This window comes from Mangifera indica, chromosome 19 (genome assembly GCF_011075055.1).
Source record: "Mangifera indica cultivar Alphonso chromosome 19, CATAS_Mindica_2.1, whole genome shotgun sequence".
Taxonomy (NCBI): Eukaryota; Viridiplantae; Streptophyta; class Magnoliopsida; order Sapindales; family Anacardiaceae; genus Mangifera; species Mangifera indica.
In genome coordinates this window covers 5,854,391-5,910,679 of record NC_058155.1, presented here as the reverse complement: position 1 = coordinate 5,910,679, position 56,289 = coordinate 5,854,391, and the positions used below count along the sequence as shown (strand labels likewise).

Here is a 56,289-nt window from a genome sequence, read left to right as displayed (position 1 = left end):
ATTAAAACTAACAGATGATTTTAACAAATGGGTGAAAAATAGCTTTTTCAAACTTAAATGGTGGGAATTGTCAATTCATTAAACCTTGAGAGAGAAATAGTCATTCGGCCATTAATAATTTACCATTAATAAATTTTAACATTAGGGCAAATTTTTCAATTGTTTAGTATTCTTTATTGTTTTTCTAAATATCTATAATATATTTTGAATAATACTACTCATCCTAAAAAGCATATGAAAAATTCATATCTCAAATGATGTGTCTATGACCTTTATATATAAATAATTAAAAGCAAGAGTAATATTATCCATGATGTATGACATATGAAAGCTAGTATATTTTGTTTAAAAAAAATGATAAACATACAATAACACATTATTAATGATATAATAAGATAAGATTATGTATATTTTTAAGAGTCAAAGTCTTATATTTATATATTTTCTTATGCAATGAAATATATTATAAAATGTTATTTTTGAATTAAAATTTGTTTCAAGTCTTTCTTGGTTGAAGACTCATTGAAACAAAGAGATTTGCAAATTACATGAGAGAAAAGATTTTCTCCCAAAGAATTTTGAGATGAAAGATATGAGACAAGCTTTTTATGTTATCAAAATAAAATATTCAGAAAAATATCATAAGGAATTATAAGTCTACCTTAGAAAGTATATATAAGTACAATTCTTGAAATTTTCAATGAGTAAATGTTCATCCATGGTTGTTTCCATAAAAAAGGGTGATAAATTCAGTCTCATACAATATCCAAAAATGAACTATAGCCAAATAAAAAAAATGGAATCAATTCCAAATGCCTTCGGAGGTTTAATGTATCTATAGACTTGTACAAGATCGGATATAACTTTTGAAGTAGGAATGTTGGGCATATATCAAAGTAATCATGAAATTGATCATGGGAAGGCTACAATTAACACTCCTAGGTATATCTCAAGGGTAAAATGATCTTTTTACATGTATTTATGGATTTATGTACTTGAGACATAAGAATATGAATACATGTTTATTTTGAAATTTTAAGCAGGTGAACGATTCTGCATGAATTATGGATGTCTATTCATTTGTTGCATCACACATCATGCATGCCTAATATGCACACCCATGTAGTTAGTTATCTCATGAGAGTTTATAAAAGGCATATCTGGGATTTTGAGATCATTATCCCATAATTCTTCAAGTTTCTCTTATCTAGTTTTCTTGCTAAGTGAGAAGAGAGAGATCTGGAGTGCTCCTTTCAGCAAGTAGAAAAGGATTTTTGGCTAGTAGCTAATTAAGGAAGAGAATGTTTTATCTATAATGAATCGTTTAGTTGTTAGAGTCCAAGTAAGTAGGAAGACTTGATTTATATTTTTGTAAAATATCTAGTTTTCTTGCTAAGTGAGAAGAGAGAGATTTGGAGTGCTTCTTTCGGTAAGTAGAAAAAGATTTTTGGCTAGTAGCTAATTAAGGAAGAAAAGGCTTTATCTATAATGAATCGTTTAGTTGTTAGAGTCCAAGTAAGTAGGAAGACTTTATTTATATTTTTGTAAAATGTGATGCTAATTTGATCCTTGGATGATATTTAATGGTTTGGTAAATCAAGAAAGGGTATATGGCTAATTGCCAAAATAAAAAGAACGTATGGATTTTGTGTGAATGATTATGCACATATGGGTATAAAGAATTATGTATTATGTTGTAAATCCATTATGTTGAATGTTGTGGTATTTTTTGGTGATTTTATCTATTTAAATTGATCATGAGCAATTATATAAATTAAGAGGTTAAAGCCTATAGTGAGTTATAAGATGGATATGGGAAGTTTGATCAAATCCGATTGGTTATGTATATAGTTTGTGTGATAAATGTGTTGTTTTGATATTTTTGTATTTAAGACTTATTTTATGCATCATAGGACCTTAGAGACCTAATGAATGTTTGTTCAAATGACACTTTGGATCTATACAACAAATCAACAAAATGGTATTAAGATAGAGAAATACTCAAATATACAATAAGATTTCTCTATCTTAGGGTTAAAATAGATAAACAATCAAATAGAATTCACATAAATTCAATCGACTGAATAACCTTGAGTTTATGTACTTAGAGTCAAAGATATCTTGATCAATAAAAGACTCAAATGCCCTAAAAAAATTACATATTAAGACATTTAAAACACATCAATAATCTAATTAACCAAATCACATTTTTACTACTGAATAATAAAATAAAATATTTAAATAAAAAGTAGTATAAGTAATTACAATTATATACAATCTATAAAGATTTCAACTATTGTTAATATTATCTTTTAACATTTCTATAATTTATCAATAAAACTATGTGTACACACTTTAGCTATACAATTTAGGTACATAAATGATGTGTTATCATATGATTGAATTTGAATTAAGGAGAAAATAACACTTAATCACATGATAACACATCATTTATGTATTCAAATTGTGTATACATAACATTGCTCATAATTCATCTCTAACAAATTTTATTAAAGTAACATTTCTCCAAAACATTTAAATCAATTCGTGTCATATCGAGTTACTTTCGTGTGAACCCTAACACTACCTGATTTAATTTTGAGTAATATTGAGTTGACTCGAAATAAATTTCATGTTAGAAAAACTTAACCCTAACTCAATTTTTTTCATGTCATGTCTTGTCAAGTTAACAAATCGTATTGAAAATTGTCAACTTTAGTTTTCAGTGTATCATGTATTTGACTTTCAATAATTAACAATGAAGACTCTATTTTCATGTATTTGGGACATCTTTTGAACCTTTTTCACATTTAGTATTAATAAAGGGTATTTTAGTAATTTTACTAATAAAAATTATTTCATATTTTTATTTCTAATTTTATTTAAACGAAGGCTCGATTGATGAAATGCTAGTAATACTTTCCCCTGGAGGATAAGACTTTTAGAAGGGGTGTTATGACATCCAATAAGCACAATCGACCGTGCGGTTTCGTGGTGAAAACCATGATTCGCAATCTTTGGAAATTGCCTTATCCAAAATTCAAATTTGATGAATGCTTGTGCATCTCAACATGCACGAGTGTCCCTCTGCTTTACAGGACAACAAGCGTGTACTCTTATATGCACATGCATGGGCATACATCCTTGTGTTATATGGTTGTATATGGGTCTAAATACATATAACAATAAAACTATATATATTCATTTTAAGTACACATTTGATATATATCATCAAGTAATTGAGTTATTTTGAATTAAGAATAAAGTAATATTTAATCACATGTTGATATATCATGTGTGTCCTCATTTATGTATACAAAAATAGGTACGCATAACATTGCTCTACATATATTATCAATTAGAATAATGTGAAAAGGACAAAATTACCCTTGATTGTGCCTGTGGGTATCACACATTATTTATCATGTCATTTTAATTTAAACAATTAATTAAGAATAAAAAACATTTTCGCTACATTATGTAATTAATCAGAAATATCTTTTGCATCATACAATCTCATCCAACTAATTGAAGAATAATTTATCGAGGGAATTGATCTGGATAAAACTAATTGATTAATCTTTCACCTTGTCTAATCTATATAACTATTGAAAATAGACATAAATACCCTCTGATGCCACCATATTAATAAAATTAGATCATTTGATTCAAACAGATAACATCAGTAATTATTCCCAAAAAAAGAAGAAAACTTTCCCGTATGTAATGTAACCATGCCATAGAATATTATTTATACCAATTAATTCAGCGCATCTTATTGGTAAACGTATAACCGATGTCACTATAAATCATCTTATTGGTAACCGTCTTTAGATTGAAATCCCCCAGACTTCAGTTTGTCTGCACAGTAAGATGCACCATCAGAAGCAACTTTTGCATCATAATTTGCAGTCATAGGATCTACATCCAAGTCGGTTAAAGCACTTTTGAATGAATTCACGGTGTACTGATACTGTGAAATGCAGAACTCGTGTGCCGATTTCAGTCTCGGTGAAGATTTTTCCTTCTTTGCCATTGCATCAATGTATTTTAGGCTGCTTGTGGAATTAGATACAGGTACAGCCAAGTTTAGCGCTATCTTAGCCAGCAATTTCACGTTTGTTGTAGACAAGGCTTTAGGATCTAATGCGAGAGCGGCTACACAATCCTTGTAACTACATTGGGTCGTTTCTTCGCAAACACTATTGACTAAACTGGATGGACCGTCGTTGCTTGATGTCGAGAGAGCAAGTGTTGGCGAAGGAGAGTGAAGAAGTAAGACGAAAGAAATGGAAAATATTTGTGATATGATCGTCAATAGAGGATAATTCTGATGAAAAGTCGTTGAAGTTCTGGGTGCATTCATGGTTAATTGCTAGTTGTTGCTTGAGTTAAAGGGCTAATGGATGTAGTGCTTAATTTAATGCAGAACGAAAGAAATATGAGAGTGAATAAAGTTTTGGGTGGTAGTTAAAAGGTATTGAGAACTTGCTACAAAATGCCATTATGAAAAGGCCAAAAAGATTTGTTCCCACCCAAGGTATTGAAGTTTTGGGTGCAGACATGGTTATAGAAGTAAATATACAAGTAAATGAAACTTTGGGTTGTATTTAAAAGGTATTGAGAACTTGCTACAAAAGGGCAATATCAAAAAATAACAAATTAGGTTTATTGACTCTTTAATGCAGAATCCTATAAATATGGAAGTCAGTAGAGTTTTCAGTTGTACTTAGAAGGTTTTGAGAACTTGCTTTATAATGTCGTTATGAAATAATAGCAAAGGACAATAATTTGCTAATTTTTAATTACCAAAATAACATCTTGTAATCTAGGTTTTTTTTTAATGGATACAGATTTATAATTGATAACTATATATTAAGAAAAAAAAGATAAATAACCTCTTTTTTATCTATAAATATTTTTAAAAATTGGATTTTTTTTTTTAGGTAATGAAAAAATCCAACTTAAATCCTAAGTAAAACTATAAGTCTAGTGACTAGTTTTATAACAATTAAATCAGATAAAACAAAAATTTGATTTTGAAATATAATTAAAAAAAGTTTGAACTCAAACTTTACAAATAAAGCCTCCTCTAAATACAATGACTATTGTATCCCTACCGTTAAGAAATTTTATTAAGTAATGTTATGTTTATATATTTTTGGTATATCTATTTTTGGTATATATATATTTATGTGTACATCATATGATTGAATGATTTTAAATTTATAATAAAATAATACTAATTACATAATGATTTATATAAATATGTATATATTTATATATCAAAAAATGATACACATAGTATTATTCTAATAAAAAACAATTTGGCTGTATTGATGCAATCACATATATCTTCTAAATTATTATGTATGCCAATATTCATATTGTGAATATATATATCTTTCTCTTAGGCTTTTTCTTTCCCTTCCCCTTGTTTTCAATCTTCTGAGAATTTTCTGGCCACTGGGAATCAGAGGCTAGATGAACTTGCAATGCCTCCTTACTGTCCTTATCCAATTTCTCTTCTGATCCCGCCTCTGTTGCCTTGCCTTTAGTACTCCTATTCTGCTGCAAGAATAGTTTATTCAAGTGAACATCCAACTGTAAAATCACAACAAAAAAAAAAAAAAAACTAAATCTAATCTTATTACTTCATACTGCATTCAACAGATGTGAAAAAAGAAATGAAATTACCTCAACTGCTGGGGCATTCAACAAAATGCTCTTTTCATCATCTGCATCTTCCTGTTGCCAGAATTCTGTGAAACAAAACTGACCATTCAATATCAATAAATATTTAAAATATAAAATAACAATTTGTTCTTATATAACCAGAAAGACTGACAGACTTGGCCATTTGTACCATAAGGTAATCAAATTCAGAAATGCGAAATCTTAGCTTTGGTTGCTAGTTTTTCTGCTTACCATTTCGCTTGTTCTTTCTCTTAGGCTTTTTCTTTCCCTTCCCCTCGTTTTCAATCTTCTGAGAATTTTCTGGCCACTGGGAACCAGAGGCTAGATGAACTTGCAATGCCTCCTTACTGTCCTTATCCAATTTCTCTTCTGAACCCGCCTCTGTTGCCTTGCCTTTAGTACTCCTGTTCTGCTGCAAGAATAGGTTATTCAAGTGAACATCCAAGTGAAATCAGCGTCACTGACAAATATAAGCACTAACCATGGTAGGAAAAATTGATTGGCAAAGCAAGTATAGCTAAGGAAACAATATACCTTCCACTTTTGATTGTTGAAAAGTATACTGTCAGCATTCAGCAATTCATCCAATTCATTAAGCTCCTTTTTGGCCTCTAATATAGCTTTGGCCAAATCCTTATCTTCATCAGCATTAAAGAAACAACAGCGGTCCTTAGCATCATTGATTAAGATTTTCCAAACAGATTCACCATGAGTTAAGGTTCTTTCATTCCCTAAAATCCATAAACAGTGCCTAGAGGGTATCAAAGGGACCGTAGTTATTCACTATAGTTACTAAAATGAACAAAACACAATGTACAATATTTACATGAATACCTGGCCCTTGTAAGTGCAACATTGATTCTCTGTGGCTTCGACAAGAATCCAATGGATCCCCTTTCGTTGCTTCTCACAGTGGAAATTATAATAATGTCCTCCTCACCACCTTGAAACCCATCAATTGACTTCACATTTACAGTAAAGTCATCAGAGTCATCATACTTGCCTCCAAGTTTTTTTTAATTGCTTGTACTTGAGCACTGTAAGGTGAGACTATGCCAATGCTCAGCTTCTGTTTTGAGTCATTCCAATCTGCATATTATGAATTACCATGGATATAATAAGGAGATTCAATAGAAGTATGTTTGGAATTTGTTCAAGTTGAAACAATTCATGTCATTTATATAATGATTTCATTATTTAATTTAACTCTTTCTCTTCAATCATGTTTAACAAGTGATGCATAATACAGATTAGTACATGCATGAGATATTAGCCAATAAAAATTTGACAGTATATAGCATTAGATATTAACAAGAAATCCGCACTTTTAGATTTCCATTTGCATAATTGAAATAAAAGGCCATGTAAATGTATAAATTATTCTCAAAAAAGCTAGTTTCATTAATTGCCTGCTATAGAAAGGTAGGTTAAGCCTCTGGGACATACAGTCATCAATCAAAATGCTGACAATATAGAGCTAATGTTTTGTTTCTCCAAGTGGAATATCAGAATTTAAATGAACGATATGCTATAGAGTAAGCTAAGAGATGACAAAATAAAAACTAATTTATTTTTTAAATGGTAATATAAACATAAGACTCCAACAACACATACCTTTGTACAGGTTCTGCAATATTTTCATCACAACAGCTACCTCAACCATATTTCTCCAGCTACGGCCAATGAACTCTTCTCTCCCTTCAAGAATATTGATGAAAGAATATGGACGGAATATTGGAGATCTTGGCAAAAAGACATTTTTGTTGATTTTTCTGTTAACATTAGGAGAATCCCAAATCTGGTTGTTATAAAAATATGAATTTGGGAAGTAGCTAATTGAGGGGTGCATCCGATACTGTGTATTGAGCAGGTGTTTAGAGCAACCCAATGAGCTCAGCCTCTCAAATAAGCTTCTCCCGAAGGAAGCTTCATCAGAAACCTGAAAAAAAAAAAAAGCCAAACAAAGGAACTTAAAAAGTAAAGCAAAGGCCAAATACAAAAAAGTCACCAGAACTGTTGAAATAACATAAACCATACCTTGCTTTTAACCGTTGCTGGCAATTGGCACTCATCCCCAATGAGAATAGTATGATTTAAGCCCAACAGTTGCAGGGCTATTGTCGACTCACTTTCTTTTAGTTGTGCCGCTTCATCAATGACCAGAACGTTCAGTGGTTCCATGGCCACTGAATGCAGCTTAAATGAACTAGAAGCAGTGCAAAATATTACAGAATCTGTTTTAAAGCAGAAATCTTTTAATGAATCTATGTTCATACCCCTTGCAAACTTAAGTTCACTAAAGGAATCCTGAAGATTTCTTAAAACTGTATGGCATTCACCTCTTCTTTTCTGCAACAAGTAATTTCTATGCCCAGGTGATGAAAAAAACTCTTCAGCTACTGAATGTGAAAAGAGCTCTTGTAGCTCGTCAGAAACTACATCTTTTTGAAACAGCAAAGTTTCGACAGAATCAAGTAAACTGATAAGATCTATCATATTTTGAAAATTACTTTCCAAAATGAAACGTTTGGGTATGTAAGTGCAGAAGATAAATAAACAATTCCTAAGAGGAGTGGCAGTATGTTTAAATCTATCTCTCACAAATTCAAGAAATGATTTCAACTCCTCATTGTCACCTTCCATTTCCATATTCCTGTAATTCTCTTTGACTTCATTTTTGTCAATACTTTCTCTCTTCTTTATCAATTTATTCTCCAAGAAAATGTGATACTGAGAAACACAATCTTCAAGTAAATCCATCATGGATGAGAAGCAATGCCTCCAGCCAGTCAGCGTACCAAAACACTCTGAAAGCATTTTAACGCGATAATCCAAATATATTTCTTCGATTTCTTGACCAACTTTGAGTCTCTCCTTACTCCCAAACAAGAGAATATCTCCAAGAGGAAGCAACAGAGTCTCACTTCCATAGTCATCAGTTTTAATCGATTCTTTCAGCAGCTTCAGAACACGAGAAGCAACTTCTGTAATTGCAACATTCGTCGGGTCACAAGTAAGGGTTCTGCATTTTGTTTTTAACAATGTAAAGAGAAGCATACTAACAGCTTTAGTTTTCCCTGTTCCAGGGGGGGACCCCATATAAGTTGCACAGAGGACTTGTGATCACAACGCACTCCATCAAGACAGGCAAGAACTGCATTCAATTGCGAATCATTCAATGTTGATGATAAACCACTACCAAATTTCTCATATAAGATGCCTCCATTCAGTTCAGAACAGACTTGGCAACTTTCCTCCAACTGTCGTGCAACATGCAAGTCTCAATCAAAAACTACACAATGTATGTCAGCAAGCAAAGTAGCCGGGAAACTTTCAATGGAGTGTGTTTCCACGTTTCGAAACCGTTTCCATTTCCGAAACTCTCCAAAACTTGTAGGAAACGTTTCAGGTGATTTTGAAATTTTTAAAAAATTTTGAAACACGTTTCTTTTAGAAGAAAAATCGTGAAATCGATTAAACACATATTTTTGTATTTTCAAATTGAAAATATCGTTAAATCTCATATTGAATTCATCTCTTCTTTACTCTTCGATGTGTTACTCATCTCTTCCCCAACATATCATATAAATTACTGTGTATTATTGTTTTTTTCTTAAATATCTACATGTGTTTGCTCCAGAACAATTTACGATATGTTCTATGATTTTATTTTATAGTATTTTTTCTCTTCATTTTTTTTTATTATTTATTTTTATATTATACAAGTTTATGTATTTTTGTTATACAAAATTTAGTATTTATAAAAATACCTTTATATTTTTCTTGTTTATAAGTTTTTTCACGTTTCCATTTCCTATCTTTTTTAAAAAATACGTTTTCACGTTTCTGTTTCCGCGTTTTCACGTTTCTCCATTTTCGTTTCCATGCTACATAGTCAGCAAGAATAAGTATAGTATAAGTAAATCATCTTCAGAAAACTTACCACAGAATTCCTGCATAAAACTTTGTTGATAATCTTCAAATTTCCATACATTTTCAAGGATTTCCATATTCTTCTGTTAGGTGTAATATTTGTCAAGAAAATCACAAACAATGATTTCTCCCCATCAAACTGTTGGATGCTTTTTGAAGCCTTCACTTAAAAGTAAGTAGAAGTGGTATCGTTATCATTTTCATCATCATCCCCTGCGATTTTCATGACTGATAGAAAAGACCACATTTTACCAACCCTCTCCAAGTCGGAAATAGTTTCAGGCTTCGCATCTGCTAAAATTAAAATATCCCCTGGCAAAGTTTTATAAGGCTCTTTACCATTGTTACTGAACCTGTTCCTCCAGTAATCAATCTTAACATCATGTAACTCAGGTCCATGGGGCCTAAAAACATCCACATTAGCATAAGGTGCGCTTGAAATGGTCTCCATGGGTGAAAACAGTTGTGCTCGTGTTTCTTCCAACAAAGGATAAACAAATGATTCGAAATACTGAGTGACAGACTCAAATGATTCAGGAATTTTTTCCACCTGAAAGGAATAAAACAATTACTCAATTCAGAAATAAAATATCAATTAAACTATTTTTAGCTAGCATGAACTTGAACAATAAGATGAAAGCCCTAGAAAGTAAAGAGATGTCTCATCTAAAGCTTGTTGCTGAATGAGATCAACCGTTGCCAAAAAAAAAAAAAAGGAAACAAACTACAAATATTTCTTTATTAAAATTTGTTAGTTTCTGAAAATGAAGAAGGGTAAAGAAAGCAAACCTTATGACTGAAAAGATTTTCATTACAAATGTCATCAAGAGACCAAGAAAAGAGAGTATTAATGAAGCCATCGTCATGATTTTGAACTCCTCTCTTCTTGCTGCTACTACTACCTTCACCTTCAATCATCATATCCACTGATCCTTCTTCTGAGAATTGCACAGTCAAATGAAGTAGCTTTACTAATGAGAGGCAACTAGCTTACTTCAGTAGGAAGAAAACACCATGCAAATGCAATGAAGAAACAAGGAATCTATAGTACTTCCACTTGAAAAGCTGCTAGCACATTTAACATTGTGTTTTGTTTGGCATATCATATAACACCTTGAAATGCTTTTTAAAAGCATATTAAAGAGCCCAAAAGTCATTCGCTCATTTATTCCATTCCCATTCGGCCGTTTGGTGTCTCAAGGAAGAAAAGAAAAGTCTTCAGTCTCCTCTTCATGACGTCGCTCCCCTTCTCAAACAAGTTGTCATCACTGTACGACAACATCTAAGTTTCTTGTGTGGTTTGAAAAAGAGTTTAAAATGTGATCACATTCTTTTAAAAGTCAAATAAAAAACGGGACTTTTTATAAAGAGAAAAAGGAGAAACGACTTTAACGCGTGGGTAATTTTGTTTGTGTTGATCCCAGTCCTCACAGAACTCAGATGTTTCGCGTCTTTTCACTGTTGTCAACTGCCTGTACTAATTTTCTTAGTAGCAAGAAACTTTATTCGCAGCCCATGAATGTACATTCAAAATAAATATTAATATATGTTTACCAATGATATGTTAAGTGATTAAACATAAATTTATTTCTAATAAAATCATAGTTATCATATAAATTAATATCCATTCTTAGTGCATATTATTTTATTGAGAGAAAAAAAAAACATTTAATGTCACCCTAATGATCTCCATTATAATTTGATGAGATATTATACCTACTAAGGTGGGTGAAAGGAAGCCTGATTGCTAGGATTTTATAGGGGTTATTAATTAAATATTTATATTTGAGGGAAATTTTATGAAAATAATTAACAAATCTAATTTTATGACTGTCATTGATATAAATATGAATATGAATATGAACTTCAATTGTGTTATCTCTAAAGTTATGATGATTTTGTGTTGTTGTGTTGGTTTATTATTAATATTTATATTATTGAAGGTTTAGGGGTGGTTAAAAGTGGTATGATGTGTTATATATAAGTTTATAAACATTTTGATTCTATCGACATGCTTTAGAGAGTTGTTTCCATATTTATATCAATGACAGTCAATTGTTGATATAAATGTGGTATAATGTGTTACACACAAGTTTCCATACACGGCTACCAAGTATGTGTGTAATGGATGTACTATCAAAGTTGAATAAGCTAGTGATACATCATAAGTTATGGTGGTAACAAGTACTAGTGTATGGTGGCATGGCCAACATGGTGGGTCATGCCTTTATGGACTTTTTTGTGGGCTAGTTTGCCAAAATTATCAACCCATGAAAATTTATTTTTTTTAGTAGAATTATCTGGTAAGTAGGATTCTCTCAACCCCTTATATGGATATGTGATTGTTGTGGACTAAAGGATTTACCCATTGCCATTAGTTGATAAAAGATTTGATGGGAATCAAGGATTATTAAATTGATCCTTGTCATTGTTGCTTAATGAATGTTATGTATTGCAAATACGATGGTGATAGGATTCAGTTTGTTAATCATGTGTTTTAAAGGATTATGCGAAAGTTTTTATATATGTATGTTAGAAATGATTTGGACTACAGTAAGCATCTCCTAAGCATTCAAGTTAGTTCAAGTTAATTTAGATTTTTTTTGTGTCAACCCTAAGATGACTTTATATTGTTTTGAGTCTTGTCAGGTTGACCCGAATTCGCATTCATGTAAAAAAAAAACTCAACCCTAATATGATGTTTTTCATATTATGTCAAGTTAGATTAACAGGTTGTATTAAAATTGTCAACTTTAATATTAATACTATTATAATATTTGGACAATATGACACAATACCTTTTTGACAATTAAAACTAATGGATGATTTTGACAAATGGGTGGAAAATAGCTTTTTCAAACTTAAATGGTAGGAATTGTCATTTCATTGAACCTTGAGAGGGACATAGTCATTTGCCATTAATAATTTACCATTAATAAATTTTAACATTTGGGCAAAATTTTCAAATGTTTTGTATTCTTTGTTATCTTTCTAAATATCTATAATATATTTTGAATAATACTACTCATCCTAAAAAGCATTTGAAAAGTTCAAATCTCAAATGATGTGCAACTATCTGTGACATTTATATATAAATAATTAAAAACAAGAGTAATACTATCCATCTCAAATTTTCATGCCCAAATGATGTATCACTTATGAGAGCTATTATATTTTGTTTAAAAGATGATATACATATGGTGACACGTTATTTATAATATAATAAAATGAGATTATGCTCAAAATCTTATATTTATATATTTTCTTATGCAATGAAATATATTATAAAATGTTATTTTCAAATTAAAATTTGTTTCAAGTCTTTCTTGGTTGAAGCCTCGTTGAAACAAATGGATTTGCATATTACATGAGACAAAAGATTTTCCCTCAAAGAATTTTGAGACGAAAGATATGAGATAAGCTTTTTATGTTATCGAAATAGAAATATCTAGAAAAATATCATAAGAAATTATAAGTCTACTTTAGAAACTATATATAAGTACAATTCACAAAATTTTCTATGAGTAAATGTTCAACCGTGGTTGTTTCCTTAAAGAAAGGTGATAAATTCAATCTCATGCAATGTCCAAAAAATGAATTAGAATCAAATAAAAAAAATGGAATCAATTCCTAATGCCTTTGGAGGTTTAATGTATCTATAGACTTGTACAAGATCGAATATAGCTTTTGAAGTGGGAATGTTGGGCACATATCAAAGTAATCATGGAATTGATCATGGGAAGGCTACAATTAACACTCTTAGGTATATCTCAAGGGCAAGATGGTCTTTTTACATGTATTCATGGATATATTTATTTGAGACATAAGTTAAGAGTATGAACATATGTTTATTTTGAAATTTTAAGTAGGTGAACGTTTGCGCATGAATGATGCATGTCTATTCATTTGATTCATCGCATGACCATGCATGCTTAATATGCATACCCATGCAGTCAGTTATCTTATGAGAGTTTATAAAAGGTATATAGGGGATTTTGAGATCATTATCCCATAAATCTTCAAGTTCCTCTTATATAGTTTTCTTGCCAAGTGAGAAGAGAGAGATCTGATGTGCTTCTTTCGACAAGCAGAAAAGGATTTTTGGCTATTAGCTAATTAAGGAAAAGAAGGCTTTATCGGTAATGAATCATCTAGTTATTAAAGTCCAAGTAAGTAGGATTACTTGATTTCTATTTTTGTAAAATGTAGTGCTGATATGATCCTTGGATGATATTTCATGGTTTGGTAGACTGAGAAAGAGTAGATGGTTAATTTCCAAAAATAGAAAATTACCAAAACAAAAAAGAGTATATGGATTTATGTGAATGTTTATGCACATATGGGTATAAAGAATTAAGTATTATGTTGGTAATCCATTATGTTGAATGTTGTGATACTTTTGGCGATTTTATCTATTTAAATTGAACATGAACAATTACATAAGTTAAGAGGTTAAAGTCTGTAGTGAGTTATAAGATGGATGTGGGAAGTTTGATCAAATTTGATTGGTTATGTACATAGTTTGTGTGATAAATGTGTTGTTTTGGTATGTTGTATTTAAAACTTATTTTATGCATCATAGATGTTGGAGACCCAATGAATGTATGTTCAAAAGACACTTGGATCTATACAACAAAATCAACAAAGAAGTGTTAAGATAAAGAAATACTCAAGTGTACAACAACTTTTCTCTATCTTAGGGTTAAAATAGATGAACAGTTAAATAGAATTCAGTTGATTGAATAACCTTGAGTTTATATGCTTAAGTGTTAAACATATCTTAATCAGAAAAAGACTCAAATGCTCATTTTAGGGAAAATTACAGAACTGACGTGTAGTAAAAAACTTTAAGACACATATGTCTTACATTATGTGTTGTATCAGCATAATGATTATAGAAAATGGATAAAAGATTATGTACGAGATTAATAAAGCAAATAATAATACGATAAATTAAGGAGAAAGAACGTGCACAATTTATCTCCATTAACTTAAAACCAAGACTATGTCAAACAAGGGCAATATTACCACTTTATTTAGTTTATCAAACTTTCTTTAAAAATAAAAATAAAAAGGTAAAAGATAAACAATGCACAAATACAAAGCTCAATACGATACATATGCATTTTATTTAATACAACCTTGTCGGAACAAGGGGATTTAGTAAACAAAAAGAAACTACATGACATTATTGGGACCATGGAAGACAAGTATGATTACCAACCACTGGAATCACACAAGCAAGATTATATTGTAAAGTAATATTCCATTTGCATTGTCTGCAGTCATCTATGTTCCAGTTGAAGATCTTGACGTTATGGTTCTGACTAGAAAATAGAAAACTGCAATACAACTTAGTTGGTGGATAAAACCCATCTCAAAAATGATCATTCATAGTCTCACCTTTAGCAAAAATGTTATGAATGAGCAATGGATGGCACACCTCAGAAACGAGTTTGCAATCTGCGATAATGCTCTCACCAGTAGTTTCCAAACCATTAAGGACACTTAAAGTTCTGCTAGGTCTATGGAAAAAAGCAGCATCACACATAATCATGTATGGAAGTAACAGAATCATGAACAAGCTAAGCCTGTTGAATGAATTCATGCTTGTTACTGATTATTACAAAGGGCAAAATCTGCAAGAATTTAGAGATGAATTTTGATCTTATTGAGGTTAACAGAAAATGAAATAGTGAATTTAAAGTCTACAAAACAGAACCTTATAACAATGTTATGTCCATCTATAGTAATTTATTGATGTTTATTTGACCATGGACTGACCTTTTGCTGGCAGAAGCCTTGGCCTTCAATTTTTTTTTAAATTTTTTAATTAATTAATTTTTTTATATAAACTCATTCAATTTTTCTTCATTTTCACTTTCATTTACAAATCTCTTAATCTCAATTATTTTATTATATTTTCAATCTTATTTTCTCTCATCAATTCTCTTTCAAAAAATATATGAATTCATAAATAATAATTCTTTGTGTTTATAATTTTATTTTTATTTTTATTTTATTATTATAAAATATTATAAATGGATCAAGTATCAAATGAATTTAATCAATTTGAATATTATCATAGTATATATTTATTTATGTTTTATAATTTATACAATATGTAAATTAATTTATTTATACTATGTACAATTTATGGTAAATTTTAATGGAAAATAATTGTATGCGTAATTAGGCATTGGGCTTCCCCTTTAGTCAAGGCCATTATCGAATCCAAAACTAATTTTCTATAGTCTTTGTTGTCTTTTCTAACCATAAATAATATGACCTTGAGATGTAAAGTAAATTACTATTTATCTCAAATTTTATGTCTCCAATGATGTATCATACAATGTTTTTAGGCTTAAATTGGGTTTTGACCCAAATAAATGGTTGGTCTCTAAGTTGATTGAATCGGCCAACCAAATACATCAACATAATATAATTAATATTTTAAAATATGTTTTAGCTATATTAATGTCAACATGACGCTTAGATAATTTGATTTAACGACTAAATCACAATTTGATATGATTCACACGATTAACCTCAGGTTAATTTAATTTGATGGCTACAAAAAGATTTAATCATGTCCCAAGTTTGATTTATCACTGATTTAATCAAACTGATCAGTTTAATCTGATTTTTAAAATATTAGTATCATGTATAAACATTGTTATATTTTGTTACATAATATACGTATAATAACAAATTTTTTATGTGATCTTTTGAATATTTTTTGGATAAACAGGACTAAGCATTTTTTTGGTCAAAGTCATGTACTTACATATCTCCTTTTGTATTGAAATACTATTATGGAATGTTATTTTTGAAATTAAAATTGTATCGATTCTTTCTTTGTTTAAGATATGTTGTAACAAGGAGATTTGCAAAATTTTCACATTAGAAAAAAACACTTTAACAACTAATTCCACCCACTATCAATAAACTCAGCTTAAATCCAAAAATCCCTTATATCTTGCAAAAAAGACAAACAGACAACTCTGAAATAGGTATTAATTAAAATACATGCCACAAAATGCTCACTAGATGCCAGCAGTGGGTCTTCTATTCTTAATATAAAAAATTGATGTAATCACGTATATGTATACCAATATTCATATTGTGAATATATATATATATATTATGGAATTATTCATTTATATACCAAATTAATAAAATTAAATTATCCACATTCTGTATTCAAATAAACAATTTGAAAATTTGTTCCCTGTAAGGGACGTTGATAATACAACCATTCAACCATGAAGTGTTTAGTCCATGATTGAATAATCGTTGTAGCAACCTCCAGTACAAAAACAGTAATTTTTAGAATCAAACAGCAAAGGATTTTTGGCATTACATAATCAAACCAAACTTTCCAAGAAAATAAGTTCATTATTCATCAAATACGGATTAAACAAATCAATGAATTCAGATCATCTTATTGGTAATAGTACCTCCAATGTCGCTATAAATGCTCACATAATTATTTCTAGTCCTAATTGAATCCACATCTTGAGATTGAAACCCTTCAGATTTCAGCTTGTCTGCACAGTTATATGCACCATCATAAGCAACTAGAGCATCATAATTTGCGTACAAAGGATCTACTTCCAAGTCGCCCAAAGAAGCTTTGAATGCATTCACAGTATATTCATACTCTGAAACGCAGTACTCAAGTGCCAATTTCAGTCTTGGTGAAGATCTTTCCTTCTTTGCCATCGCATCTATGTATATTAAGCTGCTTGTGGTATTAGATACAGCCAAGTTTAGCGCGATCTGCGCCAACAATTTCACGTTTGTTGCAGACAAGGCTTTAGGATCCAATGCGAGAGCGGCTACACAATTTTTGTAACTACAGTGGGTCGTTTCTTTGCAAACGCTGTTGACTAAACTGGATGGACCGTCGTTGCTTGATGTCGAGAAAGCAAGTGTTGGCGAAGGAGAGTGAAGAAGTAAGACGAAAGAAATGGAAAATATTTGTGATATGATGGTCAATAGAGGATAATTCTGATGAAAAGTCATTGAAGTTCTGGGTGCATTCATGGTTAATTGCTAGTTGTTGCTTGAGTTAAAGGGCTAATGGATGTAGGGCTACATAATGTCTTTATGTAAATATAAAAATTAGATGTCTTGACTCTTTAATGCAGAATCCAAGAATATATAGAAATAAATAGATATTTGGGTTGTATTTAGAAGGTTTTGATAACTTACTTTATGATGTCAATATAAAATAATAATAAAGGAAAATATATTTTAAAAAATTGCCATAATTTGCTAATATTTAATTACCAAAATAACTTCTCCTAATCTAGATTCTCTTTTAATGGATACAAATTTATGATTGATAACTATATTTTAAAAATAAGACAAACAAACAACTTTCAAATATAAATGAATTATTAATAAAACCATGGTTTTAAAAACCGGACCGGACCGGCCGGTTGAACCGGTCGGTCCGTGAACCGACACTATAGCCGAGTACTGTTGAAGAATAAACCGTTTTAGTGTAAAAATCAGATTGGACCGCGGTTGAACCGTCGGGTCTCTCCTGAACCGCGGTCCTGCAAAATCCGGTTCAAAGCTACATATAAACACTGTTTTTCTTCCTCTTCCTTGCAGTGCACGCAGTCGCAATCTCAATTGCTGCAGCCGACGAATTTCAAGGCCGAATTTCTTGTTCCTTCTTGTTCCTTACCGACGATGGTAGTTGACGACGGCCGACGACGACGTTGCCGCCGAGGTGTGTTGGTTTGCAGGCTTACAAGGCAGCAGTTTCACTACTATATTTGCAACGTTTGACGGCAACTTCTTCAACTCAGATGGTGGCTGACGACGACGATTTTTCGTTGCTATTGTGACCGACGACTTCTCAGGCAACGACGGGAAGCTGGTGTTTTGTAAGGCTTTGAAAACTTTTGGATCAAATGTTAATTAAGGCTAGGAAAACTTATTGGAAAATCTTCAAATTTAACTGCATGGCATGAATTTATGTTTGTAGTACAGTGAATGTGTTTATTGCTTTCAAATTTAAAACAAAGCAGTGATCCTTGGTTTATTAAAATCATAGGTCAATTTATATAAACAAATATGAATTCCCAATTAGAAAATATTAGTTGATTTATTATTAATTTGTAATTTTATATTACGAATTTATAATTTTATTATATATCTGTATTGAATATCCGGATTGAATGTATTTCATTCATAATGTGGTTAGTTTCTAAGAATTTGAAAGTTGAATATCAGTCATTCTGTGATACCCTATTTACATATAATGAACTAATATATGATAATTTATAACAATTATTATTGCAAATAATGAATATTGAAATTCAAATTACGAATGTATGAAGATATGTATTGTGATCAAATTACGAATATTGTTATTTAGAATGAATGTATGAAATTATGTATGTTGAAATTCCATAGTTGAATTAAATAATAAAAGTGATTATGAGTTTTTGAGTATTTGACTTTCACATAACAAATATTGATGATATTAAATTTTAAAATTAAAAGTTATATTTTAGGGTTAGGGTTTATAAAAGTTTTTATTTTTAATAGTAAATTTTATATAAAAGTTCTTCAACACCATGTCGAGTGAAAGGTGATATTACTTGGACACATGTTTGTGAGAGTATAGATGAGAATGGAAAGAAGATGTTAAAGTCTTTATATTGTAGTAAGACAATTAAAGGAGGTGGGATATATAGAATGAAGCAACATTTGGCCGGAAAAAAAGGGGATGTTGGTCCATGCACTAAAGTTCCTCATGATGTTAGATATCAAATGGTTAATGCATTAGATGAGATTGCAGCAAAAAATAAAGAAAGACAAGAATTTCGTAAGCATGCAACTCTTTTTGGTGCTACTATACCTCCATTTGAGGGTGATATTGCAGTTGAAGAATTTCAAGGGCTGTCTCCTCCTATGAACATGACTGAAGGTAATATTGGTATTGGGTCTTTTGGAAAACAAATTAGACTTACAAATGATTCAAAAAGAAAATGAACGATTGGTGTTGGGGATTTTTTTGCTCCAAGGACTACTAGTAGAGCTCAACCTTCAATAAAGAGTGTTTTGGCTGGAAAAGAAGCCAAATGGAGAGCTGATATAGCTGTTGTGAGGTTCTTATATGATGCTTGTATCCCTCTGAATGTATTAAATTCTATTTATTTCCAACCTATGTTAGATGCCATTACTGCAATTGGGTCTGGATATAAGCAGTCGACATATCATGAAGCACGAGTGAATTTGTTGAATGATTTAAAGAAGGAAGTGCAATTATTTATTGATAGTTATAGAAAAAATTGGGAAGAAGTTAGTTGTATACTTATGGTTGATGGTTGGACAGATATTTCTAGTAGGTCGCTGATAAATTTTTTAGTATATTGTCCAAAATGGATTTGTTTTATCAAATCAGTAGATGCATCTAATGTTGTAAAGGGGACAGACACATTATTTAGGTTGTTTGAGGAAATAGTATTATGGGTTGGGCCAAAGAGCATCGTCCATTTTGTGACTGATAATGGAGCTAATTATAAAGCAGTTGGAGGATTATTGTCTGAAAAATATAAAAATATTACTTGGTCGCCTTGTGTCACACATTGTATCAATTTGATTTTGAAAGATATTAGTGAAATGGATCACATTATTAGAATTTCCAAATGTGCATCTCTTGTGACAAAGTTCGTTTATAATCATACATTATTGATAACTTGGTTGAGGAAGAGAGAAGGATGGAGAAAAATTATACGGCCTGGTGCAACCCGATTTGCTACGACTTTCATCGCATTACAAAGTCTTTTTGAGCATAAGCATGACTTACAAGCGATGGTCACTGACAGGTTTTTTATTAATTCTAGATATGCAAACAGTAATCAAGGCAAAGAGGTTGTGATCATAATTTTGAATAATGATTTTTGGAACGAAATAGGTATAATTGTAAAAGTTGTGGAACCATTGATACGTTTGCTTTGTATTATAGACTCAGATGAACGACCTTCATTAGGATATGTCTATGATGGAATGCATAGAGCGAGATTGGGGATAAAGAAGTTGTTTAAGAATAAAAAGAAATTCTACAAGCCTTATAATCAAATAATCAAGTTGAGGTGGGATAAGACATTGCGTCGAGGTATTCATGTAGCTGCGTATTACTTGAATCCTGCATTTCAGTATGATCGTGAATCTTTCTACACAAAACCAGAGGTATTACAGGGTTTTCTAGATGTTGTTGAGAGTAAAACATGTATGTTTAATGTTAGTGAGGTGAAGTTAGTAGAAGAAAGTAGAATATTGTATTTACACATGTCACAGAATATTGTATATTGTAAGCATTTTGTGACATGTGTTATAGTATATTGTAAGCAGAGTAATGTTAGTAAGGCGAAGTTAGGTCTTACAGTATATTGTCAGCATTTTGTGACATGTGTTGTAATTCATACATGTTTAAGGTTTTCAAAATCGGTCTGGGATAAAAACCGTTTTAAGTACTGGTTTCGGTCGGACCGTTTGAACCAGTCGATTGGACCGTTTCGACCAGTTTTATGTAAAATCCTAAAAAAAATATGTTTAATTAGTAATTACATATGTTTTACACAGTAAATTTTATATTGTGCATACTTTTTAATTTTCACAATTAACAAAATATATGCATCATTAAACATAAATATAATAAGTAATAACATTTAACTTTGCATCAAAACAAAACATATACATAAAACAAATCCAATTTTACAAACACATGCACTATTAATTATTGAACACTAAAACAAATCAGAAATCTAATATATGCATTAAATAAAATATAAAATCAACCAATCAATATAACCATTATTAAACAAATAATATTCAATTCAACATTTAACAAAACATATCAAAAATATAATTTGTTTAATATAAAGTTTAATAAATGAATAATTAGTCATTTTTTATTATCACTAATGATAAAAGATCCTGTCATCGCTTCTGTTGCACCCTCTATCAATTGTTCATCTTCTACACCATCTTTTTCAATAGTATTATCTACAAAATTTATAATTGAATATTTTATTTTCTTTCAGCCTAAAAAATCAATCATTTATATAAGTGTATAAATATTTGTGTAAGTACTAAAAAAATATTTTTACTTGGAAAATTATGTGACAAATCATAATTTGTTGAATCATTATTGATAGGAATAGATCCCTCTCCATAAAGCATTTGATCCAATTCATCTGCATTAAGTTCACTGAACTCCTCTTCCTCGTCTACTATCCAAAAATCTTTTTTATCGATACTTTCATAATCAATTGGATCAAAATTTGATTTCTTATAACATAACCTAAATAGCCAAAATGATAAAAAGTAAAGATTAAAGAGCATTAAATAGGGCACATGTAAAGTTGGAAATAATCATTAAACATGATAAAATAGTTTAAATAAAAATATTTATAAATGTAATGAAACATAATTGATAATTGTGTTACCTGTTTTGTAACCGTAAGTTATAATGAATAAAAACAAGATCATTTACACGTTGATGCTCCAATTTATTTCTCTTTTTAGTATGTGTGCGTTAAAAAACACTCCAATTATGCTCACAGCCTGAAGATGTTGAAGTTTGACTAAAAATTTTAATTGCAAACTTCTGTAAATTGGGAGTACTGTACCCATATGTTCTCTATCATTCATCTAATACAAAATAACATGTAAATAATTATGTGATAGAATTTTATAAATTGGAAAAAGAATCGAGACATAAGAAACATATAAATTAAATTCATACCAGGTCGTGTGGTTTTGCATGTTTCAATAGCAAGCTGACGCGAGAAACTCCCCTCGCAATCACGAAACATTCTGCTTTCTTCTACTAACTTCGCCTTATTAACATTAAACATACATGTTTTACTCTCAACAACATCTAGAAAACCCTGTAATACCTCTGGTTTTATGCAGAAAGATTCACGATCATACTGAAATATAGGATTCAAGTAATACGTAGCTGCATGAATACTTCAACACAATGTCTTATCCCACCTCAACTTGATTATTTGAGTATAAGGCTTATAGAATTTCTTTTTATTCTTAAACAACTTTTTTATCCCCAATCTAGCTCTATGCATTCCATCATAGACATATCCTAATAAAGGTCGTTCATCTGAGTCTACAATACGAAGCAAACACATCAATGGTTCCACAACTTTTATAATTATACCCATTTCGTTCCAAAAATCATTATTCAAAATTATGATCACAACCTCTTTGCCTTGATTACTCTTTGCATATCTAGAATTAATAAAAAACCTGTCAGTCACCATTGCTTGTTAGTCATGCTATGCTAAAAAAGACTTTGCAATGCGATGAAAGTCATAGCAAATCGGGTTGCACCAGGCCATATAATTTCTTTCCATCCTTCTCTCTTCCTCAACCAAGCTATCAATAATGTATGATTATAAATGAACTTTGTCACAAGAGATGCACATTTGGAAATTCTAATAATGTGATCCATTTCACCAATATCTTTCAAAATCAAATTGATACAATGTGTGACACAAGGCGACCAAGTAATATTTTTATATTTTTCAGACAATAATCCTCCAGCTGCTTTATAATTAGCTCCATTATCAGTCACAAAATGAACAATGCTCTTAGGCCCAACCCATAATACTATTTCCTCAAACAACCTAAATAATGTGTCTGCCCCCTTTACAACATCAGATGCATCTGCTGATTTGATAAAACAAATCCCTTTTGGACAATATACTAAAAAATTTATCAGCAACCTACTAGAAATATCTATCCAACCATCAGCCATAAGTGTACCACCAACTTCTTCTCAATTTTTTCTGTAACTATCAATAAGTAATTGCACTTCCTTCTTTGAATCATTCAACAAATTCACTCGTGCTTTATGATATGTCGGCTGCTTATATCCATACCCAATTATAGTAATGGCATCTAACATAGGTTGGAAATAAATAGAATTTAATGCATTCAGAGGGATACAAGCATCATATAAAAACCTCACAACAGCTATATCAGCTCTCAATTTGGCTTCTTTTCCAACCAAAACACTCTTTATTGAAGGTTAAGCCCCACTAGTAGTCCTTGGAGCAAAAAAATCCCCAACACCAATCAGTCTTTTTCTTTTTGAATCATTTGTAAGTCTAATTTGTTTTCCCAAAGACCCAATACAAGTATTACCTTCAGTCATGTTCATAGAAGGAGACAACCCTTCAAATTCTTCAACTACAATATCACCCTCAAATGGAGGTATAGTAGCACCAAAAGGAGTTGCATGCCTGCGAAATTCTTGTCTTTCTTTATTTTTCGCTGCAATCTCATCTAATGCATTGACCATTTGATATCTAACATCATGAGGAACTTTAGTGCATGGACCAACATCCCTTTTTTTTTCAGCCAAATGTTGCTTCATTCTATATATCCCACCTCCTCTAATTGTCTTATCACAATATAAACACTTTAACATCTTCTTTCCATTCTCATCTATACTCTCACAAACATGTGTCCAAGTAATATCACCTTTCACTCGACATGGTGTTGAAGAAACTCCAGATCCAGATGAGGACATACTTTCACTTTGTTTATCTATTGCATATAAAATAACAATAAAATCAAAATACCAATTAATATATATATATATATATATATATATATATATATATATATATATATATATATATATATATTCATTTAATATTAAAAATAAAAACTTTTATAAACCCTTACCCTAAAATATAACTTTTAATTTTAAAATTTAATATCATCAATATTTGTTATATGAAAGTCAAATACTCAAAAACTCATAATCACTTTTATTATTTAATTCAACTATGGAATTTCAACATACATAATTCCATACATTCATTCTAAATAACAATATTCGTAATTTGATCACAATACATATCTTCATACATTCGTAATTTGAATTTCAATATTCATTATTTGCAATAATAATTGTTATAAATTATCATATATTAGTTCATTATATGTAAATAGGGTATCAAAGAAAGACTGATATTCAACTTTCAAATTCTTAGAAACTAACCACATTACGAATGAAATACATTCAATCCGGATATTCAATACAGATATATAATAAAATTATAAATTCGTAATATAAAATTACAAATTAATAATAAATCAACTAATATTTTCTAATTGGGAATTCATATTTGTTTATATAAATTGACCTATGATTTTAATAAACCAAGGATCACTGATTTGTTTTAAATTTGAAAGCAATAAACACATTCACTGTACAAAGTTTTCAAACACATTCACTGTACTACAAACATAAATTCATGCCATGCAGTTAAATTTGAAAAATTTTCAATAAGTTTTCCTAGCCTTAATTAAGCAATTGATCCAAAAGTTTTCAAAGCCTTACAAAACACCAGCTTCCTGTCATTGCTTGAGAAGTCATCGGTCACAACAATAACGGAAAATAATCATCGTCAGCCACCGTCTGAGCCGGAGAAGTCTATTTTGTGACATGGGTTGTTGTGACACTTTTTTTGTGACATGGAGTATAAAGGCTACTTTTTAAAAAATTTATCGTCACCTAACACATGTCACAAAATATTGTAAGCATTTTGTGACATGGGTTGTATTTAGAAGGTTTTGATAACTTACTTTATGATGTCAATATAAAATAATAATAAAGGAAAATATATTTTAAAAAATTGCCATAATTTGCTAATATTTAATGATTGATAACTATATTTTAAAAAGAAGACAAACAAAAATTTTAAATTAAAGATAAAACTATACGTATGTATTTTTTGTACATAGATGGTGTGTTATTATATGATCAAATAATTTTAAATTAAAGATAAGTAACACTCAATCATATGATGATAAATTATTTGTGTATCAAAAGAATGTACACATAGCATTATTGATGAATTACAACACATGTCACAAAATGCTTACAATATACTGTAAGACTTTCAAATTAGCAATGGGGCTAATCACAATTGGCCATGACAGTTGGTTGTGCTGGCTCTCATGGCCCATTGTGACTAGGGACTGGGCTATGCCTAGACGGGTTGAGTCAGCCCACTTGGAGGATCCATGCAACCTTTGAAACCAAGAAAAATGAAGTTCTAGCAAATTCCAAGTCAAAAGAAGCATTGCACCTTCAATTTTGGCCCAAAACCACTTTTGGGTATAATTTCATTACATGCACCTAAGGCCCAAGTGAATTGCTTGCTCCAATTGATCCAAAAGTGTGACTTTGGAAGTCCATCAATGGCCCAAACGTCCAAACACCATTTTGAGAAGCCCAAAAAGCCCAAACTTGGTTTTTAGTTACATTGAAAATAAATTAGAATTTGGTTGTTTTAGTTAGGAAACATCATTCCTAAAGTTAAGGAAAAAACAACTAACTTTTGTCTTTAGTTAATTACTATGTATGGGTTTGGTTTAGAATGAATAACTTAACTTAATTCATATCATTTTTAGTTGACTTTTGTGGGAAATATTGTATCATTGCCATCCATACCTCTTATATAAAGGGGTAGATCTTCATTTGTAATTGGTTGGTTGGCATTTTGAATGAAAATTTCAAGAAAGTTTTGTTGGCTTTTATCTTATTTACTTTATCCAATCATTCTTGGTGGAAGATTGGTGGTGGAAGACCCCAAGGTTGTGGAACTTTCTTTTATGCCTTAGTTACATTTTATGTTTCCTTAGAAATCCAAATTAGAGTGTATATGTGTGTTAATTTTGCTTATAACAGAGAGTTGTACAATAATTACGTTTTTTTGCCATTAACTTTGATCAGCATTTTGACTACTTTATCTATTGAATCTTGAGGGCTGCCATAGCTTGAAAGAAAGTTCATTGTGTTGTGATTATGATGATATGAATTCGGTTGGATTTGGAGTTGATTTGGTTGGCTAAATTGAATGAACAAAAAAACTGTACATGCCAAATGAACAGTAAAAACAGTTTTTGATTCTTTGGTTTCTTCTTGCATGTTTGGATGAATATGCATCATTTGGTGTCAAAGCCTAGGCTGCTTTTGTAATTTTTTGATTATAATATTCTTCTCGGAGTTACCGTTTACGGTCAAAATCCACTGTTCATCATAAAGTTACTGTTCATAGAACCTTAATTTGCCTAAAAAAAATCATTCCTTAGCCTAAAACACTCACCAATACTCACCCCCCCTTAAACACTTATAACGATTAGCGTTTACCGACTAGTCATTATCAAAAAAATGTCCCATAAAAGAACTTCATCCTCATCTTTATCCTCCTCACCTTCTCATCCTTGGGAATTTGCCTACATGACACTAAAAGAAGAGGTTAAAGGAGAACTTAAGGTCATTAGGGACCAAATGAATCAAATGATGCAAATGATGAGAGACTTGACCCTCACACAAAGCCGAACACCCTTATCACAACCCCAAACTTCAACAGAAAGCCAAATACCCCCTCCTCCACCTCACCCAACCTAACTCATCATCCAATAAGACATTTTAGACCTTCCCCTCCTCCTCCTAGACATACTAGGGAGGAATTGATGTTTTATGATGACTCAAGTGAAGAAGAACAAGGGAGGGCACCTAGGAGAAATAAGGATGATGATAGGGGATTAAAAATAAAAATTTTGAAATTTGAGGGTAGTATGAATCCGAATGACTTTATTGATTGGTTACATGCCAAAGAAAGAGTTTTTGAGTATAAAGGCTATTTGGATGAGAAAAAGTGCAAAATAACCGCCCTAAAATTTAAAGATTATGCTTCTTTGTGGTGGGAAAATTAAAAAAAAATAGAAAAGGGTGGTAAAGAGAAAGTTAGATCTTGGGAGAAATTTAAGAAGCTTATGAAGAAGAGATTTCTTCCCAACAATCATAAGCAAGACCTTTACCTCAAATTACACACTCTCAAGCAAGGAAGTGATAGTGTTGAGCATTATATAAGGGAATTTGAGAAGCTATTAATGAATAATGAGCTGTCGGAAGTAAGGGAGCAAACCATTGCAAGATTTATTGAAAGATTGAATCAAGACATTGCTCATATGGTGAAGTTGCAACCATATTGCATTTTTGAAGATGTGTGTAAGTTGGCTATTAAAGTGGAGAAGTAAAAGAAGGTCATGAAGCCCATGGTTTCCAAGTCATTCTCCAAAGGGACATTATTTAACAAAAACACATCTTTTACCAAGGGAACTACCTACCATAAAGGTTCCCCATCCTACACAAATGCTGCTGATTCTTCTTCCAAGGAGAAAGGCAAAGAAAAAAAGGTATAACCAATTAAGGACAAGCCTAATATGGTGAAGACCAACCTCTCCAACAAAAAGTGTTTTAAATGCCAAGGCTATAGACATTTCCAAGCTGAATGCCCTAATAGAAGATTTTTATCCTTGATAGAGATACAAGCTATTGAGGAGTCCCTTCAAAAAGAAGAAGAAAGTGAAGTTTCTAGCCATGAAAGTGATGAAGCCAATAAGGAAGAAGAAGAAATTCTACAAGGAGATGATGAAGGAGAGTTGCTAGTTATTAAAAGAGCTTTGCATGCTAAGCCTCTTCCTCATGAAGAGCAAAAACTCCATATTTTTCAATTAAGGTGCACTATTAAAGGTAAAGTGTGTTCTTTAATTATTGATAGTGGGAGTTGTGTAAATATGGTCTCATCCACCTTAGTAGACAAACTTGGGTTATCCACCATGCCACACTCTCAACCATACAAACTACAATGGTTAAGTAATGGAACCTGCCTACAAGTTGCAAGGCAAGTGCTTATTTTCTTATTTATTGGGAAGTGTTATAATAATGAGATTTTGTGTGATATGATTCCTATAGATGTTTGTCACTTGTTATTGGGAAGACCTTGGCAATTTGATAGGGAAGTGAAGCATGATGGCAAGAAGAACACTTACTCCTTTAAATTCAATGGCAAGACTATCACTTTAACTTCTCTTAGTCCACAACAAGTTCATAAAGCTATTAAGGGAAAAAGAGTTAAGAAAGAGAGGTTGTTTATGAATGGTCAGCAAGTGGAGGATAACCATCTTGAGGATTTGAGGGCAAATCCTTCTCAACCCCGAGAGGATGATGTATACATGGTTCCATTGTCATTTTTAGGTTCCAAACCATCCTCAAGTCTCCATGCAGCCTTTGAAGCCAAGAAAAATGAAGTTCTAGCAAATCCCAAGCCAAAGGAATCATTGCATCTTCAATTTTGGCCCAAAACTACTTTTGGGTATAATCTCATTATATGCACCCAAGGTCCAAGTGAATAGCTTGCTCCAATTGATCCAAAAGTGTGACTTTGGAAGTCCATCAATGGCCCAAACATCCAAGCACCATTTTGAGAAGCCCAAAGAGCCCAAAATTGGTTTTTAATTACATTGGAATTTGGTTAGTTTAGTTAGGAAATATCATTCCTAAAGCTAAGGAAAAAAACAACTAACTTTTGTTTTTAGTTAATTACTATGTATGGGCTTGATTTATAATGAATGGCTTAGCTTAATTCATGTCATTTTTAGTTGACTTTTATGGAAAATATTGTATCATTGTCATCCATGCCTCTTATATAAAGGGGTGGATCTTTATTTGTAATTGGTTGGTTGGCATTTTGAATGAAAATTTGAAGAAAGCTTTGTTGGCTTTTATCTCATTTCCTTTATCTAATCATTCTTGGTGGAAGATTGGTGGTGGAAGACCCCAAGGTTGGTGAAACTTTCCTTTATGCCTTGGTTACATTTTATGTTTCCTTAGAAATCCAAATTAGATTGTGTATGTGTGTTAATTTTGCTTATGGCAGAAAGTTGTACTATAATTACGTTTTCTGCCACTGACTTTGATCAACATTTTGACTACTTTATCTATTGAATCTTGAGGGCTACCATAGCTTGAAAGAAAGTTTATTGTGTTGTGATTATGATGATGCAAATTCGATTGGATTTGGAGTTTATTTGGTTGGTTAAATTGAATGAACAAAAAAACTGTATATTCAAAATAAGCAGTAAAAACAGTTTTTGATTCTTTGGTTTCTTGTTGAATGTTTGATTGAATATGCACTAATTAAAGTCATAAATTTATTTAGTTTTAACAAGAGTATAAATAATTTATTGTTAAAATTAAAAAAATAGTATATATAACAGCCAGATATTTAGTCACTCATTATTTTCCTCTTGCTATTGCTAGTTGCTTTTATAGTGTAGGAAAGACAGTCACTAGAAAGAGAGAATGTAGTTATAGGGATGTAACTATAATTTTCTAAAAGATAAGGAGTGGTTGAATGAGCGAAAGAAAAAACCCTAGTAGGAAAAAAAGTTACGCGTTCAAAACAAAGTTAGAGAAAATTATTAATTTTTCAAACTAAACTGCGAGTACTATCAAAAAAACTAACATTAGTAAGAGAAAAATAAAGAATGAATAAATATTCAGTCATTATAAGAGTTATTTTTATGATTTTAATGATCAATTATTTATACTTTTATAAAAAATAAATAAATTTATAACTTTTATAAGAAAAAAATTGGCCATTAAATGTCTGTTTTTCGTCATTAGAAGATTTTGAAGACAAAAAAAATCTTTCTTATCACTTATTGATATAAGTTTCCTCTTTAAAAATATTAGCCTTGTTAATTCTTTTAATGAATAATGGTTGTAACAACCTCATATATGCAAATAATTGTTATTGGAATTAAAAAGGAAAGGAGTCTTGGCATTATATTACTAGACCAAAATTTCCAGGAAAATTATTTCATTACTCATCAAATACAGATTAAACAAATCAATGAATTCAGGTCATCTTATTGGTAATAATTTGTCCAATGCGACTATACAGCATCACATAATAATTTCTAGTATTAATTGAATCCACAACTTGGGATTGAGACCCTCTAGAATTCAGCTGTTCTCCACAGTAATATTGACCATCATTAGCAACAAACGCATCATAATTTGCAGCCTCAGGATCAACATCCAAATCCGTCAAAGCCATTTTAAAACACTGCACAGTACATTGATACTGTGAAATGCAGTACTCGAGTGCCGATTTCAGTGCGGGTGAAGATTTTTCCTTCTTTGCCATTGCATCGATGTATGTTAGGCTGCTTGTCGAATTAGATATGGCCAAGTTTAGCTCGATCTTTGCCAACAATTTCTTGTTCTTTGCAAACGAGGCTTTAGGATCGAACACAAGAGCGGCAACACAATCGTTGTAATTTAAATGGCCCAGTTCGTTCGCTTCTTTGCAAACGCTATCGACTAAACTAGATGGTTTGTGGGTGCTTGATGTCGGGAGGGCGAGAGCTGGCGAAGGAAAGCGAAGAAGTAAGAGGAAAGAAATGGAAAATACTTGTGTTATGATCATCAATGGAGGAGAATTCTGATGAAAAGTCATTGAACCTTTGGGTGCATGCATGGTTAATTGCTAGTTGTTGCTTCACGTAAAGGGCAAATGGATCAAAGAAGTACAAAAGTAGACAAAGTTTTGGCTTGTGTTTAAAAGGTTTCGAGAACCTGCCATATAGTGTCATTATGAAATAATAACAAAGGAGATGCATTGACTCTTTAATGCAGAATCCTAGAAAAGCAACCGCAAATAAAGTTTTGGGTTGTTTTTACAAGGTTTTTTGGACTTACCATGTAAAGTCATTATAAAATAATAACATACGAAATTTTTTTAAAATATTTCCCTTAATTTGCAAATTTTTAATGGGAAAAAATTTGTTATTGATAACTATATATTAAAAAAAGACAAACAAACAAGTAATGAATTAAAATGCATGCTAGAAAATGCTTACAAGTTACCATAACGCTTCCAAATTTTAACAAACATTTTGAATTTGTTCTTTCAATAAAACTATATGCACCTATTTTAAGTATATAAATATATATATTTATATGTGTTATCACATTATTAGATGATTTTAAATTAAAGATAAAATAATACCCGACCATGTGATGATATATATAAATATGTACATAATTATATACTCAAAATGAATACATATAATATTGCTCTATAGGTATATATGATCTATATTTTTTATTACAATAATTATTACTAGAATTTCAAAGAAAATTATTTTTGGGTAAACTATGGGGGTTGATGGGATTTTAACCAACACTATAAAGATTATTGAATATGGTTAAGAAAATGTAGTTTTTTGAAATTGCCCCAATATATAAAGGAGGTTTGACCATTATTGACCTAGATAAAAAATTTTGTACTAACAAAAATCTCTCCTACCTACATTCGAACTACAATCCATGGTTGTTGTTTTTTTTTTTTTTAATTACTAAAATTCACTCAATATCTTTTCAAAATTGAGATTAAAATAGGTTCTAAGGTTATTACTAAGTGATTTAATTGTTTATTCTAAAATTGATGGTGATGTATTGCACATTAATTTAACTTTTTAACTTTTGCTATGAATGCCACATTTTGAAGTTAGAATTGGTTGTTAGTTGATGAAAATTGTTTTTTATTAGTTTAAGGTGTGATTTCTGGTTCGAAACTCTAAATTTGACTGGAAAATAAAAGATTTTTGAGAGATATAATATTTTGTATTTCAGTTTAAATTATCAAATTTTGCTTATAAATATCACATTTTTTACTTGAAATTGGTTGTTAGTTAATAGATAAATATTTTTTGGTCAATCTATAGTGTGATTTGTGGTTTGAAATTGTGATTTTGATCAGAATAATGCAAGGGTCTACTAGAAGGTTTTGTGATATTTTTCACATAAGGAGAAAATGATATTTTTGACTAGAGGTAAATTGATATTCTACATATTACCCATTTTTTGTATTTTATTTTTAAATTATGGTTGTTATATTTTACTACAAATTAAAACTTGCAAAAACTCATCTATAACAACTAAATTTCATTCAGTTGCCCGAATTAATTTTTTGATGCCTCACTTTTTCCGTAAAAAAGAAACTATAGAGTACTAAAAAGTAATTTTTTATAATTATTTTTTTTTCAAATAATTTTATTTTGACAATTAAGTATTTAATTACGAAATAGAGTAAAAACTTATCCCTTTTAGGCGCTTCATGTTCCCGCTAAAGGAAAATATGTGGTAACCACATGTTATTTTGGCAACTAAAGTTTTAATTCTGAATAAATTTGTTTGGCAAAATGTAACATACTAATATAGAGGTAAGATTCATCCCCCTTATAGTGCCCCATGTTCCCCTTAGAGGAAAATATGTGGTAACTAAAATGTTATTCCGATAACTAAAATGTTAATTATGAATAAATTTGTTTAGCAAAATGTAATGTGCTAATAGTAACTAATCAAATATTTACCTAAAATACTACAAACAAACATGGAAATAACAACAACTTTATTTTATGAAAGTCTAATTTGGAAAGAAAATCAAGAGGTGATTTGCTTTAGGGATGGCAACAGGGAGGGGTAGAGAGGGGATCTCAATCCCCGTTCCTGTCTCCATTGGGAAGATGAAAATGATTTTTCATCCTCTCTTCGCAAAGAAAAAACTCTTCCTCATCCCCTTCCCGTCTCCACGGGAAAAAATCCCCTCCCCGTATCCACATGAAAAAATTTCTTCCTTCTACCATTTAAACACAATATAAATATATTAAATAACAAAATTAAATAAAATTAAAATCAATCTACTATTTCAAATATCATAAATATAATATATTAACCACTATAATATATACATTAATAAACTAACTAAATTTAAAAATATATATAATTTAAAATTATAAAGATATGTTAGTATTTTAAACAAATAAATTAATATAAAGAGACAGGGATGGGACTGGGGCTGAGCGGGGAGGGGACACATGTATTCCCGTCCCCGACCTGTAACTGATTTGCAAGAATTTTTTCATCCCTGTCCCCGTCTCCTTCTCCACTTCTATCGAGGAATCCCCTCCCCATTTGGGTGGGAAAGGTCAATGCCCCTAAAGTCGGGCTAAAATTACCATCTCTAATTTGCTTTCTTGGAATTCTACCAGAGTAAATGAATAACAACTAATTATATTACTATATGATTGGAAGAAGATGATTCATCTTCGTACAACCATGGAGAAAGTCGATCTTTGGCCACGGAGACAATTTGTTTAACGCTAATGAACAAAAAGTATCATTTGTCTTTATTTGGGGGAAGAGCAACCAAACGTTGTTCACCTTGGCTGATTTCGTTAGAATCAACCTAAAAATGGAGGGAGAGAGAGTTGACGAATGCATGGGTTACTAGAGAAAGAAGAAAAAAACTTTGTTGAGAAAAGTTAACTTTTCAAACTTTTTTACGGGGAGGACATTGTTAATTCTTTTAATTAAAAAGAAGAAACGTAATAAAATTTTTATTTTATTTCAAATTTTTTATTAAATAACGGTTTTATTCTTAAACCTAATTAAGAATTTTAACAATTTTTAAAATACACCAAATTTTGGATGGGAGTAAAACTTTTGGCCTTTACTTAATTACGTATTTTATTTATGCATATTCAACAGTTTAAAATGATGAATGAACATTTTGGGCTTATCATATTAGTTTTAGCGAAATCCAATTCACTAAAAATCTTCATATAATAATTTCTAATTATATTGAAGCAACACCCTTCACAACTCAACTTCTCCTTACAACAATGAGCACCATCTTAAGCAACTTTTGCATCATAATCTGTAGTTAAGGGATCCTTGTCCACTTCGTTCAAAGCCATTTTAAATGACGAAGTTTCTACATTCTCCATAATGGGAAGCGGGCCAATTTCAAATCCGGTGAGGAGCTTCCCTTCTTACTAGCAATGTTATATATACATTTTTTTTATATATAATTATGTACATAAATAATATATCATTATATAATTGAATATTATTTTATTTTTAATTTAAAATTATTTAATTATATAATAATACATTATATATGACACAATCGTATATCCAAAAATGTGTTTATATAGTTTTATTTCTTAAAAAAAAAAGTACTTTGTAAAGCAATATGCATGGTGAGGAATTTCAAGTCCCAACCATTACATGAAAATCTGCATCAATATATTTCAAACATCATTACTGTGATCACACTAAGAGCAAGTTAAATAACCCATCATTGGCGTGCTTCCTTTGGAGCATTGTAGCCTCTACTTTCAGTGACAGTGGAGTTGGCAAGAACATTTGGTGAAATTTCCCAGCTTCCACCACTTCTTCCCCAACTTGAGTGCCGAGTATCTGCTCGAATGGTGGGAGCACGGATATCTGAACTCATAACATTTTCAACCTCTGCGGCATTATGGGGAGGACCATTGTTACCTCTACTACGGATGCCCCCTTCTATTTCTTCAATATTACGACGCTGGGAAATCTTCAGTAGCTATTCAAATGAAAAAATTAATGATTTAAACATAGCATGAAATATGAATTCAAGGAAAGAGAAAAATTACATAGCGTAAAACTTTCAAGTTTATAGAAAAATATTTGCAAGTACTATATTAATATCAGCACTGTCAGTCCAGCTGAACCAAACATGCAGCAAAGAACTCAAATATGTAGCACTTCAAAAGTACAGATACCCGAGAAACAAACTTCATTGTTTTGTTTCTTTCCCCTTGCCACTAGCGAGATTAAGGTCCATGAAAGCACACTTCCATTCATATTATCTCTGAATTTATACCTTTTATTTATTTCCTATAATCCCAAGGAGCTGGGGTAAAGTGCCCAAGGAGAGAAGGCGGTGTTAAGTATTTTCCACCTTTCACAGCCACAATTGAAACATCAGTAGTTCAGGAAGTGTTCAACAATCTCTGGGGAAAACAATTTCCTATTTTGGGAATACACAAAACAAGTTTGATACCGCATTTGGAGAGTAAAGTTTGAAAATAAGAATTTTATATATTTTCCGAAAACCAGTTTTAAATTTGATACAAATTCGAGTGCTTTTATGTGATGCCGATAAAATCGATTCACAAAAATTCACCTTCTACTTCTCTAAGACGCTTATATCAAACACAATTTCATTGTTTTTATATAGAGAATAAGGTGGTGCCCAAGCATAAACACACAATCAAATTGTAAAATTCAATTTGTCATTTTTATTTGAAGAAGATATAAAGCAATTATGCAAAACACTATCAAAAAAGCACTAAGAGCTCTTTATAACAGAGAGTTAAGTCAGATCATTCGGTAAAACATCCTATCTAAAAGATCATTCTGCAAAATGGAAGCACAGGATATCTTTTTCATATTCAATGAATTATTAGCAATAGCATCTTGTCTGCACAAACTTAGTAGACCAAGACTTGAATCCAATCATAAACATTTTTGCCACAGATACAGGGAAAATTAAAGTTCATTTCACTTGGCAACTAAACAGTAACCAAAAATAATCTCATGTTATGACCAAATGGTATAAAACAACCAACCTGATTTGTGCCGATGAGAGACAAACGGAAGCCTGTGAGTCCACCAACAAACCACAGGGAAATGAAACAATCTGCCATTAGTATGACAGATGCAGGAGATTCTTTCATCGCCCTCCTGGGCTCAATTCATTGAATTTTTTATTATAAAGAGTGCTGTCATGATTGAATTTCATCATCATTTGCGTATCTTTCTGTTGCCAGAATTCTGTGAAACAAAATTGACCATTTAATATCAATAACTATTTAAAATACAAAATAATAGTTTGTTCTTATATAACCAGAAAGACTGACAAACTTGGTCATTTGTACTATAAGGTAATCAAGTTCAGAAATGCGAAATCTTAGCTTTGGTTGCTAGTTTTTCTGCTTACCATTTCGCTTGTTCTTTCTCTTAGGCTTTTTCTTTCCCTTCCCCTTGCTTTCAGTCTTCTCAGAATTTTCTGGCCACTGGGAACCAGAAGCTAGATGAACTTGCAATGCCTCCTTACTGTCCTTATCCAATTTCTCTTCTGATCCCGCCTCTGTTGCCTTGCCTTTAGTACTCCTATTCTGCTGCAAGAATAGTTTATTCAAGTGAACACCCAACTGTAAAATCACAAAAAAAAAATCTAAATCTAATCTTATTACTTCATACTACATTTAACAGATGTGAAAAAAGAAATGAAATTACCTCAACTGCTGGGGCATTCAACAAAATGCTCTTTTCATCATCTGCATTTTCTATCAAAGCCTCTATTGTTTCCGATTTATCAAATCCAGATGTCACAAAATATATCAGCAATAATCCATCAGAAAGGAGAGACAAAAGATAATTTCTAAGTTTTCACGGTAATTATAATTAAGTAAAGAAGTATATCAATAAAATTGCAGCACATAAAGGCAGCAAGATATATTCCAGATCAAATAATCAATATCAAACTCATACCAGCTCTTTCATACTCCCCCGACTCATAAAAACATTTGGCGGCTGAATCAGCATTGCTTATAGCTTCAAATTTTATAGCAGCTTGCCTTAGTTTGATATTAGCCTCCACAGGGTTTAAACTGCGGATGCGGTCAGCATCAGCTTTAAGGGCAGTAGCTTTACACCTTTCCTCCCAGTAAAAATCTTTAGCTCTTTCGAAGCAAAAAGTTGCCATTTCATAATTACATTCATGAAATAGCTGGAAATAAGAAATAATTGACAAAAGAAGAAAAAAAAACAATCAGCATCACCGAGAAGGTACAACCTTCCTAACATGTACACACCTACCGCAACAAAATATGAATGTCAAATGGCTACAATGACAAAAATAATGATGACAGCAATTTTTTGTTTGTGTTGACTCAAGTCCTCTCAAAACTCAGATGCTTCCACGTATACCCATTATTGTCAACTGTCTGTGGTAATTTTCTTAGTTGCAAAGAAAAATTATTCCCAACCCAAGAATGTACATTCAAAATAAATATTAATTTATGTTTACTAATGATATGTTAAGTGATTAAACACAAATTTATTTCTAATAAAATCATAGTTACCATATAAATTAATATCCATTCTTAGTGCATATTATTTTATTTGAAAAAAAACATTTAATGTCACCCTAATATTCTCCATTATAATTTAACGAGATATTATACCTACTAAGGTGGGTTGCTAGAATATTATAGGGGTTATTAATTAAATATTTATATTTGCAGGGAATTATATGAAAATATTTAACAAATCTAATCTTATGACTGACATTGATATAAATATGAATATGAACTTCAATTGTGTTATCTCTAAAGTTATGCTGATTTTGTGTTGTCGTGTTGGTTTATTATTAATATAAATATTTTTGAAGGTTTAGGGGTGGTTAAAAGTGGAATGATGTGTTATACAAAAGTTTATAAACATTTTGATTCTATCAACATGCCTTAGGGAGTTGTTTCCATATTTATATCAATGACAGTCAATTGTTGATATAAATGTGGTATAATGTGTTACACACAAGTTTCCATATACGGCTACCAAGTATGTGGGTAATGGATGTACTATCAAAGTTGAATAAGCTAGTGATACATCATAAGTTATGGTGGTAACAAGTACTAATGTATGGTGGATGGAATGTCAGGGAGCATTATTAGACCTATCAAGAGGCTATGTCAAAATTGACACGACTTATTGTGTCATGGGCCATGTTAGGCCAGGGTTCAAAAAAATGTGAACCCATGAAATTTGAAAGCTCAAGGCACGACCAACATGGTGGGTCATGCCTTTATGGACTTCTTTGTGGACTAGTTTGCCAAAATTATCAACTCATGAAATTTGATTTTCTTGCAATAGAATTTTCAGGTAAGTAGGATTCTCTCAACCCCTTATATGATATGTGATTGTTGTAGATTGAAGGATTTACCCTCTACCATTATTTGATAGAGGATCTAACGGGAATCAAGGATGATTAAATTGATCCTTGTTACTATTGCTTAATGAATGTTATGTATTGCAAATATGATGGTGATGGGATTTAGTATGTTAATCATGTGTTTTGAAGGATTATGTGAAAGTTTTTATATATGTATGTTAGAGATGATTTGAACTACAGTAAGCATTTCCTGAGCATTCGAGTTAGTGTAAGTTAATTTGAATTATTTTTGTGTCAACCCAAAGATGCTTTTATTTTGTTTTAAGTGGTGTTACGTTGACTCGAATTAACATATGTGTCAAAAAAACTCAACCTTAATTTGATTTTTTCAATCATGTCAAGTTAGATTAACAGGCTGTATTAAAAATTATCAACTCTATCTAATATTAATACTATTATAATATTTGCACAAAATGACACAATACCTTTTGACAATTAAAACTAACAGATGATTTTAACAAATGGGTGAAAAATAGCTTTTTCAAACTTAAATGGTGGGAATTGTCATTTCATAAAACTTTGAGAGAGAAATAGTCATTCGGCCATTAATAATTTACCATTAATAAATTTTAACATTAGGGCAAATTTTTCAATTGTTTAGTATTCTTTATTGTTTTTCTAAGTATCTATAATATATTTTGAATAATACTACTCATCCTAAAAAGCATATGAAAAATTCATATCTCAAATGATGTGTCTATGACCTTTATATATAAATAATTAAAAGCAAGAGTAATATTATCCATCTCAAATGATGTATGACATATGAAAGCTAGTATATTTTGTTTAAAAAAAATGATAAACATATGATAACACATTATTAATGATATAATAAGATAAGATTATGTATATTTTTAAGGGTCAAAGTCTTATATTTATATATTTTCTTATGCAATGAAATATATTATAAAATGTTATTTTCGAATTAAAATTTGTTTCAAGTCTTTCTTGGTTGAAGACTCATTGAAACAAAGAGATTTGCAAATTACATGAAAGAAAAGATTTTCTCCCAAAGAATTTTGAGATGAAAGATATGAGACAAGCTTTTTATGTTATCAAAATAAAATATTTAGAAAAATATCATAAGGAATTATAAGTCTACCTTAGAAAGTATATATAAGTACAATTCTTGAAATTTTCAATGAGTAAATGTTCATCCATGGTTGTTTCCATAAAAAAGGGTACTAAATTCAGTCTCATGTAATATCCAAAAATGAACTATAGCCAAATAAAAAAAATGGAATCAATTCCAAATGCCTTTAGAGGTTTAATGTATCTATAGACTTGTACAAGATCGGATATAACTTTTGAAGTAGGAATGTTGGGCATATATCAAAGTGATCATGAAATTGATCATGGGAAGGCTACAATTAACACTCCTAGGTATATCTCAAGGGTAAAATGATCTTTTTACATGTATTTATGGATATATGTACTTGAGACATAAGAATATGAATACATGTGTATTTTGAAATTTTAAGCAGGTGAACGATTCTGCATGAATTATGCATGTCTATTCATTTGTTGCATCACTCATCATGCATGCCTAATATGCACACCCATGTAGTCAGTTATCTCATGAGAGTTTATAAAAGGCATATCTGGGATTTTGAGATCATTAGCCCATAAATCTTCAAGTTTTTCTTATCTAGTTTTCTTGTAAGTGAGAAGAGAGAGATCTGGAGTGCTTCTTTCGACAAGTAGAAAAGGATTTTTGGCTAATAGCTAATTAAGGAAGAGAATGTTTTATCTATAATGAATCGTCTAGTTGTTAGAGTCCAAGTAAGTAGGAAGACTTGATTTATATTTTTGTAAAATATCTAGTTTTCTTGCTAAGTGAGAAGAGAGAGATCTGGAGTGCTTCTTTCGGTAAGTAGAAAAGGATTTTTGGCTAGTAGCTAATTAAGGAAGAGAAGGTTTTATCTATAGTGAATCGTTTAGTTGTTAGAGTCCAAGTAGAAAGACTTGATTTATATTTTTGTAAAATGTGGTGCTAATTTGATCCTTGGATGATATTTCATGGTTTGGTAAATCGAGAAAGGGTATATGGTTAATTGCCAAAACAAAAAAGAACATACGGATTTGTGTGAATGATTATGCACATATGGGTATAAAGAATTATGTATTATGTTGTAAATCCATTATGTTGAATGTTGTGGTATTTTTTGGTGATTTTATCTATTTAAATTGATCATGAGCAATTATATAAATTAAGAGGTTAAAGCCTATAGTGAGTTATAAGATGGATATGGTAAGTTTGATCAAATCCGATTGGTTATGTATATAGTTTGTGTGATAAATGTGTTGTTTTGATATGTTGTATTTAAGACTTATTTTATGCATCATAGGATGTTAGAGACCTAATGAATGTTTGTTCAAATGACACTTTGGATCTATACAACAAATCAACAAAATAGTATTAAGATAGAGAAATACTCAAATATACAATAAGATTTCTCTATCTTAGGGTTAAAACAGATAAACAATCAAATAGAACTCACATAAATTCAATCGACTGAATATTCAATTATTGATGTTGAGTAGCTGTAGAGTTGAAAGGCATTTAAGTAGTTCTATGGGTGATTGAGATTTGTTGAATGTTAATTGATTTAATGTTGTGTAGTTTTAAAGTTGCAAGTATTTAATTCAGTTCTACAAGTGACTGAAATTTTTTAATGTTAATTGATTTGACATTATATGTAGCCGTAGAACTGAAAGATATTTAAATACAGTTCTATGGGGGGCTTAAAATGGCTAAATGTTATTTGAATTGATGTTTGTGAGCATGTAGAGTTGTAGGTGATTTAAGTCCAGTTTATGAATGACTAAAGTTGCAAAATAATTTATTTATTAATGGGTGTATAACGATAGAGTTGAAGAAATCGTAATTCAGTGATGGATATGACTATATTGTTGAATGCTACCAAATTGGTATTGTAGTGGGATGTAGAATTGAATATAGTTAATTTAGTATAACGAGGTCGTGGTTACCTGATGATGATTATTCTAAGATTTTATTATTGAGTTATTAAATTATGAATATGGTATTAAGAGAATTATGTTGTTGCATATCTAGTGATTCGTTGCTTTGCCTGTGCAGTATTTTACCCCAGGTATGACAAATTTTCAGTTGCTCTGCCTGTGTAGTATTTTACCCCAGGCATGACAGATTTCAATTGCTCTACCTGTGCAGTATTTTATGCCAGGTATGAAAAATTTTTAGTTGCTATGCCTGTGTACTATTTTACCCCCAGGCATGACAGATCTCAATTGCTCTACCCAAGCAAGATTTAACATGTCAGATATGACAATTCTTTCTCGCTCTGCCTGTGTTGGGGACATCCATCGGGTATGACAGATTTCTCCTTGAAAATATTAGTAGTGATGTACAACTTAAGTTATTATATTAGTGAGAGGTTCAGAAATAAATAAAGAAAATAAAAATATGAGTTGTTGACAATCAGATCTTCTTTTTAAAGGTGATATTTCCTAAGAATAATTTTATCACTCATGCAATGTGTGTTCCTTTAAATTTATTCAGAATATTAAGTATGCATAGGAATTGTTGGCAACCCCGTTGCCATAAGTGTGTTACCATATAAAGAAAAATATATTTGCATGTGGTCATGAATTTTGTTTATTGGTAAATGCAACTTTTGAAATATTTTGGAAGGTTGTGTGTTCATTCGATAAGAATTGCAATAATTAGTTCAAGTGCGATATTCTTGATTAATCTTAATTATTAGCAGTAAATGATTTTATTTTAGTGGTGATGTTTCAATTATTTCCTTAGAAATTAAATATCTTCGAATAAGTTAATATATTATAAACTCTTGCATATTTTTATTGATACATATGTCATATGCAACAATGTTTTATAAACTGCCCACTCACTAAGCTTTTAGCTTACCTTTATAGAATTTTGCCCTCTATGACATCTCCAGGACCGTGTCAAGCAATGACTTGCCCAAGGTTGTGCACAATATAGCATCTTCAGTAGGTGTCCCAATTTGCATACATATATTTGAGTTTTCTTTGAGAAACTTATGAAATGTTGAAGGGCCAGAGGCCTAATTAAACTATTCTCATGATTTTTTTGAAATGAGTAAAGATGTAAATTGTTTTGTTATATATATGATAAGGCCAGAGGCCAGAGTACAGGTTTATTTTATGATTTCTTGGCTTTAATCAGGATGTATTTTGACATGTACTCATTTAAAAGTCAGAGGCCTATAGATGATATTATATTATGTGCTAGGTTATGGTGTAGAAAAGTTTTTCAAACAGAATACAGGATGCATTTCGCCGTTCCAACCCAATAACAGTATTCTCAGGGGTTATAGGATTAGCGGGTCGAGATGGGTCCTGTAACATACTAACAACTTTAGTTTTCCCTGTTCCAAGGGGACCCCATATAAGTTGCACAGAGGACTTGTGATCACAACGCACTCCATCAAGACAGGCAAGAACTGCATTCAATTGTGAATCATTCAATGTTGATGATAAACCACTACCAAATTTCTCATATAAGATGCCCCTATTCAGTTCAGAACAGACTTGGCAACTTTCCTCCAACTGTCATTCAACATGCAAATCTCAATCAAAAACTACACATTGTATGTCAGCAAGAATAAGTATAGTATATGTAAATCATCTTCAGAAAACTTACCACAGAATTCCTGCATAAAACTTTGTTGATAATCTTCAAATTTCCAGACATTCTCAAGGATTTCCATATTCTTCTGCTAGTAGTAATATTTGCCAAGAAAATCACAAACAGTGATTTCTCCCATTCAAACTGCTGGATGCTTTTTGAAGCCTTCACTTTAAAGTAAGTAGAAGTGCTATCATTATCATCCTCTGCGATTTTCATGACTGATAGAAAAGACCACATTCTACCAACCCTCTCCAAACCGGAAATAGTTTCAGGCTTCGCATCTGCTAAAATTAAAATATCCCCCGGCAAAGTTTTATAAGGCTCTTTACCATTGTTACTGAACCTGTTCCTCCAGTAATCAATCTTAACATCATGTAACTCGGGTCCATGGGGCCTAAAAACATCCACCTTAGCATAAATAGTTGTTCTCGTGTTTCTTCCAACAAAGGATAAGCAAATGATTCGAAATACTGAGTGACAGACTCAAATGATTCAGGAATTTTTTCCACCTGAAAGGAATAAAACAATTACTCAATTCAGAAATAAAATATCAATTAAACTATTTTCAGCCAGCATGAACTTGAACATAAGATGAAAGCACTAGAAAGTAAAGAGAAGTCTCATCTAAAGCTTGTTGCTGAATGAGATCAACCGTTGCCAAAAAAAAAAAAAAGAAAGGAAACAAACTACAAATAGTTCTTTATTAAAATTTATTAGTTTCTGAAAATGAATTAGGGTAAGAAAGCAAACCTTATGACTGAAAAGATTTTCATTACAAATGTCATCAAGAGACCAAGAAAAGAGAATATTAATGAAGCCATCGTTATGATTTTGAACTCCTCTCTTCTTGCTGCTACTACTACCTTCACCTTCCATCATCATATCCACTGATCCTTCTGAGAATTACAGAGTCAAATGAAGTAGCTTTACTAATGAGAGGCAACTAGCTTACTTCAGTAGGAAGAAAACACCATGCAAATGCAATGAAGAAACAAGGAATCTATAGTACTTCCACTTGAAAAGCTGCTAACACATTTAACATTGTCTTTTGTTTGGCATATCAGATCACACCTTGAAATGCTTTTTAAAAGCATATTAAAGAGCCCAAAAGTCATTCGCTCATTTATTCCATTCCCATTCGGCCGTTTGGTGTCTCAAGGAAGAAAAGAAAAGTCTTCAGTCTCCTCTTCATGACGTCGCTCCCCTTCTCAAACAAGTTGTAATCACCGTACGGACAACATCTAAGTTTCTTGTGTGGTTTGAAAAAGAGTTTAAAATGTGATCACATTCTTTTAAAAGTCAAATAAAAAACGGGACTTTTTATATAGAGAAAAAGTGTTGATTTATTAAAAAAGAAAAAGGAGAAAAGACTTAACGCATGGGTAATTTTGTTTGTGTTGATCCCAGTCCTCACTAATTTTCTTAGTAGCAAAGAAAATTTATGCGCAGCCCAAGAATGTACATTCAAAATAAATATTAATATATGTTTACCAATGATATGTTAAGTGATTAAGCATAAATTTATTTCTAATAAAATCATAGTTATCATATAAATTAATATCCATTCTTAGTGCATATTATTTTATTGAGAGAAAAAAAAAACATGTAATGTCACCCTAATGATCTCCATTATAATTTAATGAGATATTATACCTACTAAGGTGGGTGAAAGGAAGCATGATTGCTAGTATTTTATAGGGGTTATTAATTAAATATTTATATTTGAAGGGAATTATATGAAAATAATTAACAAATCTAATCTTATGACTGTCATTGATATAAATACGAATATGAATATAAACTTCAATTGTGTTATCTCTAAAGTTATGATGATTTTGTGTTGTTGTGTTGGTTTATTATTAATATATATATTATTGAAGGTTTGGGGGTGGTTAAAAGAGGTATGATGTGTTATACATAAGTTTATAAACATTTTGATTCTATCGACATGCCTTAGAGAGTCGTTTCCATAGTTTTATCAATGACAGTCAATTGTTGATATAAATGTGGTATAATGTGTTACATCCAAGTTTCCATATACGGCTACCAAGTATGTGGGTAATGGATATACTATCAAAGTTGAATAAGCTAGTGATACATCATAAGTTATGGTGGTAACAAGTACTAGTGTATGGTGGATGCAATGTCAGGGAGCATTATTAGACCTATTAAGAAGTTGTGTCAAAATTGGCACGACCTATTGTGCCATGGGCCATGTTAGGCCAAGGTTCAAAGAAATGCAAACCTTAGAGAGTTGTTTCAACCCATGATATTTGAAAGCTCAAGGCATGGCCAACATGATGGGTCATGCCTTTATGGACCTTTTTGTGGGCTGGTTTGCCAAAATTATCAACCCATCAAAATTTATTTTTTTTGTAGTAGGATTCTCTCAACCCTTTATATGGATATGTAGTTGTTATGGACTAAAGGATTTACCTGTTGCCGTTAGTTGATAGACGATTTGATGGGAATCAAGGATTATTAAATTGATCCTTGTTATTGTTGTTTAATGAATCTTATGTATTGCAAATATGATGGTGATGGGATTCAGTTTGTTAATCATGTGCTTTGAAGGATTATGCGAAAGTTTTTATATATGTATGTTAGAGATGATTTGGACTGCAGTAAACATTTCCTACGCATTCAGGTTAGTTCAAGTTAATTTAGATTATTTTCGTGTCAACCCTAAGATGACTTTATTTTGTTTTGAGGCTTGTCAGGTTGACCCGAATTCACATTCATGTAAAAAAACCTCAACCCTAATATGATGTTATTCATATTATGTCAAGTTAGATTAATGAGTTGTATTAAAATTGTCAACTTTAATATTAATACTATTATAATATTTGGACAATATGACACAATACTTTTTTGACAATTAAAACTAATGGATGATTTTGACAAATGGGTGGAAAATAGCTTTTTCAAACTTAAATGGTGGGAATTGTCATTTCATTAAACCTTGAGAGGGACATAGTCATTTGCCATTAATAATTTACCATTAATGAATTTTAACATTTGGGCAAATTTTTCAAATGTTTAGTACTCTTTGTTATTTTTCTAAATATCTATAACATATTTTGAATAATACTACTCATCCTGAAAAGCATTTGAAAAATTCATATCTCAAATGATGTGTAATTATCTGTGACCTTCATATATAAATAATTAAAAACAAGAGTAATATCCCAAATTTTCATGCCCAAATGATGTATCACTTATGAGAGCTATTATATTTTGTTTAAAAGATGATATACATACGGTGACATGTTATTTATAATAAAATAAAAATAAGATTATGCTCAAAATCTTATATTTATATATTTTCTTATGCAATGAAATATATTATAAAATGTTATTTTCAAATTAAAATTTGTTTCAAGTCCTTCTTGGTTGAAGACTCGTTGAAACAAATGAATTTGCATATTACATGAGACAAAAGATTTTCTCTCAAAGAATTTTGAGATGAAAGATATGAGATAAGCTTTTTATGTTATCGAAATAGAAATATTTAGAAAAATATCATAAGAAATTATAAGTCTACTTTTGAAAGTATGTATAAGTACAATTCACGAAATTTTCAATGAGTAAATGTTCAACCGTGGTGGCATCCATAAAGAAAGGTGATAAATTCAATCTTATGCAATGCCCAAAAAATGAACTAGAATCAAAATAAAAAAAAAATGGAATCAATTCCTAATGCCTTTGGAGGTTTAATGTATCTATAGACTTGTACAAGATCGAATATAACTTTTGAAGTAGGAATGTTGGGCATATATCAAAGTAATCATGGAATTGATCATGGGAAGGCTACAATTAACACTCTCAGGTATATCTCAGGGGCAAGATGATCTTTTTACATGCATTTCTGGATATATGTATTTGAAACATAAGTTAAGAGTATGAATATATGTTTATTTTGAAATTTTAAGTAGATGAACGTTTGCGCATGAATGATGCATGTCCATTCATTTGATTCATTGCATGACCATGCATGCTTAATATGCACACCTATGCAGTCAGTTATCTCATGAGAGTTTATAAAAGGTATATAGGGGATTTTGAGAGCGTTATCCCTAGGGCTGGACTCGAACCGAGTCAGCTCGAGCTCGACTTCAGCTCGATCGAGCCCGAAATGAGCCGGGCTTGGTCAAGCTCGAGCTAGCTCGACAAATTTTTTTATTAAAATTTTTTATGCAAAACGACGTCGTTTTGATCAATATATATTAAAAACAATGTCGTTTTGATAACGAAAAACGAACCGAACCAAGCCAAGTCGAGCCAAACTAGAGCCCGAAACAAGCCGACCTTAGCCGAGCTCGAACTCGAGCCACCCATATATGAACCGAGCCGAGCTTGAGCTCAAGCAAGACGAGCTCGGCTCGGCTCGAATCTAGCCCTAGTTATCCCCTAAATCTTTAAGTTTCTCTTATCTAGTTTTCTTGCTAAGTGAGAAGAGAGAGATTTGACATGCTTCTTTCGACAAGCAAAAAAGGATTTTTTGCTATTAGCTAATTAAGGAAAAGAAGACTTTATCAGTAATGAATCATCTAGTTATTGAAGTCCAAGTACGTAGGATTACTTGATTTCTATTTTTGTAAAATGTAGTGCTAATATGATCCTTCGATGATATTTCATGGTTTGGTAAACTGAGAAAGAGTAGATGGTTAATTTCCAAAAAAAGAAAATTACCAAAACAAAAAAGAGTAAGAGTATATGGATTTATGTGAATGTTTATGCACATACGAGTATAAAGAATTAAGTATTGTGTTGTTAATCTATTATGTTGAATGTTGTGGTATTTTTGATGATTTTATCTATTTAAATTGATCATGAACAATTATATAAGTTAACAAGTTAAAGTTTGTAGTGAGTTATAAGATGGATGTGGGAAGTTTGATCAAATTTGATTGGTTATATAAATAGTTTGTGTGATAAATGTGTTGTTTTTGTATGTTGTATTTAAAACTTATTTTATGCATCTTAGATGTTGGAGACCCAATGAATGTATGTTCAAAGGACACTTGGATCTATACAACAAAATCAACAAAAAAGTATTAAGATAGAGAAATACTCAAGTGTACAAAAACTTTTCTCTATCTTAGGGTTAAAACAGATAAATAGTCAAATAGAATTTAATCGACTGAATAACCTTGAGTTTATGTGCTTAAGAGTTAAACATATCTTGATCAGGAAAAGACTTAAATGCCCATTTTAGGGAAAATTATAGAACTAATGTGCAGTAAAAAACTTTAAGACACATATATCTTACATTATGTGTTGCATCAACATAATGATTATAGAAAATGGATAAGAGATTATGTACGAGATTAATAAAGCAAATAATAATATGATAAATTAAGAGAAAGAACGTGCATGATTTATCTCTATTAACTTAAAACCAAGACTATGTCAAGCAAGGGCAATATTACAATTTTATTTAGTTTATCAAACTTTCTTTAAAAATAAAAATAAAAAGGTAAAAGATGATAATCATTTAGTTTATCAAATTTCATCTGTTACTTCAAATGGAAGATCCAATTCTCTACCATCACGGTCAGAAAGCAAATGGCTCACTAAACCTGATGATAAAGAGTAGAATTTCATTAAAAGCAAACTTTCAGCCACATTTGAATTCTCAACATAACTCATACTGTCTAAAGGAGCTCCACTTAAGTCACTTCCACTCTTAATGTCAGCAAGATTCTTGAATCGAATGATTTCTGAAGAGATTGCCCAAGTCTTGGGAACTTCCAAATTCCTAGTCAGAAACAAAATAATAGATAAATAAATAAATGAAACAGAATGAAATTTTTTCTTCAGTAATAGAAACAGAATTGGAAAGAGTAGACATACCCTTCAATATATTTCTCTTTGCAACGGTTGATGTAGTCATCAGTGTACCTAACAAATATATCATCCAAACGTTTTACCAATTTTGGAACATCCTCCAAAGGCAATATGTCCCAGACTTTCAAAACTTGGATGTACATTGATTCCTTTACTATGTCAACAGTGCAAATTGTATATAGACCTTCAAATTTAAATTGCTTAATAATGTGCAAAGAGCTTTTGCAAATGGTATCTATGTTCCTTCTCTTAGGTCGCCAGCCAGTTGAAAGTTTCACTAGAAGGTTGATAGCCGACTTCTTGTCATGGTTTGATTTCATTCTTTTAAAAGATTTCAAGAAATTATCACTAAAAACAACCTGAGAAATAAGCGTCACTGACAAATATAAGCACTAACCATGGTAGGAAAAATTGATTGGCAAAGCAAGTATAGCTAAGGAAACAATATACCTTCCACTTTTGATTTCTGAAAAGTATACTGTCAGCATTCAGCAATTCATCCAATTCATTAAGCTCTTTTTTGGCCTCTAATATAGCTTTGGCCATATCCTTATCTTCATCAGCATTAAAGAAACAACGGGGTTGCTTAGCATCATGGATTAAGATTTCCCAAACAGATTCACCATGAGTTAAGGTTCTTTCATTCCCTAAAATCCATAAGCAGTGCCTAGAGGGTATCAAAGGGACGGTAGTCATTCACCATAGTTAGTAAAATGAACAAAACACAATGCACAATATTTACATGTATACCTGGCCCTCGTAAGCGCAACATTGATTCTCTGTGGCTCGGACAAGAATCCAATGGATCCACTTTTGTTGAATCTCACAGTCGAAATTATAATAATGTCCTCCTCACCACCTTGAAACCCATCAATTGACTTCACTTTGCAGTAAAGTCATCACAGTTACCATACTTGCCTCCAAGTTTTTCTTGAATTGCTTGTACTTGAGCACCGTAAGGTGAGACAATGCCAATGCTCAGCTTCTGTTTTGACTCATTCCAATCTGCATATTGTGAATTACCATGGATATAATAAGGAGATTCAATAGAAGTATTTTTGGAATTTGGTCAAGTTGAAACAATTCATTTCATTTATATAATGATTTCATTATTTAATTTAACTCTTTCTCTTTAATCATGTTTAACAAGTGATGCATAATACAAATTAGTACATGCGTGAGATATTAGGCATTAAATTGAAAAGAATTTGACAGTATATAGCATTAGACATTAACAAGAAATCAACACTTTTAGATTTCCATTTGCATAATTGAAATAAAAGGCCATGTAAATATATAAATTATTCTCAAAAAATGCTAGTTTCTTAAGTGCAAAATTACAGAGGATGATATTTATAAATTAGATGGCTCTACCCTTTATTAATTTGTTGCATTAAGTGCCTGCTATAGAAAGGTAAGTTAAGCCTCTGGCACTTACAGTCATCAGTCAAAATGCCGACAATATGGAGCTAATGTTTTGTTTCTCAAGATGGAATATCAGAATTTAAATGAACGATATGCTATAGAGTAAGCTAAGAGATGAAAAAATAAAAACTTATTTATTTCTTAAATGGTAATATAAACATAAGACTCCAACAACACATACCACTGTACAGGTTCTGCACTATTTTCATCACAACAGCTACCTCAACCATATTTCTCCAGTTACGGCCAATGAACTCTTCTCTCCCTTCGAGAATATTGATGAAAGAATATGATCGGAATATTGGAGATCTTGGCAAAAAGACTTTTTTGTAGCTTTTTCTTTTAACATTACGAGAATCCCAAATCTGGTTGTTATAAAAATGTGAATTCGGGAAGTAGCTAATTGAGGGGTGCATCCGATACTGTGTATTGAGCAGGTGTTTAGAGTGACCCAATGAGCTCAGCCTCTCAAATAAGCTTCTACCGAAGGAAGCTTCATCAGAAACCTGAAAAAAAAAGCCAAACAAAGGAACTTAAAAAGTATAGCAAAGGCCAAATACAAAAACGTCCCCAGAACTGTTGAAATAACATAAACCATACCTTGCTTTTAACCGTTGCTGGCAATTGGCACTCATCCCCAATGAGAATAGTGTGATTTAAGCCGAACAGTTGCAGCGGTATTGTCGACTCACTTTCTCCTAGTTGTGCCGCTTCATCAATGACCAGAATGTTCAGTGGTTCCATGTCCACATAATGCAGCTTAAATGAACTAGAAGAAGTGCAAAATATTACAGAAGCTGTTTGAAAACAGAAATCTTTTAATGAATCTTTGTTCATACCACTTGGAAACTCAAGTTTACTAAAGGAATCATGAAGATTTCTTAAAACTGTATGGCATTCACCTCTCCTTTTCTGCAACAAGTAATTTCTATGCCAAGGTGATGGAAAAAACTCTTCAGCTACTGAATGTGAAAAGAGCTCTTGCAGCTTGTCAGAAACTACATTTTTTTGAAACAACAAAGTTTCGAAAGAATCAAGTAAACTGATAAGATCTACCATATTTTGAAAATTACTTTCCAAAATGAAACTTTTGGGTATATGAGTGCAGAAGATATATACACAGTTTCTAAGAGGAGTGGCAGTATGTTTAAATCTATCTCTCACAAATTCAAGAAATGAATTGAACTCCTCATTGTCACCTTCCATTTCCATATTCCTGTTATTCTCTTTGACTTCATTTTTGTCAATGCTTTCTCTCTTCTTTATCAATTTATTCTCCAAGAAAATGTGATACTGAGAAACACAATCTTCAAGTAAATCCATCATGGATGAGAAGCAATGCCTCCAGCCAGTCAGCACACCAAAACACTCTGAAAGCCTTTTAACACGATAATCCAGATATATTTCTTCTATTTCTTGACCAACTTTGAGTCTCTCCTTACCCCCAAACAAGAGAATATCTCCAAGAGGAAGCAACAGAGTCTCACTTCCATAGTCGTCAGTTTTAATCGATTCTTTCAGCAGCTTCAGAACACGAGAAGCAACTTCAGTAACTGCAACATTTGTCGGGGCACAAGTAAGGGTTCTGCATTTTGTTTTCAACAGCGTAAAGAGAAGCATACTAACAGCTTTAGTTTTCCCTGTTCCAGGGGTACCCCATATAAGTTGCACAGAGGACTTGTGATCACAACGCACTCCATCAAGACAGGCAAGAACTGCATTCAATTGTGAATCATTCAATGTTGATGATAAACCACTACCAAATTTCTCATATAAGATGGCTCCATTCAGTTCAGAACAGACTTGGCAACTTTCCTCCAACTGTCATTCAACATGCAAGTCTCAATCAAAAACCGGACTATGTAAGTCAGCAAGAATAAGTATAGTATAAGTAAATCATCTTCAGAAAACTTACCACAGAATTCCGGCGTAAAACTTCATTGATAATCTTCAAATTTCGAGACATGTTCAAGGATTTCCATATTCTTCTGTTAGTAGTAATATTTGCCAAGAAAATCACAAACAGTGATTTCTCCCCATCAAACTGCTGGATGCTTTTTGAAGCCTTCACTTTAAAGTAAGTAGAAGTGGTATCGTTATCATTTTCATCATCATCCCCTGCGATTTTCATGACTGATAGAAAAGGCCACATTCTACCAACCCTCTCCAAGTCGGAAATAGTTTCAGGCTTCGCATCTGCTAAAATTAAAATATCCCCCGGCAAAGTTTTATAAGGCTCTTTACCATTGTTACTGAACCTGTTCCTCCAGTAATCAATCTTAACATCATGTAACTCAGGTCCATGGGGCCTAAAAACATCCACCTTAGCATAAGGTGCGCTTGAAATGGTCTCCATGGATGAAAACAGTTGTGCCCTTGTTTGTTCCAACAAAGGATAAACAAATGATTCGAAATACTGAGTGACAGACTCAAATGATTCAGGTATTTTTTCCACCTGAAAGGAATAAAACAATTACTCAATTCAGAACTAAAATATCAATTAAACTATTTTCAGCTAGCATGAACTTGAACATAAGATGAAAGCACTAGAAAGTAAAGAGAAGTCTCATCTAAAGCTTGTTGCTGAATGAGATCAACCGTTGCCAAAAAAAAAAAAAAAGGAAACAAACTACAAATGTTTCTTCATTAAAATTTATTAGTTACTGAAAATGAAGAAGGGTAAAGAAAGCAAACCTTATGACTGAAAAGATTTTCATTGCAAATGTCATCAAGAGACCAAGAAAAGAGAGTATTAATGAAGCCATTGTCATGATTTTGAACTCCTCTCTTCTTGCTGCTACTACTACCTTCACCTTCCATCATCATATCCACTGATCCTTCTTCTGAGAATTACAGAGTCAAATGAAGTAGCTTTACTAATGAGAGGCAACTAGCTTACTTCAGTAGGAAGAAAACACCATGCAAATGCAATGAAGAAACAAGGAATCTATAGTACTTCCACTTGAAAAGCTGCTGACACATTTAACATCGTCTTTTGTTTGGCATATCATATCACACCGTGAAATGCTTTTTAAAATCATATTAAAGAGCCCATGACGTCGCTCCCCTTCTCAAACAAGTTGTCATCAGTGTACGGACAACATCTAAGTTTCTCGTGGGGTTTCAAAAAGAGTTTAAAATGTGATCACATTCTTTTAAAAGTCAAATAAAAAACGGGACTTTTTATATAGAGAAAAAGTTTTAACTTCAATTGTGTTATCTCTAAAGTTATGATGATTTTGTGTTGTTGTGTTGGTTTATTATTAATATAAGGTTTAGGGGTGGTTAAAAGTGGTATGATGTGTTATACATAAGTTTATAAACATTTTGATTCTATCAACATGCCTTAGGGAGTTGTTTCCATATTTATATCAGTGACAGTCAATTGTTGATATAAATGTGGTATAATGTGTTACACACAAGTTTCCATATACGGCTACCAAGTATGTGGGTAATGGATGTACTATCAAAGTTGAATAAGCTAGTGATACATTGACAGGACCCATCCCGACCCGCTAATCCTATAACCTCTTTGAATATCGTTATAGGCTTAGAAGGGCGAAATGCATCCTGTATTTCTGTTTGAAAAACCTTCTACACCATATTCTAACACATAAAATAATATCATCTATAGGCCTCCGGCCTTTATATAAGTATATGTCATAATACATCCTGATTAAAGCCAGGAAATCATAAAATAAACCTGTAATCAGGCCTCCGGCCTTATCATATACATGACAAAATAATTTACATCTTTACTCATTTCAAAAGTCATGAGAATATTGTAATTAGGCCTCCGGCCTTTCGACATTTCATAAGTTTAAAATAAACAACAAAAAGTCTATATAGATGCGTGCAAAATGCAAACATCCTCGAAAGATGCTACACCGTGGCACAACCCAACAAAACACTATCCCGCACGATCTGTAGGATGTCCTGGAGGGAGGAAAACATTTATAAGGGTGAGCTAAAAGCTCAGTGAGTAGGAAATTTAAATCCTTGAGAATATTAATGCATGTCAAAATATAATAGTATGCTTATGCTTAAACCACATGCTTCTCATTTAACTTGAAACGTTCATCACAAAATCATCTCATAAATTGATTTTCTCAAGAATGAAATTAACCATACTACCTTTTTCTCATAGGAAACAAATCAATCATTTATGAATTTCCACTTCCAACTCAATAGCAATACTATCTTTATCTTATAGGTTTCCTTCCATATCAAGATTTTGAAATATAAAGATATCCCACCATTCCAATATAAAGATATACATCAAAATATCATATAAAAGGAAATCTGTCATACCCGGGGGTGTCCCCACCTAGGCAGAGCAAAAGAAAAACAACTGTCATACCCGGTATACTAAAATCTCACACGGGCAGAGCATTCGATTCTGTCATACTTGGCATGAAATAAAGCACAAGCAGAGCACTAAATTCTGTCGTACCTGTATAGATATCACACAGGCAGAGCATTTAAATCTATCGTACCTAGCATAAATATTGCATAGGCAGAGCATTTTATTGCATAATAAGTAATAACCAGAAACATTCAAATAATATAATTTATTTTCACCATATCAATTTTTGTTTAGAACAATACTCATTGGCAAACGCCACAATCACCATGAGCAAATCTCAATCACACATAAAATATCAACTAAACACTTCCAACTCACATGAAGCTCAACTAAACAATTTCAACTCAACCGCAACACAAAACATCAATTTAATAATTTCCAGAATTCACTTGGTCACCACATAACTTAATTTAAGCATTCTGAATCCACTGAATAATATAACTTTTACCTTATAGCCTTTCATAACCTAAATTCACAACATACATAAAGAAACTATTTTATTTTATTTTTCTTTTTGAGATGTTTCCACCAAATCCATGCTACCATTTTCCAGGATTCACAATAAATAGCATAAAGTTTCACAAAACTATAAATAAAATTTATACCCAAAAATCATAAAGAAAGAAAAGTTTATTCCCACTCACTGATTTGGGTAGCCTCTAAATCAGAGTTGAAATCTCTTGCAAATCTCCCTTCTTCTTCAGCTATTCAAACCAATTGGAAACAATATGATCAAAAATTTGGAAATCCCTAATTTGAGTAAATATAACAAACCCTAAAATTTTTTTTGAATAAAAATGAAATACCCTATTCCCTTTTCCTATAAATCCCTTTTCTCTTCCTTTACCTTTCCTTCTTTTTCTTTCTTTTCTTCTTCTTTCTTTTCTTTTCTTTCTTCCCTTCTCTTCTTTCCCTTTCTTTCTCTGTTTTCTCCCGTCTGTGCTCTGTTTCTTTTCTTCTTGATGAAGAAGAAAAGGCTACTGACTTTTATTAGCAAATAAAAGGAAAATTTTCACTTAACCCCCATATGTGGGCAAGATTTCGTATAGCCCCCTTTAGTTTCACCTATAACCAAGATTTGGGTATTTCATACATCATAAGTTATGGTGGTAACAAGTACTAGTGTATGGTGGATGGAATGTTAGGGAGCATTATTAGACCTATCAAGAGGCTATGTCAAAATTGCCACGACTTATTGTGTCATGGGCTATGTTAGGCCAGGGTTCAAAAAAATGTGAACCTCAGAGAGTTGTTTCAACCCATGAAATTTAAAAGCTCAAGGTACGACCAACATGGTGGGTCATGCCTTTATGGACTAGTTTGCCAAAATTATCAACTCATGAAATTTGATTTTCTTGCAATAGAATTATCAGGTAAGCAGGATTCTCTCAACCCATTATATGATTTGTGATTGTTGTGGATTGAAGGATTTACCCTCTACCATTATTTGATAGAGGATCTGACGAGAATCAAGGATGATTAAATTGATCCCTGTTACTATTGCTTAATGAATGTTATGTATTGCAAATATGATGGTGATGGGATTTAGTATGTTAATCATGTGTTTTGAAGGATTATGTGAAAGTTTTTATATATGT

General features: G+C 31.5%; 7 protein-coding genes, 1 long non-coding RNA gene and 1 pseudogene across 9 annotated transcripts; all 9 read right to left on the bottom strand.

The window, feature by feature from the left end:
* Positions 1-3,814: 3,814 nt before the first annotated feature.
* LOC123202852 lies at positions 3,815-4,366 on the bottom strand. Its single transcript, XM_044619002.1, has one exon. The coding sequence runs from the start codon at positions 4,364-4,366 to the stop codon at positions 3,815-3,817; it is 552 nt and encodes a 183-aa protein (XP_044474937.1).
* A 970-nt stretch (positions 4,367-5,336) lies between these two features.
* Positions 5,337-9,707, bottom strand: LOC123202851 (annotated as a pseudogene).
* On the bottom strand, positions 9,707-10,693 carry LOC123203181. The gene is made up of 2 exons (XM_044619399.1): positions 10,420-10,693; positions 9,707-10,180 (listed from the first exon to the last, which is right to left on the bottom strand). Exons 1-2 carry the CDS (start codon positions 10,549-10,551, stop codon positions 9,797-9,799), a joined length of 516 nt encoding a protein of 171 aa, XP_044475334.1. The 5' UTR covers positions 10,552-10,693; the 3' UTR covers positions 9,707-9,796.
* A 6,278-nt stretch (positions 10,694-16,971) lies between these two features.
* Positions 16,972-17,718, bottom strand: LOC123203178. The gene has a single exon (XM_044619394.1). The coding sequence runs from the start codon at positions 17,677-17,679 to the stop codon at positions 17,065-17,067; it is 615 nt and encodes a 204-aa protein (XP_044475329.1). The 5' UTR covers positions 17,680-17,718; the 3' UTR covers positions 16,972-17,064.
* A 12,686-nt stretch (positions 17,719-30,404) lies between these two features.
* LOC123202850 lies at positions 30,405-31,028 on the bottom strand. Its single transcript, XM_044619001.1, has one exon. It carries the CDS (start codon positions 31,026-31,028, stop codon positions 30,405-30,407), a length of 624 nt encoding a protein of 207 aa, XP_044474936.1.
* Positions 31,029-34,552: 3,524 nt separating this feature from the next.
* On the bottom strand, positions 34,553-37,238 carry LOC123203179. 2 transcript variants are annotated; one of them, XM_044619395.1, is made up of 5 exons: positions 36,932-37,238; positions 36,677-36,738; positions 36,378-36,558; positions 36,007-36,211; positions 34,553-34,958 (listed from the first exon to the last, which is right to left on the bottom strand). In XM_044619395.1, exons 1-4 carry the CDS (start codon positions 37,143-37,145, stop codon positions 36,111-36,113), a joined length of 558 nt encoding a protein of 185 aa, XP_044475330.1. In that variant the 5' UTR covers positions 37,146-37,238; the 3' UTR covers positions 34,553-34,958; positions 36,007-36,110. The 2 variants fall into 2 exon arrangements, with proteins under 2 accessions (XP_044475330.1, XP_044475331.1); XM_044619396.1 differs by having other exon boundaries at positions 36,378-36,555.
* Positions 37,239-42,363: 5,125 nt separating this feature from the next.
* LOC123203180 lies at positions 42,364-44,229 on the bottom strand. The gene is made up of 3 exons (XM_044619397.1): positions 43,801-44,229; positions 43,063-43,559; positions 42,364-42,968 (listed from the first exon to the last, which is right to left on the bottom strand). The coding sequence occupies exons 2-3, from the start codon at positions 43,285-43,287 to the stop codon at positions 42,648-42,650; spliced, it is 546 nt and encodes a 181-aa protein (XP_044475332.1). The 5' UTR covers positions 43,288-43,559; positions 43,801-44,229; the 3' UTR covers positions 42,364-42,647.
* Positions 44,230-48,525: 4,296 nt separating this feature from the next.
* On the bottom strand, positions 48,526-53,315 carry LOC123203177 (helicase sen1-like). The gene is given in 10 exon segments (XM_044619393.1): positions 48,526-48,811; positions 48,907-49,259; positions 49,351-49,567; positions 49,651-49,789; positions 49,792-49,905; positions 50,507-50,831; positions 50,926-51,122; positions 51,228-52,146; positions 52,241-52,780; positions 53,020-53,315. Coding segments are annotated over 10 exon segments (3,192 nt in total). The 5' UTR covers positions 53,152-53,315; the 3' UTR covers positions 48,526-48,555.
* A 629-nt stretch (positions 53,316-53,944) lies between these two features.
* Positions 53,945-55,491, bottom strand: LOC123203182. Its single transcript, XR_006499221.1, has 2 exons — positions 55,336-55,491; positions 53,945-54,778 (listed from the first exon to the last, which is right to left on the bottom strand). It is a non-coding gene; the product is annotated as an uncharacterized LOC123203182 (long non-coding RNA).
* Between the last annotated feature and the right edge of the window lie 798 nt (positions 55,492-56,289).

Excerpts from the sequence above, each read along its gene's own strand:
- LOC123202852 (XM_044619002.1), bottom strand. The coding sequence starts at position 4,366 with ATGAATGCACCCAGAACTTCAACGACTTTTCATCAGAATTATCCTCTA.
- LOC123203181 (XM_044619399.1), bottom strand. The coding sequence starts at position 10,551 with ATGATGATTGAAGGTGAAGGTAGTAGTAGCAGCAAGAAGAGAGGAGTT. Across the intron at positions 10,181-10,419 it reads AAAATCTTTTCAGTCATAAG|GTGGAAAAAATTCCTGAATC; the intron begins GTTTGCTTTCTT and ends TATTCCTTTCAG.
- LOC123202850 (XM_044619001.1), bottom strand. The coding sequence starts at position 31,028 with ATGCATGCACCCAAAGGTTCAATGACTTTTCATCAGAATTCTCCTCCA.
- LOC123203179 (XM_044619395.1), bottom strand. The coding sequence starts at position 37,145 with ATGGCAACTTTTTGCTTCGAAAGAGCTAAAGATTTTTACTGGGAGGAA. Across the intron at positions 36,559-36,676 it reads TGAATGCCCCAGCAGTTGAG|CAGAATAGGAGTACTAAAGG; the intron begins GTAATTTCATTT and ends CTATTCTTGCAG. Across the intron at positions 36,212-36,377 it reads GAGAAAGAACAAGCGAAATG|AATTCTGGCAACAGAAAGAT; the intron begins GTAAGCAGAAAA and ends TTTGTTTCACAG.
- LOC123203180 (XM_044619397.1), bottom strand. The coding sequence starts at position 43,287 with ATGTGGTCTTTTCTATCAGTCATGAAAATCGCAGAGGATGATAATGAT. Across the intron at positions 42,969-43,062 it reads TTTTATGCAGGAATTCTGTG|TTGGAGGAAAGTTGCCAAGT; the intron begins GTAAGTTTTCTG and ends GTTGAATGACAG.
- LOC123203178 (XM_044619394.1), bottom strand. The coding sequence starts at position 17,679 with ATGAATGCACCCAGAACTTCAATGACTTTTCATCAGAATTATCCTCTA.